Consider the following 72,089-nt stretch of genomic DNA (forward strand, 5'->3'; position numbering starts at 1 on the left):
GGCAGACTCTCTTGCCTTTCCTTGAATATTTCAGACAGTTTCGGAGTCTGCCCTTACCGACAGAAGTTCCCAAAGCTTGTCGTCTCTCCACTTAAACATTCTTGCTGTTTCTTTACGTCACTTTATGTTACTTTATATCATCACTGCAACACTTTATTTTATTGTACTGTAACTTAGTTCAGTAAGAAACGCTGCTACACTTTAACACTGTTATCACTTATCGCTCCTTATCACTTATTTAGTTTGTACTTATTTTATTTCATATGCTGCTAAACTGCACGCTGCGTATTGTTGTATATACGTATAAACCTACGTTCAACCACAATGTCCGTTGCACTCTGTCACATTTAGTTAATTGTTTGATATATTTTACGTAAGCTTTATTTTGATTTGATCTACGTTTATATGCTTATTGTCACTCTGATCCTTTTCCATCTTTGTATTGAAACTGTTGCACAATAATTTCCCTCGGGATGAATAAAGCTTCTTGAATCTTGAATCTTGTTATCTTCATGTAAATGATGCTGCTTTTCACCCTCGGCTTCAGCCCTTCTCAGTTTTGCAGCAGCCACACGATAGAAACATCATCAACATACCCACACGCTAACTGTGCCAGTATTCCAGTGCGTTTGTTAGTAGCTTGTGGTATATTTGGATTTCTGAGAACCCATATAAGGACTGTGTACATTACAAACACATTAACGCGACTCTCTGAGACCCAACATAACCTAGATGCTCGTATCCGTGCACGATTGTGTGACTCAAAGATTCCAGCGCTGAGTGGCAGAGCTGACAGCGCCTTCCACTAACAGGGCAAACGTCTCCTCCCTCGAGGACGTTTGGTCTCTCCCCCTCAGACGATCTGGCCCTCTTGTTTAGAGTTCTGTCGCGCTGCTTCTCATCCAGGAGAAGGAAAATTTGAGCTTAACATGAACACATCTTTAATCATGTGTCAGGATCAATTATCACCCTTTGAAAAAAGCTACAGCTCTTTTGAAGAGGGCTCTCCTTAAGGGGAGATGCGTGAAAACTTCCAAGAAGTCAAAACAGACATGTCTGGAAAGAGTCCTGCTCCCAGACAATCTTAATTGCTCATTTGGTGTGTCGTCTGCTGTACTCCGGGCACAGAAGTGACAGTTCAAAGAGCACTCCCTGGCTTTATTACTGGCATTCAAACCATTGGTGAAATGCCTTCTCATCGAGAACAAACAATTGGTCATTTTCACGAGAACGTCTTTCAACTCAAAACCAACGATTTTGCTGAGGCATTGCTAAACATTTCTTTTTGCGTGTACATTTCATCGCAGGCCACAATCTTTGGGCTCTGTCACAATGAAGAAAATCTGCGGTGTGGTTCAAACATGAAATATTGAAACTGCCACGGACAAAGAGAAAGTCTTTCTTTCTATATTTGAACCAGAATGGAGAATCAAGTGGTATTTGTTGCGGCGCACTACGCTCTATGTTTAAACGCACATATATGAAACACAGGTTTCTTCGCTCCATCTGGCCACAGTGCGCCAGATAACACTCAAAATTCTGCTTTGAAGTCTAAGATCTCCCTCTAAGATACCCATGAGTCCATGATGGATAAAGCAAACTTGAAATTCAAAGTGCGACTGGGTCACCCACTCGGCTGTTTTGATTAAGGCTGTGTGTGGAGCGTGCCTGCTGGGGATATTTGCTCAGACTTGGCCGGGGATTAAAGGCTTCTCTTCTGGGATCCAGAGGTCTGATCCCCTCCATGTCCCTCCGCGGGCCACAAGTGGGTGGCGACGGTGTTCATATGTGTGGGAACGATTTCATATATGTCTATGACAGCGTGAAGCCACATCTGCATGTATGTATAAGTGTCAGCGCTTAAGTGAAGATGCACAAACGATTCTGGGTGCGTTGCTTTCTTCTTCAAAGCTTTTGCTCTGTCATTTTACATCTAAATGACACACACACACACACACACGCGCACACACACACATGCTCCGATTCTTGTTTTTAGAAAGTGCTTGCGGGTTGTTATTGTACAGCCCACCCATCTTTTGCCACGCTCCTGTAACGTCTGTGTGTGCAAACACAGGCTCAGGGTTGCGTGTGTGGAGAAAGGGGTTCTGGATGAGTGGAGGTTTTGGGGGCTTAGTTAGAGTTTAAAGGGGGGGGGGGGGGGGGGGTGCAAGCTAATTGTGCGCAGGTGACTCCACACAGGTGCTCCTGCGCTGTGTGTTTGTGAGAGAGAGCGATGCCATATTGAGGGAATGAGTAAAATGAGCATAAAAGGGGAACTATAAGAAGAAAGCAAAAGTGGATCAAAGAGATTTTGCGAGGCTACCAGAAATGCCTGTCTTTCTGCAGCAGCTCGCCCCACCCTCAAACCCCCCCCCCCCCCCACCACCACCACCACATGCGGTCAGCTGTTTTTCAATAGACAGACTTCAAGTTCTCTCCAGGTCCGCGCCATTGATATTGAGTCGAATGCTCTCTGACAGAGGTGGTCTGTACGCGGTGCCGCAGCAGATGTTGCCCCTCCGTTTCTCTCTTTCATACTTAGCTGCCCTGCCGAGGATGAAAACTGTCTCTGTTTATTACCGTGAGGAGCCGTCGCTGAAGAGGCCCCGCTGACCCACTCAGGAAGGAATAACAAGCAAATTGAACAAGTCAACAAATGTACATCAGCCTCCCCTTCCCTCGGCTCCCACGACTCTGTTAAAAGTCACATCATCTCGGCGCGCCGACGATCGGCATGAATAGGCTTCAGAAATTTGTCGACTTTCAACAGGTCCCCCTCCTCTCATCGCGGTTCATCTGCTAAGTGCCTGTCAGTGCAATTTCTCGTATCAGTCAGCGGACTGCGGGAGGGAAAAGGCAGAGGGATTCTTTGAGCAAAGAAAAACATACAGGTGCAGTGGAGGAGGAAAGAAAAGAAGATGGATTTGAGGGAGGAAAGGATAAAAATAGACATAAAGAGAGACTGAGAGCTTGTCCCTTCAGGCAGAAAGTGTGATTGATAGTCAGTCAGACCATCTATCTATCACACACTGGGCACTTTTAGCTTCTAGCGGAAGTGACGTAGGCAGTAATGAAATCTGACACGTAGTTAGCTAGAGACGTATGATAAAAAGGTGTCCACTCGACAATCTGACGTCTGACACATCAGAGATCATGGTTGCCGGTCTTGTTGGTGCAGATCTGCGGTCCGACTTCCCAAAAGGTGCTCGTTTTAATATAATTCAAATAGTTTTTTTGCATTGTTACATTTTACATTGTCGATAACTGTCAACTGCACTGCTGTATGATATGACAGGCTGCTGTAAACAGACCACACGGTCCATGATATTTGGCTTCTTATGCTTATAATCACAATGAACGTTCTCTTCTTTGTGAACATTTTGGGCGAACCTCCATATTGCTTGAATACAACTTTATTGGAATTGTAAACGTACAAAAGTTCTGTGTTTCTGTGCAAACGTCGCGCCCAGACGATCAAACCATTAGCGCTGATTAAAACGCGGCGTGAGTTAACCAAACACACAAGATTCATGACAGGGTCTTTACTATTGTGCATAACTGGTCCTCTTCTGTGTTAAACCCAACATAGTACTGAGGGGTAACTACCTACTCTATACCTACTCTGTAAAGTGTCCTGAGATAACGTTTGTTATGATTTGGCACTATAAATAAAATTGAATTAACTACATTTGGAAGCAAAGTGCCACTCCAATTTTCCCCCTAAAAAAAGTTCATACCTGAGTCTTTGAACTGCCAGGAGACCTAAAATAAGACCGCAAGCATCTTTTAAAAGCCTCAATGCCTCCTTTGACACTGTGCCCCGGGGGCTGGACGGAGATAAGCAGAGACAATACGTGAAGGTGTAACGCTGGAGATAGGAGAGGAGCGAGGGAGCGCTCTTATGATTCTGCAGGAAGCTGAGCTTGTTAGATGCGTGAGCAGCACCGTAATGACTTTAATGTTCTCTCCTTAACACTGCGGATCCTATTACACCGCGCGCATGCATTTTTGAGGTGGAATAGTGTAAAAGAAATAATACACAAAGGCCAGCGTGACTAAAACATTTACATATAACATCTTTTATTCAAGGAGCGCCTTCAAAATCCCAACAACTTAATGAAAACAACAGTCAGAAGAGCACAATAAGACGGGTAATACAATCCCCAAAACTCTATATTAGGCTCCTCTCTGATGCTCACACCAAAGATCAACATGAGTTTGTGTCTTTTTGAGGCACATCTGCTTTCAGAAAGGGGCTCACAATACAAGTCGACAGAAATTGGAAACACAACTCGGCCATTGTTCTCATGCTCCCTGGGTTTAAAAAGACACACGCACACACACACGCACGCACACGCACACACACACACAGGCACGCACACAGAGAGCGCCTCGAGGCAAAGAAGGCCAGTGACATCAAGTGTATTCGATTCACGAGGAGGCATGTTGAGGAAATTTGAGTCACAGTTTTGGAGGAAGGAGGTCTTTTTTTTCGCTCCAGCCACCAGAGTCGCTGTCGCTGCTCCAATAACAGTGAGTGCTATCTTTGCCTGTAACTTCATTAAGTGAAGGTGAAATAACAAACCTCGCAGCTCAGGCGTTCCCACACCGTATGGTAAATATATATTAGAACGGACGACCCGAAATTAAAAAGAGCGTAACATGATTTTAGTATAAAACAAACTCTAAAAAGCATGGGGCGCGTGATAACAGGAGTTATTCAAAAGACACACGTACCGCTTTTTGTACTTCTTGAATAAATACATTTCAAAAATACATATATTTTTATCTGTTCATATTCTTTTGTGTTGCTAGAAAATGTTATTTGAAAGCAGCTATGTATGTGTGTGTGTTTAAAATATGGCATTAAATCGTGCTTTTTATCAAAAGCCCCCTGGACGACAGCGTGATTTCAGACCATCTTCTTAAAGAAGCACCGCATACAATGTTTCTGTCAAAGCCGAGGACTGAAAAAACAACAAAAACAAACTTCAGATAGTGCCGGGAGATACGATGCAAATCCTCGGACAACTCTGTGTGTTTATAGCAGGAAGTATGTGTATGATGGGGGATTAGAGGCAGCTCAGATGATGGGAAATGGAACAGTGAAATATTGCATATCTGGGGTGCCAGCGAGGGGAGATTGGGCCTCTCTCTCCTTAACAAACACGTATTGCTTGGAGTTAGTGCCGAGGACAGAGCACTAGGAACACTGTTTGGAGAAGCACGCAAGAGAATTCAGTCAAAATATTTTAAAGGAAAAGAGTTGTGATATCTCCGGCATAAGATCACAATATTATGAGTGGATGATATTTTTGGCAAAACAACTTTGGATATTTTGTGGATAACTCAAGACTCGTCCCGTAACATTTTGGTTGTTATGTTCTTAAATATATTACATTTATTCAGTATATATATTTATATATTAGATCTGCGTTATACATTAAAGGAAATTAACATTTTTAATCAACCCCAGATTACCAGAAGATAATCTCAATGTTACATGTATGTATGTAGTGTGTATCAAATGGGTACATTTATGCGAAAACATCATAGAATCATGAGAGTAAAGGTTGAACTTTAATGTCATAATTATGATACATAAGATGAGACATGCGTTTTCTAGCACCCCTTGGCTCTGCATAAATAATAATAGTATTTTAAGGGGGAAAAAGTTTTGATATTTCAACAATAAAATCACAATATTATGAATAAATGTGAGATGTTTTGGCAAAAGCAGTTTTTGATATTTTAAATTTTATCCCAATACTTCCCCGTCCTTTAACATTGCGGTTGTTATATTCTCAAATGTATAACATGTATTTATTTTAAATATTTATATATAATGAGAACTATATTGCAAATTTCAAACAAAATTGAATAAAAAGTCATGAAATGTCAATTCGAAAAAAGTATGATCTATGTAGTATGGCGGATTTTAGAAGGTTATGTTTTGAGAATATGACAACAACAATGTCATGATTATATTGGTCTCACATTGCCACACTACACTACACTGCCCATGACTCTGGGACGGTGGGATACTCAACACTTATTTGTGTTTCTATAAACCAATCATAACCATCTTTGGCGGCGCTAAGCCCAGGGTGCAGCGATGGTGCCCTTGCATAATACAGTTCATTGCGATATATCGGTAGTTGGTTAATTTTCCCACTGTATATCCAGTAAACCAGACTATACTTAGATTAATTAGTCTAGATTAGATAAATCGTCTCCATAAATACTATAAATACTTTTGCTTGAAAAAGCCAGATATGTACAATTGAGTTATTCACAAAATATCCAACTTATTGTTCATGAATTTTACGACTTCATTCTTGGAATACTATAGTTTTTCGTGATGTTAATCTTCTTTTCTTAAAATGTTACGACTGTATTCTCTAGTTTTCCTTCTCTCACAGTGCTCTGAATACTCTGCTGACATTCCTCAGAGAAAAACAGACTCAGTCATCCCAGCCAAAGAACCGCCCTGTCATCTGGTAGAACTTCATGTTGAAGGGCCTGTAGAAGTCCCGTAGCCTCTGCACCACCTCAGGGTCAATGTTCGGGTGGGTCCTCCCTTTGGTTTTGCCCAGGCAGTGGGGCTTGCTGCTGCCCTCCGCCTTCTTGAGGCACGGGAAACCCTTGGTCTGGTTGAAGTAAAAGTGTTTGTCTGTGATGATCCTCTTGAGCCCCAGGAAGTCCTGCACGCGGCCCAGCTCTCCGGCCGGGTCGGTGATCAGACGCTCGCCGCTCACAAACAGGATCTGCTCCATGGGGAAGTACTGCAGCCAGTTGTCCAGGTGCTTGGCGTAGATGCCGATCTGGACGGCGCTCCACGAGGTGTCGATGAGCCCCGTAGTCCTGTTTTTGAAGGTGAGGCTCTCGAACGAGGGAATGTCAGGCTTCTTGGACAGTGTCTGTGTGTAGTCCGAGATAGCCCTGGTGACGGGGTCCCTCACTACCACGATCAGCTTGGTGTCCCGGGACATGGCGGATATCCTGGCTGGAGCCTCTCTGGTCACAAAGTAGCTGGGGGTTTTCTCCATGGTGATCTGGCCCTCCAGGGTCTTGGGCATCAGCTCCCTGCAGAAGAGGAAAAACAGAAAGAAGGAAGTGAGATATTTGTTTGACCTGCACTCCTGACTGAACCACACTGAGCAACTGTCAGAGTAGTACAACGCTCTTATTAAAACAAACATTACAACTGGACGGACCAAGACTACGTCATCGAAAACTTTGAATCCAATTAATCAGGGATAACACTGGGACCAGTTTGTCTGCAGTACTTTATTTATTTGATCTCGATCAGGTGTCTTTTTTCCTCCAAGCCCAATTAGCTGCCAGGAGGTGTGACCATATGCACCGCGCTCTGGATGTTAACGACATCCTCGTGGTGATAGTATGCAGATGCTCCCTCAAGTGTTCCTTAATGTAGCCTGAGGGCTTATGAAATCAAGACCTCCCATGGGTCCATTTGAGAAGGGGGGTATTCTTCACTCTCATATGGCGTAAAAAGAAAAATGTCAATCTCTATACCCATACTATTGTAGTGCTTCTTATAAAATATTGATATTTGAGCCCGAAGGCCCTCCCAGCATAATGGATCACCTTCCTGTTGTTCACTTCTTGCAACAAATGGCGGAACAACATCGTAAAAAAGAATTTCGACATTGCAATTTCCCCCTGAGGTGGACAGTGAAAATGTTCTTGTGGTTTAACATCTAACTATAAAGCAAGGAATGTCTTTCTTTCTTTCCGTTTGACCTTCACATATCTTGAGAACCATTCATGGGATTTACTTCACACTTGGCAAGTGTACTGCTGAGCATCCAAGGGAGTGCATTGTCAAAGGTGGATCAACTTGGCCAGATAGTGGCGCTATAACAATGAACTTTACATTTGGGCCTGCAACTTTTGAACCCCAAGTTTCAGAAGCAAAATTATTTTTTTCCTGGATGCTGTGGGTTCAGATCATGGATGAATTGAAAGAACTGGACAAAGCATTTGAGGCAGAGACCCATTCATTGATATGAAAACTTCTCAATGGCGCACAAAGCCAAAAAAGTTAAACTGCCACATCTAAAATTACCCGGATGATCGGATGACTAACTAACTTAAATTGGGATTAAATTATTTAATTGTGTGGCTCCTCTAGACTTTCGAAATGTTATCGGATCAAATCCTGATTGTGGATCAAATCCTATAGTGAATAGTGACACTGATAGTGATAGAGTCATTGTAATCACAGATTTACAGATGCCTGTACGCCATTGACACTACAAATTTTGTGCGATCAATCCTTTAAAACATTGGTACTGAACATCTCTCGACCAAGCCAGTTAAAGTTGCCATTTTGGATTTTTGATGTTCCACACAGTTTTGCTACAACTGGCCCTCATAGTTTGTTTCAAATGTTGTGTTACAAAACATGTCATATCTCTTGGACACTTTGTACTATTGCAACCACGTTTGGTAAACGTGAAAATATGATGTCTGAGAGGCCATAACAAATTTGGTGCCATATGGCCAATAGTTGGCGCTGTAGCAGCATCATCTGACTATAAAGGAAGTAATCTACGTCCGTGTTCATATGTTTGAGTGTCCTTAGATATGTTAAGAGCCAGTCCTCCAATCTTCTTCACATTTGGTCGGGTGTATTGCTGAGGACCCAAGGGAGCGCAGTGTTGAGTGTGAATTCGATCGAATGAGCAGTTCTTGAGAACGCTGAAAGCAACCGTACCAGGAGCCAAGCAAACCGGTTATAAACTGGTTTATTTGACACATGATTTGGGGAATTGCTCTGTGTCTAGGTGTTATGAACACTTCCACACACAGTAACTGTACCTAGATTGGTTTAATAAATATCTGTGAAATCAAGTCCCACCTCCAATATTTACACCAACAAAGTTCAACTGGACATAAACTCAGCGTCCAACATTTATTTGCCAATATTTCCTCATGTGTGCTCGAGTCCTTTCTGCCACAAACTCACAAAAAAGATAGGAAACCAGCTAATCCATTTGTCCACGCCACCCCTCTTCTTCATCTCCTCTTTCTACGCTTTCCTTCTGCCCAGCTGCCTTCAGGACAGTGACCTTAAGCAAAGCGGGTAAAAGCAGCCCATGAATGATTAACGTGCCCTCCCTCTGCCATTTAGAGCCTCTGCAGAATACGGCTTTAAAATTCACCAAAGTACAGAATGCAGGCGTTAATTATTCATCTGCTTGGCTGGTGCTGCTTAAAGCGAGGACTGGCGCTGACAAAGTGGCCCAGGCTGCTCCCAGGGTAGACACGGTTTGCCACCCGTGACAGAACTACTGAGACCCTAAAGGAGGGGGGGGTCCTCTGAAATGTCTGAAGACTTAAGAGTGCTCAATACTTCAGTCCGTTGTTTACAGGGCCGTGCAGTGGCAAGCACCGGGATGTGTGATCAAAGTACAGCTTCTTCCTACTGTGCAGTGTCTTTCTCTGATGTTATGAGCGCCGTTTCCTCTGCCTCGCAGATAGAGGCTGGTGAACAATCATGCTCCGTTTAACATACACAGAATGAAATGAGACAGAGGGCACTGAGATCTTTCCCGAGGACAAGCTTTACACAAACAGGGAGGGTTTCTAAAAGTCGCCAGCTGTCATGATGATGGTTTCACCAAGAGCTTCCCCCCAGCAAGTCATCCAAATTAAACGACAGCAGTTTTTAATTGCCCTGCAGTATGACAAGCATTTTCTAATCTGATGACCCCAACAGCAGGACTGTCACTACAACAAAAGCAGTTTCTAACACAGCTAGGTTGGGTTAGGTTTAGACACAAAAATGCCTTGTTTTTAACGTTAGGGAGTGGTTTTTGTCATGGCTGAAAGAAACAATGTTGACTGTCTGTAGGAAATCGAAAGTTGGGTTGACTCGGCCCTCCATCCATATGGGTGGAGGATATATAAAAAAGGATGTCATAGTGGACGAATGCAGGTTTAAGACACTTCCACATTTGTTTGACTTTTAAGGGCTCAAAGGTTGACGCGTTCCTCTACCTTTGTGTTTCCTCACAGCCCTCTCCTCCGATACTCCAAGACAATTCTTACGGCTGCTAAGGTCTTTGTCACCTGAGTGTGTAAATGTGTAATTTGCTGAAATAGGTCGAGGACATTGTCTTTTCCTCAGTCAGAAATGCTACTTTCTCCCTCTTACAAAGAATAGATGCATGATGAGAAATCAAACATTTGGATTTTTTTTAAGGACAAACACTGAACAAAATCAGTCCATGATCACTCTAAAATATTTACACCAATACTAAAACCGTGTAAGAGAAAGAATCCCAAACTGCTGAAGCGTCCCGATTTCTGAGGCGGCATTAAACGTGTGCCAGTTTTGCACGTGGTCTTTTAAAGGCGGCTGCAGGTTGAGCTCAGCGTATGAAGTGAAACGGATCTAAAAGCCATAAGTCAATACCTTCAGGCCAATGTCAGAACGCATCCATGCTGCATGTGGCTGAGTGGATCTCCTCTGTTAGAAAATGGATTACGAGGTCGGCACAAGGGGAGGGGGGCACATAGGAAGCGGTCGATAAGAGCAAGAGCGGCAACACCGGTGCACTGATGTCTCGACATCCTCCTGCAACATTGACCATCACCTGACCTCCAGAGTCCTCTCAGTGTCGGCGACCTCCCCTACAGCTGTGTAAAGAGCAACGTGGACAAGGATCCTTTCCTGTCACATTAGGTCTGCCCCATCGCCCCAAGAGTCCAGAGTGAGGCTGTATGGTGGTGCTTTAGAACAAACCCAATACCACCTGGGACTTCAATGGCTGCTTAGCTGACAAGTCGATAATATAGAACAATGAGACTAATTATCGATGGGGGTGGCATTCAGCGTCCTGAGCGTCTTCTGGGTGATATTGGCAACAAGCCGATTTGGGAACTGCCAGACTTAAAAAACATTCCTTCCACAACTTTATGATGCAAAGGAGAACATTATTGTTTTATGACAAAGAAATGAGCCCGTACTAAAGGCAGCATCCATATTTGATGGCCTGAGTCGAGCTTGTTCTGTGGTCGGTGCATTCACAGCGGTGGTGTGTCGGCGCGACGGCACTCTGGGGGGGTTTTCAGGGTCAGTGAGGTATGTATGCAACATGAAGACAGCCATGTTTCAAAGTCCTAAGTATGGTCAGGAGTCACAGCGGTAAGTTTTGTAGTTATTGGGAGCAGGGTTTCAGGTTCATCTGTGGAGTGCAGTCTGATGAAACAGATACATTAAGTTCTCTTTCTTAGGCAAATTCAATTTAAACATTCATACTCTGCCTGCAGCTAATCATTCATTCATGATGGTGACATGCCGTACCTACTAATTTAGCACTGCACTTCTATAACAGGGCGACACAGTGGTGTGGTGGTTAGCACCCGTGTCTGCGTGGCTTTTCTCCGGGTTCTCCGGTTTCCTCCCACAGTCCAAAGACGTGCAGGTGTTAGGTTAATTGATGACTCTAAAATTTCACATAGGTGTGAATGGTTGTCTGTCTCTGTTCGTCTCTATGTGTCCTGTGATAGACTGGTGTTATGTCCAGGGTGTACCCCGCCTCACGCCCGATGTCAGCTGGGATCGGCTCCAGCCCCCCCACGACCCGGACAGGGACGAGCGGTTGAAGATGAATGAATGAATGAATGAATGAATTTCTTATGAAACACCTTATGAAAGAAAAAAGATGCAGCAGAACAAGAGACATTGCCTTCTTTCCACGTTTTCTAGTACCCGGATAGGGGAATCTCAACTTTTGGAGGCCTTAGTTCCTCAACTAGATATTTTATAGAAGTAAAACACTTGAATTCTCAACTTTTAAGTGTTAGTTATCAAGTAGCAAGGGATACTTTTTACAGTTTTACAGTAAGTAAACTTCATTGGGCTATTTCTTTCCATTCTGCAGCAGAAGCATGTAGCGCTCTCTAATGGAACTTTATTGGCAGAATAGGTGATGTAACAGATGACAAACCGTCCAAGTGCTTGATATTTACTGCGGCCCCCAGATCCTGCTTTGATGTCTTCATCGTGCTGCTAAAATACGACTCCCTTAGCACACTGATGCATGAAAGACAGTCTGCGGGATCCACTCATGAAACAAGACACAGACCAAGACCGAAATAAGAAACACATCACATGAACCCTGGCCTCCCTTTAAATCAAATTCACTGCTTTGCCATGTGTTTAAATACGGGTAGAGACAAGAAAATAAATTCAGGATGATCATGAAGTTTAGAACATAAACAGCGTGTGTACATGACAGAAAATCACACATGTTGTAATTGTACGTCATTCCTCTCATATGGAACTAACTAGCTGGAGAAGGATGCCAGGACTCATTCAGACAGTTTATTCCCTATTAAGAACCCAATCCAACGTACACAGTAATGTGCAGTACATCACTCAATGCGTCCTTTGTAGGCTCGTCTATAAAGTAACCACTTTGGAATAAAGGGCCTGACGCATCGTTGCTTTCGTTTCCCTACTGAACGAATTTTACTCGCAAACTAACTCAACTCTGCCCTCGTATACTGGCTGTGACTCATGTCTGCCTGTTATATAAATGCAACAAAAAAAAAAACCCGAATGCGCCATAAGGTCTTATTTACTGTAAATCGGGCGCACGCATAATATGACAACATGACATATGAATTAGGGAGAAGTTAAAAAAAAACCTAACAGAGTGATCAGCTGCCTGGTGTTATCCAGGGTATTTTAAAAAGGAGCTTGGATCCGAGCCAATGTCTGTCAATTGACGGGAGTTGTAAAGACATAGAGGCAAGTGGGCATGAGTGCTGTCCACTTCTCCCCCACAAGCCTTTGATTCATTTTTTCCTCTTCCAGCAGGGAGCCCTGGCAGCCATAACTACACTCCCACAGTGCTCCCCTGCCACTACCACCAGATAATAATCTTGTAATTGGCTCAATATTTCTGCTGTTTGCAGGCGAAGCAAAGGCCAGCGCCGCTCTCTGTGGCTTGGACTCACCAGATATTTTCCAGGTCAGTGGATGTTAGTGGAGGTCAGAGGAGGAGGAGGAAGGGGGGTGATTTAGAGTGATGGGAGAAAGCCCACTCCTCTGAGCTCAGAGCTTTACCGCTCTGCTAGCCTTGTGCAACCACGCAGCCCTTAACCTGCCCCGCGGGCTGCAATCACCGCCGGCGCTGCCGCACGTAACAGCATACAGAGGAACATATGATGTGGGAAAGAACAACCTCTGCAAATTACTCCCGTGGAGACACTAATGAATGATATAATGACGTGTGCTAATTTTCCTCCCTTTGTGTTAATCACATTTTTTAGAGGTGGCCAGTGCAATGTTGCCTTCATCATCGTCAGCCGAGGCTGGATGACGAGAGACCCGGCTATTTATAAGTCAGGGATTACAGGTGTGAGCTTCCCAGCAGCACACAGTCCCAGCCAGGATAATCGTCCGTTTTATGACCCTTACAGTCTCAGCCCTGCAGGATCAGCCAACCTGACCTTTTTTTTTTTCTTTATCCCCCCACTCATGCACTTTCCCTTCACACCTGCACTTTACAGCTCTAAATCCCCTCCGCACCCACCTGGACAGTTAAGTGCTCCTGCAGCGTGACTACACAGCATTACAGCCGTCTGAATCACACAGCTTCCATATCAGAATGGAGTATTTTGAGTTTTAGACATTTAAAATATCCTATCAGGGACAAAAACAGGGTTTCATTCTCTCCAAAGGATACATCTCATGATTTCCTCCCTGGTTGAAGGTCAATCACTGAAATCACCGTTTGATTGTAGTAAAAGCGTCCATGCTCTCAGCTCAGCGGGATAGTTGAATTTTCGGTATGACAAGATAATACCCACAGCCAATCAGTCCTGTGACTACGGTGAAACGCTGAACTATGTTTAAAAATACATTTTTCTCCACGTTTGAAAGACATGAACACGCCTCTTGAATGCAGAAAAATGTAATTTTTTGTTGTTGTTTTCTGCGTTACAGTCATTCCTCGGCTGCAGTCACGGTGCAGAGGGCAGATGCAGAAGACCCAGAAACACTGTCCAATCAGAGGGGGTCTTAAAGAGACAGGAGCTAAAACAGCGTTTCAGAAGGATGGTGAATACAGGTATATTCAGACAGACAGTATGAGAAACATTATTGCATGTAAACATGTTCTTGTAGAAACCCAAAATACAAGAACTAACCTGAAATGAGCACAATGTGGGACCTCTAAAGTTTATTTTGTAGTCAGACCTATTTTCTGAACATCCTCTTGTGTTCTCAAACTGTTTTGATGCTGTTGTTTCAGGGTTTCTTCCCATAATGTGCTTCCGAGTCATAAGTAGCTCTATATAGTTAAACAACAGACATGACTTGGTGAGATGAAGGTGTGGACACTGGCTAAAAGAAATAGCTGGGTTTATGCTTTGTAAAGAGTCCAGAACCTCATTTTTTTAATTCATAAATGAAGCATAATCAAATTTTCAAGCAATTCGCACTTTGAGTTCACTAGACAATTATCCAAGGTGGGCTCTTGGAATAAAGAGTGTAATCAGAGTGGTACATGGGAAATGTAGGGGGTAGGAAGCAATTTTGAGCGACATACAATTACTAGATAAGAGATTAGTCTATTCTTGGAAAACAACATTGGGAGGACGGGGTCTACTGTTTGCTTCTGGGAAATGACATGGTTTTGATAAAGAGTCAGTAGGAAAAGGAAAGAAACCTTGCACGACACTGGGGACACGTAAGATAACAGTGTCACCGCGGATGAAAAACTCTGGAAACGTCAACTTTAAAATAACAGGAAGTTCATTGTCAGATTGATGATCGGGTGTGTTTCAAATTAGACGAAAAAGGCTGTGAATGGGTTTCGCAGGCTTGTGGTGGTTCAGTCTGGCAGGAGAGCAGGAAATTAAACTTGTTCAAAGTTAAACCTCAGTGTCATTAATAAAACAACTTTGTTAATAACTTCCCAGGGATATTTAAAAGGAAAGTGGGAAAGGTTGTGGATAAGGATAAAGCAGCTGTCCTGCCTGGATCAAAGAAGAAACCATAAAGTTAAGTTAATCTACAACACAAGAGTCGACTGGAGAAAAGCCACGTTGGAAATGCTACAAAGCCCCAACATTGTGTTATCTGTTTTATGTGGTTATATGAGGGGTTAAGGTTAGGGGCAGCAGCTTAAAGTATTTTAGCCACCAAATAAAATCTGTTTAAATGTTGGCTACATTTAGAGCATTTTCACAGCTTTACCGTGCTGTCAGACAGCCCTGTTTACGGTTATGAAGGTGCAACTGGAGTCGTTCTTTGGTCTCATCAAAGCCACCAGACCCCATTGACAAAAACGGTAAGTTTTACCTTGCAGAACACAGATGTTTCTGCTCTACCTCTGCCTCAGTAGGCTAGTTAGGATCCTATTGTGGCAATTTCGGTGTGAGGAACTTTTTTTTAAGAGATTATCATTATTCTACTGCACGCGCTCACATTTTTGGGGTGCACGGATGCTCGAAAGTTCACAACAATTGGATCAGAAGTGTTGGAAATCACAAAGTTTGCTTTGGTTGGTTTGGGTGTGGGCTTAGGGATCCATATCGCTCCCAAACACACATCGTGGTTCCTTTGACGTTCACGATATTTGGTCCCGATCATTGCTCACATGTTAAATTACATATTAAAATTTTGACGTGAAGTCTTCACGCGTTAATCTTCATTTTACAAACATTTTTGAGGATTTTCGGATGCACAAAAACTCACAAAACTGTGGACCCGTGTTTAAACTAATAACTACTTTGATTTGATGTTGCAATTTGGCTCGGGCCCCTGATTAATTTTAGCCTTTACTACAGCATAGATGACGGCTTCAGTTCCCCCGGTGTAAACTTAAATAGGACTGTCTGATGGGGAAGGTTTAGTGGATGAATGCCTCAAACAACCACACTTTAAAACATCCTAACTATCCCTTTAAGCTACAACACAAGAGTGGATTGTTGAAAAGGAACATTGGAAACGCTACAAAGCCTCACATCGAGGTGTCGCTTATTCTCATTTGTTGTCAGATTCCGTCACGTGGGCCGTTATCTGACGAAGGCATTCAAACACACTTGAAATACAGTGCTGGCCCGGTGCCAATGCAATTTATCTGCGACTGCACTTGGACCACTTTTTCTTTTTTCGTATACACTCAAATATTAGAGAGCTCATAAATAATGTCTGGAAAGAGAAAAATAATCAGACCTGTGCGATTTGTTACTGAGTGAACGTGATTATAAATGGAGAACAAGAATAACATTCGATCATACACGGTTGTAAAAACATTTTTTTCACAAAGTCTTGTATAAATAAATCTCCCTGCTGGACATTCGCTTTACCACTGAGTTTTTCTCTCCCTTTTTTTCTTTCCATACAGCAACCGCTATGCGATTTAGTAAAACATTTATAGTTAGCTTTGCAGTATGTTCTTATAAATTTATCAGCAGTGTTTTTAACAGAATGCTTCTTCTTTCCTTGGTGCTGAGTGTAAGTCCCCGGTTTATTGCATAAGGGGGGGGAAATAAGCTTTATCTTTATGGCAACGTGCTTGTGAATTATTCACCCTCTTTAACTGTGATGGAGGAGTAACTGAGGGAGGGTAAGAGGCTGCAGGAAGCAGTTGAGCCATCTGAGGCCTTTTAGACATCAACAAGCAGAGGCCACTCACTTCCAGATCAAGACGGCGTATCAGCAGAGAGAACAAGGGGGTGAGGAGTGAAGTGGAGTGAGTGAGATGGGCGAGAGTGGCAGAGAGAGAGAGAGGGAGAGAGACCAAAAATAAACATTAGAAAGAAAACAGATGTAGACAGAAATATTCCATTTACAAGTGTCATTTTACATTTATTTCTGCCTAAAGTAGCTTTATTGTGACAAGATGTTCGCCATCTTTGTTTGCTACTTAGCACTAAACACGGGGAACTTTACAGATATTTGTCCATAAACAAATATAAGATTTCACCTGATGATGGTGCTAGATAGAGAATCATCATTTTTACAGTTCATCCTGACAGGACCATGAATGTCTGTACAAAAATTCAAAGCAATCCATCCGATAGATTCATTCATCTTCAACCGCTTGTCCCTGTTGGGGGTCGCTGGGGGGCTGGAGCCGAACCCGGCTGACATCGGGCGTGAGGCGGGGTACACCCTGGACAGGATGCCAGTCTATCGCAGGGCACATAGAGACGAACAGAGACAGACCACCATTCATACCTAAGGGCAATTTTAGAGACATCAGTTAACCTAACACGTGAATGTGTTTGGACTGTGGGAGGAAACTAGAGAACCCGGAGAAAACCCACGCAAACACGGGATGCGAACCTGAAACCTTCTCGCTGTGAGGCGACAGTGCTAACCACTACCACTACTGTGGAAAAGTCAAACAATTACAAAATAGCAAGCTCCGCCCTCTGGGGACCTTGTCTGCACACAAAAAAATCATGTCAAGCCATGCAACGATTGTTGAGATACTTGAATTGGAGGACAGAGCGGCCAATGGACCAACATTGCCGTCCCTATAACCAGGTGGTTACTGTGGCTTAAAAAACAACCTGACTGCTTTAGTGTTTTATTTTGCGGTATTAATAATTATTAAGGCAAAAGAAAACCATTTATGTTAATCAACATTAGAAAAAACATGACAAACTTTGTTTTTAGATTGAACTTCATTGGGGTTTATTCTTAGGAAACTGGAACGCCAGGATTAAACAAATCCAAATTATATATTGGGCTTACTTGACTTAAACCAAATAGGCTGATGCGTACAAAATATGGAATCCATCGCAGCCTAAAATAATTACTTTGAAAATGCAAAAATGACTTGCTTTAACAAGGAAAAATAGTCATATATCGCTTCCATGAGGTTGTTTTCAGCAGATCATTTGCTAACCATTTATTTAGCCTGAGGGTGTTTATTTTCTCAATGTTCTGCTCAGATGAAGTCACAACTGAGCACTAATTATCTGTAACATTGTCGGTGATACAGGGATTTGAGTGAATTATAAAAGTACATATATGGCACCTCCCTTTTTAATCTGTCTTCAATGCCTCTTTGGTGTCTTTACACCTGCATTTTCACAGGGATAGGTGCAATTACATCGATGTACTAACATAACTTTAGATGTATTTCAATGGTAAAATGGTTGTAAAGGTTATTATTTCCTGGAGAGTCAGAAAAAAACCCAAACAAACTAAAAGCGAGTGGAGTTGAAGCCATATTTTGCATTTAGTGATTCATGTTCCATTAAAACCAAATTACTGTAACCAATAAATACTATAACCCAAATAGTGGCTCTTCATTGTTTCTAATGTCATCGGGTGTACTGTCTGTTTTTTTCGAGTGGATTCTCAGACACAGCGCCGCATTACTTTTTTATATTTCTCTGACCCACTTGTTCAGAGTAACATGGCGCGTGATGCACAGCGCGTGGAGATGACACTTCAGTGGGATCGGCTTTGGCAACAGCTCAGTGCTATTTCTCCTTTCTGCCAACTCAGGTTTTTAGGGTCTCAACAGCTTGTGGGAGATAAGACACCTTAACTTAGGGTTTAATACCAAAGCTCATTTTCAAGGTATTGTGCTCACTTACGTGCTGAAGGTGGATTCATTAGGACATTTCAAGTGGCCTTTCTAAAGCGCCTCCTTATCTGTTCTCTGTAGTTTCAAGCACTGAAGTAATCTGAGGGGCAAAAGAACCACTTGCCTCGAACGGAAACCATTTCAACGGGCATTTAAATTCTACATTTAAGCCTGATTTGAATACAAAAATACATTAAAAAAAAGCCCTATGTCAACTGCATGAGAGCAAAATGAAATGTGAGTTTGCTCGGAGCCAAATGGAAGGCTTTGAGGGGACCGCTCGGCGATAATTACCCAGGACAAAAGGCTAGGGCTTTTGTCTTTGGGACCATTACCATGGGGATTTTCAAGCTGCTGAAACATTCAATATAAACATTTCAGTCTGCTGAGTATGCCCCGCACTAAAAAGATATCTGTTATGAGCCACATTTGTGCTGGCACAGATGCCGCCTGCGTGCCTCCATCCACTGCCGCTGCTGTTGAGAGAGGCAGTAAATCGAATATTAGAGCTCAGAAAAAAGACATAAAAGCTTGTGATTTAAAAAAATAAATAAAAGGCTAAAGCTCGACAACTAAAGCCCAGTTTCAGAGCCTTCCACGAACACAAAATGATGGGCTGGCAAAAAAAAAAAAAAACCCAATCCCTTCCCCCCCGTTTCTCTTTGTAGACTGAGAGACACTGGCACCAGCTCAGTGTGGCGATATTGACTTCACCAGCAAACACTTTTCTCTTTTTATTAGGGTGGAAACTCCCAAATGTTCAGCCTGTTGTGTACAGTATGTTGGTTAACTGTTCTTCAATCCTTTTCCCTAAAGATTTTTCGGGCTCTTCAATCCAGGAACAGCCCCACGGGAACATATGTGGTGCTCTTTCTATTCCCCTGCGGTGCTTCTACCCTGCCGTATCCCTCAGCTCTTCCCTCTATGATCTAATATGTATTCCAATAGGCGGCTTATTAAATCAGAGATGAAGGTTTCATTATCAGTACAAGGAAACGTGAGCAGATTCGAGAAGACGGCTCATGTGCACAAAAAGCATTTGTTCATTTAACTCTTGGGAATGCTCTTACATGCGGTGGTGTGCTCAGAAGAATGGCCGCCGCTTGAAAATGCATCTCCTGCACAGTATTAATCATGCAGCAACATGCACGCCTGCTTTCATCTCCAGTTAAAAACGGTATAATTTTTTTTTTGCCGGTGTAGCGCGTGTCCTTATCGAGCGTCGTTCCATTAACCTATCCTGCTATAAACACCCTGAGACAGTGGGAGGCGGTGATGCATTGCGGCTTATTTCAGATTCAGAGACACTTTTAATCCTCGATGTTTTTCTGTACATCTGTTTTCCATTAAACTGTGAGAGGCACGGCGGCAGGACTTGCCACGGCTTGTGTTTCACCAGAACGGTTGACTAGCAACCAGTGGGGAGCTCCTGTAAAAATGTCACTGTCACGGTTACATAAAGGGACGAGAATTTGAAACATCGCCCCTGTTGTGTATCATTTACAGTAAATATAAGGCTTTAAATATTTCCTTTTGTCAGCGAGGCTCATACAAAAAGTTGTATTGACACACCAGGCCGACGGTCGGCTGTGGGGGAGTGTCTGACGCCCGAGTTCTTGCGGTGTGTCCTGCACCGTTGACCCTAGTTGATCCAGCGAGTTGAATCAGCGCGACGGTGAGAAAAATCAGCCTGATTAGCTGTTCAGCTTAACCAAATCAGTACACGAGAAGAGAGACGGAAGTGAGGAAAGTAAACTAAATCAGGTAAGATTCGTTTTTTAGGTACTGAGCTTTTAGACAGAAACGGTTCGTAATTGTTTGTGTTTCATGTTATATGTTGTAAATGTGTCAACTGGCTAACTAGCGCCTCCAGCCAGCCTGTCAGCCTTCTGTTTTAACTTTTTGAGGGACATGTGTAAACTACCGCCACCTGCTGGTATGGAGTTAATTTCTCTCATTTAGAACGAACATGCTAGTTGGCCGCTGACTGTAGTCTCTGCGGTGTGTTAAACAACAGCATTTTGGCCGAGACACAGGCGACATGAGACTATGCGACAGTCGGCCTTTGTCGCCTCTAGTTCTTAGATGCCGGGTCTCTCAATACTCCTTAACTTCCCCGTCCTGTCTGTGTCTCCTGTCTCAGCCCAAAGCCTATTGGTTTCCATCAATGATGTAACAGGACAGAAAAAGAGCATTTCCTGGGGTCTATTTTCAGCCATGCATTAATAACAATTGGATGCGTGTTTATGGCAGCAAGACTGTGTATGTGGGATTGATTCCAGATAAACAACCGTCCCTGTGTTCAATGAAGTAACACCGGATGGGGCTTAGAGATGTGTGTTTGAAAAGCTTTGAACAACAATGGAGGTCTGTAGCACGGAGGAATAAACTACACCAGGCTTGGGCATTCTGTTTCTGACTCTTCATGTTGACATAAGAATATTGCCAGCCAGAGGCGAAGACGGAGGTTAATCTATAGAAGAAACAAAAAGAAAGATATTTGGGGATTTGATGCAGCTGAGTGAGAAGACTGATGTGGTGGCATGACTGTACCATATGTATGTGGGAGTGTGTGTGTGTGTGTGTGGTTGCTACTATATTAGAAATTAGATTAGAAAAGCTTGCAGATGATGTCAACCTCAAAATCCTTCAATCTTAATCATAATATCTGCTTTAGTCTCCAACACTATTTCCATCTCAGACGCACAGCACAGATAAGAATATCAACGTACTGATTTAATACAGCAGATGCAATTATACTGTCCTGTATCGCACGCACAATTAAAGCAAGAAGTTGACAGGTTGAAAGCTTGAGTCTGAATAATGCTGGCGTACTTCTGAGAGCTCTGACTGTAAACCGCCTGGGATTTTTCTAAAATAGAACAACTTCTGAAAGGGAATCATTGTCCTGTTCAAATATAAGCAAACAGAGAAGCCAAAATTAGTCAGGTAGTGTCTCAGCCAGCAGAAGGGGCTTGGCAGATCGCCTCGCCGTGAACTCAGAACATCATTGTATTTTACTCTGTGGACTATACCTCACAGCGGAGAGCCGGTGTCAGTTTCAGCTGCCATCGCGATGAATCGCATTACTTTCGTACAGTACTTTGTCTCAGGACCTATAAGCAGCAGAGGGCAAGACGCAGTAAAACATCATTTCCATATGAAACTGGATAACTGTAACATAATGAAAGCCAAATATTTGGCAGAAAATCTGTTTTTAGGAGCGCACAGAGTCAGGAGTCTAAGCTTACCTAAAGTTAACAAGATAGCAAAACAGTGCTGCACATATTCAATACATACAAAAACCCGAGAGCTCGAGTTTCTGCTTAGGCTGGGTAAAAAGGGAAAGCAGGGAGACAGTGTGAGATACTGGGAGAGGGATGCCGCAGAGAGGACGAGCGTCAGGCGGACAGCAGTATCTGGGAGTGTAAAAGTGATTACACTGTCTCCATGCGTTCTTCCTCTCTGTCTACAGCCTTTACCCATTTCATTTCTCCCTCCTCCTTCCTCCCTCCATCCTTTTTACTCCCAGGCTCAGAATACAAAGCGCCTGGCACCATCGCATCGCTTTCCTCATCTTTGTGCCAACAGCCGCAGCAGAGCACACCAGCGAGTTCGCACCCTCCGCTGCCACCGCAGAAGAAGCAGAGAGGGGGCAGAGATTAGCATGTATGAATGCTCCCTCTTATCGCTTCTTTTGACATAAACTCATTACAAACAGGCTCACTCAATCTCTCTGGGTTTTTCCCCCCTCTAGATTGTAGAGCCAGAGAGACACAGAAAAAGGCAGATGATGATTATCTTCCTCTACTCACGTCTAGAAGCTTTCAATGTTTGATTTTTTTGTTTGTTTGTGTCTCGTTAAACATCCTAGAGAATTAATAATGAGCTCGGTAATACCAAAAATGATTTATGCTCACCGGAGATGAGAATGAAATGCAGTTTGGGAGGAGCAGGCGGGGAGGAGCAGGGGTTAAAGACATGGTCCAATGCGTGATTTCCATTTTGCGTCCCTTGCATTATCCATTAAATAAATAGCCCGGGGAAAATGGAACTTTTGTGCCGCTCGTTTCTGTCGAGGCAGCAGTGCCGTGCATAACGAACAGGTGATGTCGAGGTTTAAGTCGCCATGCTATCAGCACCAGTTGCACAAGCTCATAGCGATTGCAAGCGGTGTCAGTGAGGTGGAGGAGGTGGGGTGCGACGGAGAAACAGGTTGCAGCTGAAAGAAAAGGTAAAAAAGTACCCACAATGTCACAGGGGCTGTAACGACACAGAATGGCTTAAGCGGAGGCAGTGGTTGCCTGGGGCTGGGCTGTGACCCAGAATCCAACAGACCCCCAGTGAGAAACCAGGAGGTCCCATGACGGCTGAGCTAAACTGGCCTGTGCAACAGGAAAACACCTCCTCTTCCTCCCCAGACTGCAGAGAGGTAACCCCATCTGGGAAGCTGGATTGAGGGAGCAAGATAATATGAAGTGTAACGGAGAACTGTGGCGTCTGAGGAGCCGCTGACAACGTGCTAATGTTTTAGCCTGTCAGCTCTCTGTGAGCAAAAGACGGATGGTTTTAGAAATAGAATGTAATTACAGGGCAGAGCCTTATTGTCGGGGGGTTAGGACAATGCGAATAGTGTAGTGGAGCTTTCTTTTTTTTCTCCCTGCTGTAAAAGACACTCTGCTGAAGCTGGAAAGTGAGTTAAAGAACAGAGACAAAATTGACATAAACCACCAACGCAAGTGATGTGTCATATCAAACTAATATGAAACATCAGATTTGATTAGGAGAGGGTTTACGCTCCGTGGAGGCACCAGACTACCCACTAACAACTGCTGCTGGTGCAACAACACGGTTGTGAGTCCTCACAGGCTTCCCACCCGTAAACTACTACACCAACCGTCTTTATTTTGATATTGTGGGACGTTTAACTGTGCAATCATTTAATATTCAATATTATTGTTCGTCAAATTTCTAGGGCTGCAACGAACGATTATTATCATTATCCAATTATTTTCTCAACTAACCGGTACATCATTTGATCTATACTGCCCTTAGTGCAGTAAATACAAGTCTCTTATAACATGATTTCTGCAGTTTTGGGTCTGAAATTATGGAGTTTAGGATTGATTTGGATAAAAATGATACCATGACAAACCAGTAAACATTAATATATCATAGATGTGCCAACCATTCATTTATTTTTATTTAAATGATTTCATAGTTAGTGCACTTTAGCTTTGTAGGAGCAGCATAGCATGTCAAATGTCACATTCTCCTAAAGCTCAGGTTGATGTATTCACATAGGTTGTTTGTCAACCTTGGAACCCATCGGGTGTCGGTCTAACCATAATTTAGCCTCGTGGTGCAACAGATAATATTACAGGCTTTCCTGCGTAGCCAGTGTATATCCGGGCCAAGACTTCCTCTTCCGAGCAGTGTTCATTGTTTACGGTCAGATTAGCAACTTGAGACGTGAGAATAGAATTGAAGTTGAGAGATGGCGTCTCCATAAACAGATATCAGCATATGAATGGTAATAATTACAAAAAGGGAATGAAATCGTCATCAGATAATAGACGATGGGTTCCGTGATTGCATTTCGGCCGATGCGTTCCACCTTGTTTGCTCTCCACAAGGATTGTTTCCAGCATGCAAGTAAAGTATGCGCAAGCGTGATCGGTAAATACTACTCTGACTACAAACAGAAACCAGATTCTACATCCCAGTGCAGAATCTGTTAAAATAGATTAGTTGTTACTTTATTCACACACACAAAAAAAAATATTTTTCTATCACTGCTGTCCTTCTTCCAGCTTCTCACAAATGAGAACGCCAGATATTTGACCTACTACCATAACATCCAGATGAATTTGTTATTTTGCAGAGCTGATGCCTGCCAGTTTTACGACTTTACCTCTGGTGTTCGAAATGGTTACGCCTCGGAGCTGAGCTAGAGGACTGACTGAAAGGTTCTTACGCTTGAGAAGCTATAGATTAACAGTTATCTCCATGAGGGATGTTGCACTTCATTCTTTTACGAGCAGGTCTGCAGCGTATTTATGTACGGCATTACCGAGGCACGGCCTATGCAGCTGTTTGCTCGTATCAGTCCAATAACGAATGTTCTAATTCTCGCCAAAGCCCGTCTGATTTCTAAGCCGCCACCATAACCCGATCTCATGTGAGCATTTGATGGCATGTGGGCAGTTCCCCCGGTATGTTGCCACGGAGATGGTAAATGAGGTGTTCAAGGGGGAGGGGACACAGGCTTGGTGATTCATGTTATCAATCAGAGGGTTATTTTTCAATTTTTCACATCGATGTAATCGTCCTAAAAACACATTAACATTGAGGGAGCACTCTGCGGAGAGATAATGGCTGGATATTTGCGCTGTTATTGAGTCAAACTCTGCCAGGCTTGAATGACGGATGTGCCTTACATACAGATAGAGGCTGTGGCATGAATAAATACGGTCAGTCCAAATCACAATTAAAAAATAAATAAATAGATTGTAAAGACAATGACGAGGAGGGGCTGGGTGTGTACGATCATTCAAGAGAACACACTTACGGAGGGAAGAAGCAAACCAAAACGAAATGCATATTAGTGCCATTCATATTCATGACAGTTGAACGGAGGTCATTATGAACCACTTTCAATCACATTTGCATTTACATTACGGCCTCTAATGCCACCGTGAACCTATGGAATAAATGGTGGTGAAGCAAAAGGAAAATGTGTTGCAAACAACAAGCATGGGTATTAGTTCTTGCTCCAGTGAGTACCTGTGTGTATATATAAATATCATATATATATATATACTGTATACCATTTGTTATATGGCTGAACCATGTTAGATCAATGTGCTTACTTCTGTCCACTGGACAGTCAGCAGTGGTGTCAAAAATTGTAAATTTCTGCATATTAAATGTTCATCTGTATTGATCTGTAGTGGTCCCAGTAATATTTGTTTATCTGTTCGTACAGACGTAGCATATTACATGAAAGCTGGGATAAAACTCAAAATTGAAACGTGTTTTTCAAGAGGAATAAGTCATGAGTGATCCGGTGCTTCTTGTTTTATGTGATATGAAATGTGAACCCAAACGCAGGAGACTGTAGACAGCTCTTCATTAAATTCTGGCAAGGCAAACGGGTCTCAACACAACAAAACAACAAGGATCCAACAAAGGCTGAAGTGAAAACCATGACGTGAATACTAACTTAACTGACGAGGGGATGAAGTGCAGCTGGAGAAGCTCAGGTGAGGGGAATGAGACAGACAAATCGACAAGGGCGCTGATTGGCCGGAGAAAACTCAGGGAGCAGGGAAGGACTAACGAGGTTAAACACAAAACATGTGTACAAGGGAATCCCCAAAGTCAAGAGCAACTGGACTTGGTTATTTGTCTAGGAAGACGTTTCACCTCTCATCCAAGGCCGATGATGTCACTGGAACCCGTTGTGCTCCAAGTGCATCATCGGCCTTGTGAGAGGTTAAATACCTGGATCTCCACACCAGATAGTTGGACCAGTCCCAGCCTGGTCAGATGCGTCCATGAACTGATGAAGCCTCTTGGATGAGAGGTGAAACGTCTTCCTGGACGAATAACCAAGTCCAGTTGCTTTTGACTGAAATTGCTTTGGGGATAACGATGACCTGGAGAATATTCACAGGCTTGTACAAGGGAAGACTTGCAGGGAAATGCTACAGGAAAACAGACAGGAAGTAAAAAACACAAACAACTGACCCAAAATGCAATACTATGACATTATACATTACAAAACTTTATTGTATTAGTTTGTATCTTGTGTTGTTTTGTCTGTTTTTAATGTATGTACATGTAAAGGCCCTTCTGGGGACAGGTCTTACAATAAGCTTATGCTATAAATGCTGTTGCATTGTGACATTGGTAAATGCTACATATTTGGCACAAATAACTATTATCCATAAAAGAAAGTACAGACTATAATCATGCTTTTTTCAAAAACTTCATTGTTCTGGATTATTCGTTTTATTCATCTAATCAATGCTACTTTGTGAAATAGACCAGACTTAGGTTATTATCATGAACATGCCCAAGGCCTCAAATTTTGTGTTTCGTTGAAGAGCTGCAGCATACAGTATCTTCATGTACAAACCAACTCGACTACACACTAACATCACACACTGAACTTTGCTACTCTTCTACCCTTTTCCCACTTTAATTAGCATGTATATATGCACGCAGGAACGCAGAACAAAACACAAGAAAATAGCCAATTGCATTGCAGATGCGACATGTTTCCTAGCATGGCACCAGGAAAATGGGCAAACATTTTCATGTCCACCCGCCTGGGTGTTTCCACTGCTGATCAGAGCTGGAGCTGATAAATACCTGGGACTACTGCAGGGTCATTTGTCTCGGGAATAAATGCAGATTGTAACCTTTCCCATTCAACACAAAGGCCAGATGTTAGTGGTGCTATTGGGTTTTTTGTCCAGTGGCAAAGGGGCTTCATAGAGCTCGATCTAAAATTCTCAAATGAGGCTTTCTGGCTCGAGCTTTGCGGATGGAGTAACAAACGCGTTGCGCAGCAACAACAACAACCGCATATGTATTGAGGTTCTGGATCAACTAATTGATCGCGGAGCCGATGCAAAGACCTAATCAGTGGAAACACTATCTCACCTATTTCTTTTGAAAAAAACAGCCATTGGGGAAGCACAAACTTGAACGACCAATGGTGTAATGTCATCAGTCACTCACTCAGTGGGTTGGCCGTCGCTTTGCTGCGGTCCAACCAAAAGATGTATCCAACACATTTACAGTGTGATCATGTTGTCTGCCAAACCGTGTCATATGTTGAGTGCAAACATGTTTGTGATGGTATGTCTTCTTGAGTGGGTCTGTCTGCATGTGTCTGTTTGTACTTTCACCTAGAGACTCAAAATAGCTCTTCTAAAGGGCCATTTTTGCTGTAATGTGCATCCAAGAGTTCATCGGGGAGAGCTAGAAAGGCACGCTGGCACTCGATTGCCAGAAGTAAAAGCTTTGTGGGTGAGGGGGGAAATCCCTCCTGCTGGATTTACGCCTCGCCACAGTCGACCCTGTTTAAAAGCCAGTTGGATACAAGGAAGAAAGAAGAAACATAAGAGCAAAAACTGGGCAGTGAAAGAGAATATTCTCTGCTGCTGGCCTGAGCGGAAAATTATATGATGTAATAAATGGTATACCAGAAAGCGACCTGCCCACGACAGCCACTGAGTCTGTGCATGCATGTGTGTGCAAATGTGCATTCCAGTGTAAGTGAGTGTGTGTTGAGGTCTCCATTAGTGCTCCCATAACATTGGGTAGAGCAAACAAAGCACAGAATCATCAATGAGGACCACTACAGCTGAGGCGACTGTGGGGTGAACCCTTGACAATATGAGCCTAATTACACACGGTTGTCTCAGAAGAGCCATGAATCAATGGTCGTGGTGAATCCCAAACAACAAAATCAATACAGTTGCGTCTCAATGGCAATAATGAGAATCTGGTTGAAGGCTTTTAAATCAGCCACATATTGGCTCATTCCGGTGGGATGAAGCTCTGCAATGTGTGAAACACATGTTAAATTACAGCATGATGATTGAAACCCAATCAAAGTCAAAGACACAACAACATTTCACTGTGATTAATAGAGTTATAATTCAAATCTTTTCCTTGCTACTGTCTGTTGTGATATGGAGCGGTTATTAATGACGATGATTAATGATTAAGTACGAGGGCTGAGCCAGACGGAGAGTCAATGTGAAGAAAAGCGGGACTCTCAATGTGTAGGAACAACATGTGAGCCGGTGGGGGCCCTGAACTCTCATTTGTGTTAACCAAACTTCTCTAAATCGTTTGTATAATTAAATTATGGTCTTCTGGGAGGCCGCAGGGACATCAATTAGGTAGATAAGCAAATGAAAACAAATCACTTTTTATCAAATGTGCGGTTGCCCGCCTGTGTGTCCGGTAAACACAGGAACAACAGGAAGTGATTTTGTTCTGAGATTTGAGGCTCCATAAATCGCAGTGACAGGAAGTCTCTGGGAACCAGTGGGAGGGCAGAAAAAACACGACTTCCTCTTCAGAGCTATTGACGGAGGGTACAATGTTATTTGATTTCCAATGATACTTTAATTGTTTGATTTAGATTTAGTCTTTTGACCAAAATAAGTATTACTTTTTATTCAAATTTGAGTATTTTCACTGTTAGTTTTTAGTTTTAGTCAGTCAAAACTGCTTTTTAGCGAGTGAATTTTTAATTTACATGTCTTACTTCAGCTGTCACCATCTTTGATGTTTGCTTATAGCTTGGTTACAGGTGATATTCTTGACTATTGTTAGCATGAAAAGGGACTGTACCTGTTTATACAAGACCGTAACATAAACTCACAGTGTCCATGTCAGTTCCCGTATTAAAAGACTGACTCTCAAATTTGTTCCTGTTAGAGCTGCAATGATTAGTTGATAGACAGATAATCACGAGCTATTTTGGTAATCAATGAATTGTTAAAGTAATTTTTTTTCATTCAAAATGGCAGAAAATGCTGTTTTCAAGTAGATTTCCTGCTTTTCTCTGTTTGGGACTGACAAAACAAGACATTTAAACACATCACCTTGGACATTTTCATTATTTCCTGGAATTTTATAGATCAAATGATTGATCGATTAATTTGGAAAATGGTAATATAGTCATCAATTGCAGCCCTAGTTCCTTTTTCCCTACACAAGACAGTAATGTTAGCTATCAATACTGACAAAGACACTGCGCTACTGAAGAGACAGACACTGCTTATCAGTGCAACAAGTCAAGCAGCAGGGTATTTTTGGGCGGCGGGAGATACTACAGATACATGCAGGTGTTTCAGTTAAACTGCATTAACGTGGTCACGAATTATGACCATTCTTCTGTTTCTCCTATAATTGTTTAGCTCGATTTGTTGATGTACATTTAAAAACTAAATCATTGCATCCCAGTTTTAAAGTAATTGGGCATGTTGTGAATTTATCAGGGAATGAGGGACGCAACAAAAACCCCTGAACCAGAGACGTTGCAGTTGACTTCAGTTGAAATCAATGGTTTTTTTTCGGCTTTAGTCCATTTTGTTATGGAAAAAGATCACTACATAGAGCACTGCATGAATGTGCTGGAAACACAATTTTGTGGTCAAATATGTACACTGTGTATAGGGGACTGGGGGCTGTGCGAGTGCCGCATGGGAGAGCCACAATGAGGCAAGGCAGTGCTGTAAATGGATGTGATCACAGGACCTTCCTGGTGAATAATGCAGCCCTGCTAATTGGCTACATTAATAATTGATGGGGGCGTGTTTGAGATGGGACCTGTGGTGGATAAGGAACATGCTTACTGTCTTGTTAGAGAATACTTTGAACGCTATATGTCTTACAACTGTCTGTGCTGTATGGCTGGCTCTAAATAACCAGCTCCTATTGAAGACGGCTGTAGGGGAAGATGTGACCGTGTGAGCCGAAGATGTCAGAATAAACAATCGCCCTGACAACATAATGATATAATGAGACGCGGTTTGACGTTTAAAATGGCTTGGGCTCATGTCAAGTCCCACAGGCTCCACAATGTTGTTACACCCTTAGTCCAAACTGACCGTGGCTGACCCAGAACTATCCAGCTGCGTAAATAAAAATGACTGCAATAATGCATCAAAATTAAACATAAGGCATTGATATGACAGGGTCAGTTGTTTTTTTTTACAAAAGCTTGGCATTGGATCTGGAGCTTGGCGATCCAGCTCAAACTCCGTGACAGGAATTGATGTTCAGAGGGGACAATGGCACGGGCTGATGAGAAGACATAGGTGTGGCAAAAAGAATGGGACATAGGAGGGTAAGAAAAATGGATTTTACTGTAAACTTGATTTATCCGCTGCTCTCGAGGTGTCCAGTTTCCAGAGGATGCATAAAACCTGACTCTGTCTCTTCGAGTCAACACCTTCATACTGCTGTTGTGCTCTTAAAGGAAACAATGGGATCAATATCTCAGGGTGTGTTGAAAGGATTTCTGACAATATCGAATATGTTTAGGAGTTCAAAAGGTGCTAGACACAAAAGAACTGGAAAACAAAGACCTGACCAGAGACCAAAGTCAATAAAGACTACACCCGGTTTTGTTTGAGGGTTAACAGTGCAGACAGACACAACGTGAGGCTGAGAATTTCAAAAAATTGTGGCTTTACACTCATTTTTGAGCATCCGAGCACAAAACCTTCACAGAAGCAAGTATTAGCTTTAAAGAAGTTCTTCAGCTTTGGGGCGAGTTAGATGAGAAGAGCGATACCGCTGTACATTAAATATGAGAGACGGTTATCTTAAGCTCGGCTTACACTGTACAATTCCACAGGAAGTTAAAAAGAAGTTGCTAAAAGGTAGCCTGGCTCTGTCCAAAGGCAACAAAATCTGCCTACCTGCACCTCCGAAGCTCGCTGAAATCTTGTCAGTTACAGTCTAGAAATGAGACGGTGCAACCTGTAACTGTGTAACATGGATTCTGACACTGCCCTGCCCTTTTAGGAGACTAGCAACGGGTATTCCAATGGGGAGAGCGAATGTAAACACAGATTATGACAGATTATTTTTCCACATTGTCATTAAAGTAAATATTCCACCCGTTTTTCCCAAGCCACATATCCTTTCAAACATTCTGACAGTGAAATTGCATTGCTTTGTTCGAGACCCGTCTCTGTCCCAGCGACACACTCTTGTGATGCTAAATATGGATAGCTGAGTAAATATCTCAAATATAAATACATTATGCAAATTTAACCTTTTATCTATCCACACGTTCACAACACTTCCAAACAAGGCTGCGTCCAGCGAGGAAACAGGAAGTGGAAACCGTTTCATACCAATGGTGCACTATCTTCAGTTATAGAGCATCTTTGATCTTGCTTTTTTTAATCCATACAAAAACTACTGGAGAAGAAAAAACAGTCACAAAACCCACAGATTATCTTTTTCTAAACATTAAAATTTGCACATATTCTTTGTATACTTCATACTGTGAACTTTTTCACATCCCTGGTCAATATTTGGCAAATTCCTGCACAAACTGTACAGCTCTTTTCACTTTAAGTATTATTATTATTATATTTTTATTTAATATATCTGATGACATAGGTGACACGGTGGAGTGTTGGTTAGCACTGTCGCCTCACAGGGAGAGGGTTCCTAGTTCGAATCCCGGCTGGGGCCCTTCTGTGTGGAGTTTGCATGTTCTCCCCGTGTCTGCGTGGGTTTTCTCCGGGTTCTCCGGTTTCCTCCCACAGTCCAAAGACGTGCAGGTGTTAGGTTCATTGATGACTCTAAAATTGCCCGTAGGTGTGAATGGTTGTCTGTCTCTGTGCATCTCTATGTGCTCTGCGATAGACTGCCGTCCTGTCCAGGGTGTACCCCGCCTAATGCTCAATGTCAGCTGGGATTGGGTCCAGCCCCCCATGACCCCGACAGGGACAAGCGGTTGAAGTTGAATGATGAATATCTCATGATTTTTGCACTGTATTTATCCTTATGCACCAAAACACCAAGACTATGTGCAAACCTAACTAGCAATAAAGCTGTTTCTGATAACTGGCTCTGGGTTTGCAGTCTTTATGCTAAGTGGAGCTAACCAGCTGCTGCTTGTAGCTTCAAATTTGACAAACAGATATGAGAGCGGCTATGAATCTTCTGCATGTTATTCTTGGCAAGAAAGGGAATAAGCGCGTTCCTATGAATTGACATTTTCTTGGCAGATGATTATGTAACTTTACTTGGAGAATGTGTCTTCTTAACGGCGGTGAAAAGCTTCTCCAAGATTTTGCATCCATAATTTCCCTGCCTTGATACATCTCTCACTTCTTCTCTCTTACTGGTCCATAACTGAGGAAATCTGTTCCCCAGCTCCACTCATTAACATGCAAATCCTCATCTTTAGGATAATAGTGGGGGGAAAAAGAAGCCCTTTTGTGCAACTCCGGAGCACTGAGGATGTTCCTTCCTGCTTCTATTAGCTCGACATGTTCGTCTGACAGCAATCTCCCTCCTGTCTAATGTACAGTCAGACCTAGTTACAGTAGCAATTACTAGTGTTCAGGTTAAGATTAATTGAATTACTGGGTGGCTACCCTGCACTCCTCTGTGGGCAAATCAATCACGGCCTGTGCGCTACACGGACCCTTTATCACCCTCTTCCATCTTTATGCAAAAAGACGCAGGCTGTGCTGTTGCACTCCATCTATCAATAAACGGGTCCGGGGTGGCAAACTCATTTTCTAACACATTCCTCTCTTTAATCAAGCAGCCTGGAATTTGGAGGTAGTTAGCCATCCGCCACCTTTTCCTCCAAATGAATAAAATGTTAGAAAAATTGTAAAAAAAATACAGCAGCTGGGGTTGTTTGACGTATCAGAAATAGATCGTATGAGTTCATAGACTATCTGTGATCACTTAGAATAAATCTTGCTAAAGTTCTGTGAATGGCTCTTTTGTGCTATGCAAACGTTCACATTTAAAGTACAATAGACTGTATATAAAGCATTTGTTTGAACAGCTGCATTTCAACTTGGAGGAACCAGGTAGCTTTTCAAAACCGCACATGCAATGGATCTGTGGTGCTCCTGTTTGAATAAAGTAACTCTCAAGGCAGATTAAATGCCACTCTGTCATTCTCTCTCCATTCACCACCTCCATTATTAGCTATTTTAAAAAATTGTGCAGGATTTCTGGTCATGGTCTATAGTACTGCCAAACCCTAATCTTCAGCATGTTTTATTTCCCTCATCACTACCATGCAGCTCTTTGTCCGTCATGAAGCAGGAATAAAGAGAATACATTGGATGTAAAAGTGTTGAAAGCTTGAAAATAACATCTGAGGGAAATAATGTGTTGGCCTCTTTGTTGGACGTGCCAAAAAAATGCCAATCCCTCATTTCAGTGTGACTCCAAGAGCCACACACACACAAACATACACACACACACACACGCCTTAAGCTTAGCTACAGTATAATTCTGTCTTTTGCATGGAGACAGAGGTTGGGCAGTCCAATAGAGGTTGTGCCTGAGGTGCCGTCTGGCATAGCCTCTGCCCATGTCTGCAAGGCGGACTCTGCCAAGGCGACTGGCACTGGCCATGTCCCGATGGAACAAGGGAAAAAGGATGTTTGGTGCCATCCTATCACCACACAGGCAGCTGCAGATAGCACACATGGCAAGTGTGTCAGAGTCCATGCCTTTAAGCACAGAGGCAGAGATGCAGAGAGGGAAACAATCCAGTGTGTGGAGAGTAAGCCTAAAAAAGACCCTTGAAAAGAGTAAAACACTTTCCTGCTGAGTGTACCGAAGTAAAGGACTGGGAAGACGAACCTCTGACTTCCTTGAGTAGGAAACACTTGAATGTTTTTTAATTTTACAGGGAACTGAAATACAGGTCGGAGATGTGTGCCAGAGAAAAAAGATGAATATGTGGCAAAAGTATTTAAAAGAAAACATTACAGTTGGAACAGGAAAATGGAGGACCCAAGAGGAGAGGGCTTCCTTATTTTTATTGGTTCCCAGGCTTTCCATCGCTCTGGTTCTCTCTCGCTCTCTGTCTGTCTCTGTCTTTTTCTCTCTGGTGGAAAATATGGAGAGCTCCCTGTCCTGTGATAAAGCTGTTGCCTGTGAGATGGGAAAGAGAGATCCATCACATTGAGGTGTTGGTTTACCCTGCCAATCTGCACCACTGAGGGCTGTAACACGTACATGCTCCATCCATGCATCATTTACCCAGCCCTTCTGTGCCCAAATAACATGGGTTTGGCTGCACGTTTCTCAAATCCTAAAGCACTCTGGCAATTCCTCCGAAAGTCTTGATATGCATGAATTCTGGAGGTTGTTTTGTGGTTTGTTTGGTTCGCTTCTACGAAGAGAAGAGCTCAAACAGTCTAGTCTAAAGCCCCTTGACTCTCCAGTGCCAAATGATAGGGTTACAGTCTCTCTTTGTTTGTGGAAGGATAACACTTAACTTCCATCAACCTTGGGCTGCCAAGAAGAAAAAAAAAAAACTAGAGGAACAGAAATACAGTACAAGACGAAAATTGCAAACATGATTCTTTCTTTTTTCATTACAGTCGTACCGCTTGTAAAGTGCCTGGAGGCAGGACCGCTGTGATGTTAGAAAACATTACCTGGCAGGTTTCCATTGAGTGCAGGGAAAATAAACATCACTGACATTCATGGGCTTCAAAACCACTAAACTAGTTAAGGGCTTCAAGTATATCACCAGAAAATAGAACACGGAGCTGCAGACCTGAAGCTAATGTCTCGAAAAGGTCAAACATCTCAACGTCAGACACGATAAGAAGATAGAAACGATTACAGTGCATTGTAGCTTTACGGAGCGATGTATTTTCATACATCCAAGGACAATAAAAAAGTGACCTCAACAAGTACTTCTTTTGAAATATGAATCCCAGAATAAATGCTTCATAATGTATGGGCTAATACCTCATAAAAAGGACCAACAGCTGCTAAGCTACGACGGGGTCAAACAGGTTGCTGACTAGTGTACACAGAAACCCAAAAGTGAACAAACAACAGAATCCTAGAAACAATGTAACCCGATCTTAAAGTTACAGTACCATCTGCTGGCATTGTGAACTCTGAGGGTGGCACATTCTGTGGCAGCCCTCTAAGTGACCCTCCTGACTGTGATCAATCACACTCCCTTTCTGCACATGTTCATCAAAGCTCCTGGACTTCCTGATCTCTGAGGCCCGAAATATGTGCATGAAAGTTTACTTAGTTAGCTTCCTTCATCCTACGCGAAGTCAACAAACAGCTCTTATTTTAGGTGTGTCAGGTGAATACATCAGGTGTGAGCGTCTGGTGGAGATCCAGGTGGTGTCTGCAGAGCACCCAGCACCTGCTGCCTGTCCTCACTCACCCATCGGGGGGCAGATTCCCGGGATGCCAGAGGGCAGCTGCTGACAGGCACTACTTCGGATAGTCCCCTTGCTTCTATCTGCCTCCCCTGCATGGGGCCTCCAAGGGTCAGCTGCTAAGGGCATGCAGAGATGTCGGTGGGGGTGGCGGAGGTCAAGGAGTTGGCAAGGAGGGGGGTACTACAGTCAGGGTGGGTCGCATGCCTTCCGCAAGAGGTGAGCGCCCTGGTTTTACAATTATACACCCTGATAATCACTTTCACAATCCAAAGGCAGCTCAGAGCTCATGCTCAGGAGGTCTCTGGTGATCACGTTACGTCCGCTGTGTGTGCCCTCTACAACCCCAACCATGACCCCTCCACCCACCTCTGCCGGTCCTCTCTACTCCACCTGCCATCCGCAAAACCAGTCCCTATGTCAGCAGATATAATGAAAAGCCCAGCCACACAATCTTTTTGGAAAATTGCTCTGTTAAAATTACTTTTGGTAACTTTTAAAATTAAGGTACTGTCTGCAATGCATTAAAAGCACACTCAAAAGACATTAGAGCGCATTTATAAGGCTTTATAAAACTATTTATCAATGTTTTTATCATCTATCATGCATAAAAACTTAAATAAATGGCAGACATAATGTATTATAAGTTCAGCATTCATACTGCTTTACATCTCCATGACAAAATAAGTCCTGGCTCACACACCACATTATAAACACCATAACTTTAGCCAGTTATAGACACACATAGAGAACCGTTTTAACATAGCATAATATATTATACATAGAGTTCCTGAAATGGATGTCTTTTAAACATTAATAATATTTTATAGCATGGATTCCATAAGGTTATGTATGATACCATTATGTACATAATTACGAGGACATATGAGCAGTATTTGCTGACTTATAAATACATTAGAGCCACCACTTACAACTTTTCTATAAACCTTGTTTAGTTGTCATGTATGAGTACAAACATTTATGAAGAGTTTTAAAAAGTCTTATAGATTCTTACGAATGTACCTATAATGCATTATAGATATGACCTTCAAAGATTTTATAGTAAGTATAATAATAAGTATAATAAGTAAAATGTTTTCTTATCATTAGATGCTAATTCCACCCTTCTCCTGTGAAGCATTGACAATTTTAGAAAAAGTACACATATTTCGAGTCTTTAACCTCAGATGGTTTATTTTGGAAAGGACTCTATTTAAAACTTGAAGGTAGACCTGCAGGTTTTATATACTGGTGTAGTATATAAAACCTCTCCCCTCTCGAAATAAGTCCCATTCCCACATCCTGTTTCATGGCGAAGCTTGTCTAACTGCATTAGAAAATTACCATCTAGAGCCATTTCTCAGGACCATTAAGAATATGTCATTTCTGCTCAGTATTTTCCAACGTAGTGTCAGAACAAGCTAAATCAATCAGGGGATCAATTACGGGGAAATCTGTTTTTCAAAATCTCAGCTGGGTCTTGGAGAGAAACTCAAACTAATGGCTCCTCGCAGAGCCTCACCGAAAAGACTCCACGGAGACACATTTAGGGTTAGCACACACAGACACTTAACACCGGCGAAATAACAACGATGTTCCCCATACTTTTGGCTGATATGGGTTTATAAATCCAAACAGGCAAGTGAGGAATTTTAGAGTTTGTAAAGGGGGCGAGCGGTGAAAGCTATTTTGAACTATATCGCCTTATTTTAAACTTCGAGGAAAACGTTATTCCTTTATATTCCAGGCCGGTTTACATCCAAGAGCAGCAGCGATCGCCAAACCCACTGGAGGTGCTTACAGTTTGCATGCTCGCTTAAATACGGACACACAGTAAAATCCGGCCTCTTGTTCCAGCTGGTGTGTGGTTTTGTCATGACAACCAGCCACACAATAAACAACGTACACATGCATGTTAGAGCTCGTTTTATATGTTGTACAGTGTTCGGCGTCCTGATTGTGAATTGGTTAAATTCTAGGAACTTTAGTGGTTTAATAGCCAGCTTGAGAGCGACTGCTAAAATAACTGTCCTATAAAACAGAGGTCCTTAGCAATGTCTTCACTATTAACATGAACATCTAGCCTCTCCCATTTGGAGTTGTGTCATGCTTTCCACCGGTCCTCCAAAACCTCTCCACACTCTGGATGACAAGTGAAATGTCAGGCAGCAGCGAACAAGGCCAGAGTTTAAACTCAAACCACCCACTTAATTGACACACACTCTAAACACAGCCAGCATATGAGAAACTTAGTTGGAAGTCGGCCTCCTTTCAAACGCTGGGAATGCAACAGCTTTTCACCGTCAGCGCTCGACAAATGTGTTTTTATTTTCTTTGAGTTTGTATCAACAAACCCAACTGGTTAGCTTAATGTAGGGAAAAAAATGCAAATTACTAATGAAGAAAAAAATGGCATTAATGGAATTTAAACACAGACGGGGCACTTATTATTATTCCACACATTTAAAGCTGCATCTCGATTTTTATTTGAGTGACACAGAAAAATGGATTTGTTCTGTGGAGCTGTCCTGCCACACACACACCGCCGCTCAGCACAGAATTACAGATCAGATCAACACCGCTTTCGAACACAAATCCCCACCGGGTCACTGCTTTTATGATCAAGAGCCCTTTTTTTTACTACCGTTACAGAACGTCCTTTCAAATAAGGCCAATTTTATAGAGGGAGCCCCCTAATTTAATGTGACTTCTCTGCTTTTTCCAGCTCAGTATACTCTTATTTTCTGCGAGGTTTAAAGTATAGCATGCAACAGTTATGGAGAAGCTGGATACACTAACTTCTGGCTGCTTGCATCTCTGGAAGTGTGTCAGTCTCTCTGTCTTTTGTCTATCTTTGTGTTTCTCTCTTTCTCTCTCCTTTTCTTCCTCCCCAACCGGTCAAGACAGATGTCCGTCCTCCACAGAGCTGGGTCTGTCCGACGTTCCTGCCTGTTATAGGGAATTGTTGGGTCTCTACCTACTCTGTAAAGTGTCCTGAGATAACTTTTGTTATGATTTGGCACTATAAATAAAATTGAATTGAATTAACTGTGATCAACTTCAAAAGATTTGCTCATGCACGAGCTGACATACACCTCTTTTTCCCCCTGGATTTGTATTTTTTTTTGAGTAGTAGAGATCTGTTTATGGCCCGTCTAAGCTAAGGTTGTCATGAGACCAGAATTTTAAACTTCCACACAAACCTCTACACTTCTTTCAATCCCACGACAAACACAAAAATGTCCTTGGCAAAAAATTGGGATTTTCTCTCTCTCTCTTTTTTAATTAAAAACCTGAAAAAGTCATTATAACATACCAGTACAGTTGATTTTCTTCCCTCCTACTCTTCACAAAATCTGACTGTAAATCTACTTTTTTTTATAGCTTCTTGAACTTTCTATACTATATAGTGTTGATGTATCGTTTTAAACATGTGGTATTGAAAGAGTATCGACACTTTTGACAACCTTAATCCACACAAAAAGCCTTGTCGTCCGTGTCCACGTGTACTATACGTGGAAAAGAAGAAATACGGTTGTGTTTGTTTGCATCTAGAGAAATATGCGTGTGGCGGAGTCGGTGGCCTGTTGCCCTTCGTGTTAAACAGGTCACGCATGTTTTTATGAAGGATAATTAACCCATTAAGGGATCTGGTGAAGGCTAATCCGACCGGTCTGCAGACATCAAACGCAAACTGCGGCCGGGTCTAGACAGGTGAAAGCTGGGCGTTCAGTAACCCAAGTAGGCCAAAAACATAATACAGACTACTCTGTTGCATGGACCTCTGCTTTGGTTCGCAGTGTTTGCGCTTGACCCCCTTGTTCACTCCGAGTGTCCATTTCCACAACAAAAGCCTAACAGGTTGTATGTGATTATACGGATACACCGCTGAGAAATGTGCAGTGAAATGTAACACTGACTGACGGGGCGATTGGATCGGGTGTTGTTTTCATCTTTAACAAAAGGCCCAAATTTACTCCGTACAAAAAACAAAAATGCATGAAAAGCAAGAAAAAATTGCTTTTTTTTCCTTTCCGGGAGCTGAAATTAAAAACACCCCGCCCGAAAAAAAGAGTAAAAAAATAAATATATAATGTCGTTACCACGATTTTAATAAATGCAGATGCTGAGACGGAGTTTTACCCAACTTATTGGAGTCTTAGGACACATAAAAGTAAAAGTTTAAAGCTACCAATGTCTCATGCGTTGACAGCCGCGCTGTCAAAGCTGAGAGTTTTTATCCTTCCCAATAAATCACACATTTTTGCATCGTCGCTTTTGGGTGTGCGGCTGACTTTTTTAGGTCAGTTGATGGAAATTCCCGTAACAAGCCAGACATGTAGAATTCTGAGAAAGCTAAAAAAAAAAAAAAAAAGGAGGGCCGGAGATGTTGCCACGTCACATTAAGAGCTCAGAGGTGTTACGGTGCACATTCCCATAGGGGCACGGAGACGAGTGGTTCATGCAGAAGAGAGGACACGTATCGGCTTTGACAATAAACAAAGGAGGCTCCAGAGACGGAAGCTGCGACGTTTAAAGTATTCACCGCCGCTAATGAAAGGAGTCGCATAATTCAAGCAAATTGGACACGGTGATTAGTCACAGAAAATCTGGCCTTGTTTTCGCACAAACACCAACGGGTTTTCTTTTTTTTATAATACTATTTTAAAGGACAGTGCTACTGGGTATTCAACGTGTTCTCGAAGCACCAAGCTGCTTCTTCCTCCGTATTTGGGAGTTCCTCCTTCAACCGTGACACTTTCAAACTGTCACTTCAGATAAGTTTCAAAACATTTCTGCGGCCTTGAAATCTTTAAAAGCATCCGTACAGTAGCTGTGAAGGTTACTGTAGCAAAGCTTTGGCGGCAATCGGCCGGATTTCCTGGTTTCGCCAAGCGCCAAAACCCCTCTAAGTGACCTCGAGTCTGACAACTTCACATGAGTGCCCCTCAATCAAAAGCTTCCTATCAAGAGGAAGTCTCTCAGATGCTGTGGAGGAGAGCTGACGAGATGAACTCCCGCGGAGTGGACCGCGCCGCTGTAACAGTTATTTATTCCTCTTTTCAATTCGAGGGTCCTTCTGTTTTAAATGGACGGCATTAAGGGGAACCGACACTAAGGTCTGTCCTTGGAGGCACGGTCCAAATTCCAGAGAATCTTGGCAACTCCTCGGGATAGATGGGACCCTCATGGATATAAAACCCCACAATGGATGAATAGGTAAACAGAAGGGTGTGAAAGAGTGATGGGGAAAAGAGAATGTTCACTCTCAGAGAGGCACAAAGAAGGGAGGTGTGTGAGCGGGAGATGGGAGAGAGCCAGAGCGTTTGGGGGGGGGGAGGCGAGAAGGGTCTGGAGGGAGTTGTCAGTGAGGGAGAGTAAAAGTTTTCTCTCCAGGCTTTTAGAGGGTGCTGTGTGTGTGTGTGTATGTAGTGTTAACTCAATCAAAAGGTGAATTATACCTCCTGAGACACTCAGGTAACCTTTCATTATGGCTCTAATCCTTCTTAATAACAGAGCTGCGATGTCGGCAATGCCCCATTAGACAGAGAACCACTGAGAGGGAGAGCCATTATTCCCCACAGGCCGCTGGAAATGTGAACACACAACACTCACTCACACACACACTCGCAGTGACAGATGAGATCAATCACAAGTTCGACGTGCGGGAGGAAAACGCAGCTTCCGCGCCAAGAGAAGGAGAGTAAATGTGTGTTAATGTTGCATCAGTGTGTCTCCAAAGTTTCAGGGGAGACTGGAAACGACGTGATAAATGCAAATTCAGAGTTGAACGAAGGATTGAAAAGACTTTTACTCGATATAAAAAGTTTCATTACTACATTATAACGTCGGCAATTTACATTTGATATCATAAAACATTGTTTATAATTTACCCTGTTGAAATTTAACTGCAGTAAATTATCATTAATTCAACTTTTGTTAATTATTTTTGCACTTTCTTAATCGTCAGCACATCCTGTTTTACTATTTAGAAAAGAGAGAGAGAAACTTTCTGTAACTTGCAAAAAGTGTAACAGATTTGCAGCAGACATTGTTATTTATACATAAATAATAATAAATAATTAACTTAGATCTAACTTTAATAGAACAAAAAACTTCTTAAAAAGTGACGTAGAAAGTAAAATTGCATGTTTGCTGGACAAATATTGCCACAGAGTTTAAGTTAAATGCAAAAAAAAGTGTTTTGCATAAACAAGTTTGACAAACATATAAAGTTATACAGCCTAAGGTATGAATGTTTCCACAGAGGAAATGTAAATTGTGACTTGTTTCAGTGTTTAAGTATTTGTGACCTCGTCTTATTTCCCAGCCTAATCAAGCCTTTAACCGTGATCCCACTTTGGCCCCGACCAGAGCAACTTAAGAGGCAGTCAACCCTAAAATGTGCAACAAAATTAGGCGGTCTGGTGTGATAACATCTAAGTGATAAATCAACAGGCTGTCACGGGGCTTCATCCAGCAGCAACTACAGGCCACTAATACAAAAGTTGAGATCAACATTACTGGGTTGTATCGATTGATCTTTATCAGTGATGGAGTAAGCTAAATAAAAAGTTGGATAAACACAATCTGTCATCATGGCAATTTAATGACTACTATACATGAGGTCAACCCAGAATATATATAATAAGGGGGGCATTAATTAATTTGCACAGTATGATATATAGATATTTGTCTAATTAGTGTCAATATTTATGTTGGTTTAAAAAAAAAAATCGTTTTTCTCCTCCAGTCATAATCCTTTGATCTAATATTCACCTGTACCACTCCAGTCCGTTCTCATAGTTGCGGTCGAAGAAGTGCGGCTCCGCTCCCACGGCTCTGATGTCCGGATGAACCCGGAGAAACTCCAGCAGCGCCCGGGTCCCTCCCTTCTTCACCCCGATGATGAGAGCCTGGGGCAGCTTCTTGCTCCCCTCCCCGAGCGGACTGAGTTTACCCGCGAACCTCGGGGACACTCTCCTGGAGGCGGCTAAATCCGGAGGCGGCAAGATGAGAGACTCCTCGCGCGGCACCGAGACCCGCTGCCCCGCGCGCTCATCCACAAGGACCCGCGAGGAGCGCCCGGCGGACCCGTAGCCCGTCAGCTCCGACCCGGCGGTCCATTGGTACACAAGTCTTTTCGACCTCAGCGACCTCAAGTCCTCCAGGAGCCGGCCGGAGGACGCCTTGACCGGTGAGGGAGAGGTGGTGCCACAGCGGTCGGCGAGGCAGTGCAGGAGGAAGAGAGAGGTGAGGAGGGAGCACAGCATGACCGCCGCTTTCCTGAAGATGCCTCGGGACGGGGGGTCCAGTTTACTGATGCGGCTAAAAGCCATACCGGTCCCTGGGAGGTCGGTGCAGGAGCCACAGCCATGCTAGGCACACATTATTGAGTCTTCTCGCCATGAAGAAACACGGGAGTGAGTCTTCATCCACAGTGGGCTGCTGTGGATAACACTTGTGTCTCCTCCAGAAAAAAAGAAGAAGAAGAAAGAAAGTCAAGTGCTACCTGGTGCCAAGGTGAGAAAAATGGCGCCCAAAACAGGCTAAATAGCAGCCCACAGGTGCTTCTGCGGCCGGGTCATGCGCTCAGGTGGTACCCTCTCTTCTTCTCTCGCTCTGTGCAGGATGCCACCGCGAGCCCTGATGTACCACCCGCACGTGTATAGAGTTGTAAACTTGTCTCGCACGTCAGGTTGCTTGACAGGCACCTCCCTGACCAATGAGACGAAGAGGGGAAGCAGACAGGAGCCAATGATATCCCAGGTAGGCGGAGACACTGGTGGACGCACACAACATCACAGGGAAATTCGTCCTCACAGTCACTGCTTCATTAGAGGGGAGCTTTGGGTCTTGAAATGGGTTTTCTCTTTTATTTCTCCTAATTTATTTTTAACACCAAGTTATTAAGCATCACCACAACCATCCCCAGCACAGGGGGGTTGTATGGGGTTAGTTGCCACAATGGGGTTTCAGCAAAAGTTTGGTTATTTTAAGCTTAGGACACCAGATAAGTTTTAAACTTATGGCCTATTTTTTCTATTTTTATTTTGTTCTAACTGTTTAAACCATGAACGTGAATTATGATTAATTTTTTATCCTCTGTAAAAAGAAGTTAAATGAGGAAGTTACAGCGTTGAATTAATTCTAACCTTTATTAAAGCCATGGTTTCATAATATTAGACACATGACCTCTTGACACGTGACCTCTTGACAAATGTCTTACGCTAGCTACTACATGTATTTAACTAGCAACTTAAAGGTAGACTAAAATTAAAGCTGTTACCTTTGTCTTTTTAGTAGAGCGTTATTTTTCAAAACACCAAAATTTCTCCCCAATTCAGTGATTTTTGTTGCTGTTTGTCTTCCGCAACATGGCCTGGAAGAAATGACCGTGACATCACGCTAAATGTTTTGATATCAAGATGATGCAACACAGTCTCACACCCAGCACGTCAAAAACTGACGCTTGGTCAGGGGCCTTTGGCGTTAGTTACTGACTAAAAAGGTCTCCTTAAACGTACTGTGTTGGATGATGAGACACCCTCTAGTTTGGCATCGGACAACCAACCTGTGAGACGACCAACCCCTGTCTCCCCTACAATGAGGCACACATTTGCAAACTTGCGAAACACAGACACATGTACACATCTCAGTACATTAATTGTATTTATTTAATCTACAACTTCTCTTTTTTAGTCAAGACCTGCACAAGAGTGAACATGGAGTAAACGCATAGACATATAAAGTACACTGAAATTAAATTACACAATACTATTGAAAAGAAATATACTCCTGAATACTTCATGCTTATTTTGAGACATGCTAAAAACCAAGCACACACACACACACACACACACACACCTCTGTGTTCAAACAAACAGACACCCTGGGGTAAATTTATAGATGTTTGTCCAAAGCATCGTCCCCGGATTTTTTCCAACGCAGCTTATTTTGAGATGCCAAAACGATTCCTCAGATCTTCGTAAAACACTCGCCTGGACCATTTCTCCGCATGCAGCTGAAGTCGGGCCACCAAAGAAGATGCCCTCCACCGTGAACTCCTTTTTTTTTATGACACGCAGAGGAACAAAAAAAGTGAAATAATGATAACGGGGCGCATTATCTCTTTACAAGTGAACAAGAACAGAACCAAATGTTTCACATCTGCTCCTGCCTTTTGGGGCATTAGCATGAGAATGTGCAGGCAGTGCTTCAATGCTGCACAGCTCACTGCTCGAGAAAGAGGATGGAGACCTCGACACTGGGCTGTATTGCCAGTGCCAGATGTCCCCCCGTGTTGTCGAAACAATACAAGGGGGTGTCCTGCATTTAACAAATCACACCCCGTGTCTTTTCTGCGTCTGCTGACACCGGAGGGATCCCCTATAACCCCTCAAACCAACTGTGATGGCATTCCCTCGCAGAGGTCAAATTGCTTCACACTCCTTCTTATCGTAGACAAATACTGGCAAATTACGATGGTTTCTTTTTCTTTTTTGTGACAAATTGAATACTAAGAGTTCCTAGAATTTCTGCTATAGAATAGTTCATGTATTTATGTATTTATTCAAACTGTTATGACAAGGACAATCTGCAGCATGGCAGCTAATTAGCGGTTCCCAACCTCTTGGTCTGGACCTCCTACAGAGGTCGCAAGATAAATCTAAGGGGTCAGATGTGATTAATGTGAAAGGGCAGAATCCATAACAAATTTCCTCCACTTGCATTAGGGAAATAGTAGATAGTTTAGCCCAGTGCTGGAAGAAGTACTTGAATTCTCTACTTAAGTAAAAGTGGTAGTACCTCAGTAGTATAGTTACAAAGCAAAAGTCCTGCATTTAAATGTCCTCATTATGCAGAATGGCCTCTTTTTCCAAGTGCTATATTTTATACACAGTGTTGGGCAGTAACTAGTTACTGGCAACAATTTAAAGTGGTAATATAACTTTCACCAGTAAGCAGAGGTGTAATCAAATAAAATGTAGAATTAAATCACAGTTTCTCCTCAAGAAAAAGAAAAATACTCCTTACATTACTTCTGTTTTCACACCCTACTGATTTGAAATTCAACAATATCATCGCATCAGTCAGGTGTGATTTCTTTTATCTTAGCCTGTAACTTTTATGGATCCGTAGAAGAAGCTGTTAGTTTGAAGCCTAAGCTGCTCTCGCCGGTGATTACCCGACATTCAGAGGTGCACACGCAAAGTCTGAATTTTGAGGAGAAGAAGGACTATTGCGGGAAAGGGAAGTTTGGGGTCCCCTGCTAAAGCTGCTGCCCCCGCGACCCGACCCCGGGTAAGCGGCTGAAGATGAGATGAGATGAAGACTATTGCTAATTTTGTGTGTGACGGAAAAGTAATATAACCAGTAGTGTGACAAATTACAGTTGGCAGGGAGCTGGCAAGTAAACTTTAAATCTTAATTTAATTTAAAAAGACTAATGTAATATTTTAAGAGTAATATTGGATCATATTTTTTTATCGGTGCAATATAAAACACAGAGGACAATTGGTAGGATACAACATTACAAGCAGACATAAGACAGTGTTAAAACATAGACATTAGGACATAAAGGCGAGGGCAGTACAACATTTTGCTACCGTAACATGACATGTTTGAAATGAGGATGAGAAGAATCAGAAAAGTGGGAGAAAGACAGAGTAGAGAGAATAAATGCTATTTAATATTAAGGATGAAAACAGATATTTTTGGTGATTTTAGGGATAAATTTCTTGATGGTGGAGGACAAATTCAGGTCCTGTCCTTCGGTAAAAGTGTAAATAATAAAATAAAAAAGTACACATAAGTGAAATGTACTTTATGAAGTAAAGTCAAAGTAAAGCCCGCGGCCACACCAACCGCTCACTGTTTCCGCCGTCAACGGCCTACATTAGCACGGCTTAAAGGCCCCGACCAGCAGGCTCTAGGGCAACTTCTTTGACTGGGTGACTAGGATTATGAACTAGGACATGGTCAACCTGTTGCCTGTCCGTCCGTGACCCACACACACACACACACACACACACACACACACACACATGCAAATAATGGCATACACATAGGAGCATTTGCACATTTATACACACACAGACACAGTACCTTACACGCTCATTTGCACGCACTATATGCGCAATATTTATATTATGATGGTATTTTACTGTGTTGTATAGCACTCTGTTTTCTGTTTGCTTTACGGCACCTTTTAAATACCTTTTTACTGTTAGTTTTTAATTTCTAACACGGCTGCAATGTCGAGGAATTTTAATCCTTTCTTATAAGTAACAATAAAGGAATATTAGAAAGATAAAAGTGCTTGTAATGCAGAAAAATTGGCCCCCGTGTGATTGAATTATTATAAAAGCTGTATAGTTTGTCGAGGCAGAGCTACTTTTAAACTATTTCTTATGCTGTCGGGTACTTTAATTTGTAAGCAATGCATTATGTTTCATAAAATGATCATCTGTTTTGAATAAATATCTAAGTAACTATAGATGTGAAATAAATAAAGTGGGGGAACAAATGTATATTTCCCTCTGATATATAATGAAGTGGAAGTAAATGCAAAGGCTTGAGTTAAGTACAAATATCTCAGAAGTGTACTTAAGTGCAGTGCTTACTTATGTACAGTAATGCTCTCTGAAAACAAAATTGAACAACTTATCCACACCCTCATTTCCTCCTCGACTGCCGTAATTCATTATTTACTCGCTCAGACGATGCAGAAGTTTCCTGTCCGGAGTTTGAGTGCAGCAGCAGTTTCTCACACATCACCCCGATCCTGGCCGAAGTACACCGGCTCCCCGTCCGCTGCAGGAACTCAATTTATGATTCTATTGATTACTTTTAAATCCCTACATGGTCTGGCTCTGCTTTACATTTCATAACTCTGAACCCTTGTATTCTGCTCTGAGTCCCCTCACATCACATCAGAGAATCAAATTTTGTTAAAAAACATCCCACGGTCCGGGCTTGAAACCAAGTGGGATCTTGCTTCTTACTGTTATAGCTCCGATGTCAGGGTCAGTGCCTCAGTCTGAAAGCTTTGAAAAACCCACCTGTACAGACCGGCATGTGTATAATATTCTTTTTAAAATGTTTATGGTCTTTTATATTAAGTTCCCCCTGTTTTAATTTTGCACTTCCTGCGTCTGAAGTTCTTTTAATTTTTTGTTTTATTCATCTCTATGCTGCCTTTCCACGTTTATTATATTTTGTGAAGCACCTTGTAACTGTGGTTTTGAACGGAACGATAGAAATAAAGGTTATTATTGTTATTATTGTAGCACTTGAGTAAATTGCGCCCCTCGAGTCCTCTCAGAGTGATTCATACGAAACAATCTGTGTAGAGAGAATCACGGACGTATTACATTTGTGATGAGGGAGCCCTGCTAAAGACCATTGATCGGCCTAATAGCACTTATCATCAGTGGCGTCTGAGCAGGGCACGTGCTTTGTGTAACGTGCCCATTTTCGGCCAGGGGTTTAATGTTTGTGCAGCGACACGTACTTCCTTAGAACAAAAAAAAAAACAGCATTTAGTGTGTAATTACACACCCAGACATTTGTGCTTTTAGAAAAATGTGCAAGCAGTCTAGAAGGCATGTAAAAACGTAATTCGGCTTTCATGTTCGCCGTTTATCCAAATTGCAGCACTATGGTTACTCTGACGCAGCCTTTTTGGAATCTTGGATGCAGAGTTGGGGTTTTAAGTTTAAAGGGAGTACAAACACAAACTGTTTATTATCCTTTTGAATATAATCTCGCGTTGACTTTGCATATTGAATAAATTCTCAGGGCATGCCATGGGAAAGCAAATGTGCGCCAAAGGCGAAACCAAATAAGGAACAGCTGAATTGTGAGACGGTTGCTTCATAGAAATGTATTAAACCATACCTAGAGTTGTGCATTCGCTCTCTCAAATGCATCATCAACAGTGAGAATATAGTCATGCAGCAACTGTTTCCATTCCTGAGCTGGCCAAGTAGTTAGACTTTGTGTCTCAGCAATGCACATAATCTCCAGACAGGTTTATGAACTGAGGTTTGGGAGCTGTCAGTTTGGAGGAGACATCTTTACTGCCAATATAATGGCTTTACGTTTCTCGACCTGAAATCTGTGGCGATAAAATATTTTTATTTTCAGGGCAATATTCATCCTCAGCTTTGGACGACCAACCTGTTTTAAGGGCATATAAATTTAAAATGTATGCTGGATATTGAAAAAGTACAATGCTCCACGGGGCAAACATGGTTAGAAACAGATGCAGCCAGTAAAAATGTGATTTACACATGGAAATTGTATGGCTGTAATTTACGGCATGTTTCGTGCCTGAACTCAGATCAGCGTCACAAATCTCCGCACAAGCCGTGCAGTTCCCCGGCTCCAGAAGTTCATCTCCTTAAACAATCACATTTTGAGTAAAATTGAATCTGCGCTGCCAAGTTAAGAGCTCAATTAGGTATATTAGCACAATAATTAAAGATGTACAGTACAATACCTACCACCCAGATGGCTGTATGAGATTATTTTAATTACATTTAGATGCAACAGTTAGATAGGGAAGATAAAACCCCCTTCCTGTTAATGGTATTCGCAAATTTCAAAATACTGTACTTGCACTTATGTACATTTTGGAAGCCCATTTACGCCAATTGGATGTAAAAAAGATCAGATTTGTTATAATGAGAAATATACGACATTTAAAATAAATGACTTAGCATCGCAAAATAAAGATTTAGTAACTTAAAACAATGGGTTTTTGTTTCCAAAATGATGAGAAACATCCTCAAAATAATGAAAAACTTTATAGAAATCATGAGAAATATCCTCAAAATAATGAAAAACTTTATAGAAATCATGAGAAATATTCTCAAAATAATGAAAAACTTTATAGAAATCATGAGAAATATTCTCAAAATAATGAAAAACTTTATAGAAATCATGAGAAATATCCTCAAAAAAATGAAAAACTTTATAGAAATCATGAGAAACATCCTCAAAATAATGAAAAACTTTATAGAATTCATGAAAAATATCGTGAAAATAATGAAAAACTTTATAGAAAACATGAAAAATATTCTCAAAATAATGACAAATGATCTCAGTTATGATGAATAATGAGAAAATGTCGCATTATGTTGAGATACTAACATAATTTTAGAGAAAGTTTCTCATCCTAATAATGTACGGGGTATTTTTCTCATCACGGGCAGAAATGGGCTTCCATAGGACAGAGAGTGAGCAATGACTCCATGTTTTACTGAAACATTGTGTTGGTTTTTTCACTGCAAGAGGAAATGTACTTGTTCTATATACACAGCTGTTGGCCATTCATCGAGGTTGGGTCCTTCTGCCTCGTTGGCAGGCCGTGCGCTGAACAGGAAGGGTTTCTATTGAGCACGGAAACACAAATAAATTGGGCTCTTAATCAGATTAATGCACATCTGAAGTGGGCTGTTTCTCTAAATAGTCTCAAAATGTCAACATACAACCAATTTGAATTGAGCACACAAGCAATTACACTTCATTCATCGAGGCTTTTCTCAAGATCGGCTGATGTTTGCCACAAGCAGAGGAGGGGGAGATGGTACACTGATGGATTTTCTGTCTCCTTTTCTTTTTAATGGGAGGGTGTTGTGTGTTGTGATTAAGTTCATATATAGTTCAATTCAATTTTATTTATAGTGCCAAATCATAACAAAAGTTATCTCAGGACACTTTACAGACTAGGTAAAGACCACACTCTGACTTATATATGATTTACATAGACCCAACAATTGCCCCGTACAGCGGCAACAAAAACCTTCCCTATTACAGGCAGGAACGTCGGACAGACCCAGCTCTGTGGAGGGCGGACACATGTATTTGCAAGGGAAAGATGATATTCCCTTGAAACATTATTTTTAAATTACCCTGCAAATTTGGGTGCCACTGGTTGTGCTTCAAAACAATAGAAAACTGAATGTATGCATATGTAGAGGTGATAAATTGAAGGTTTAAACAACGTTCTTGTATCTGAAATGAATCTCCCAGAAGCTTGTGTGTGGTGTGTTGTACATTGTGTGTCACATTCCTTCCTCCGAGAGGCAGCAGGATGCCGCTGATTATGAGAGAGGCAGGCAGGGTGGGGATGGAGGGAGGGAGGCGCTGTTCCAGTTGGAAGGTCCTGTGGATGTATGTCCATCTCTACAGGTTTAAAGACAAGCTAGTGTGGGTACAAAGAGGTTAATGGCACATATGGCCGGCTATGTTCTATCGCAACCAGGAGAACAAAGTCATGGTGACTTTGACTTAAACTAAAGTATGAAACAGAGATCTCACGAATCTGGATTGTTTTAACATGAGTTGGATATTTAATACCTAAACCCCTAAAAGTTGGTTTCAATTGTTACAGCATTTCTCAGTAACATTAAATATTCATGACTGAATAAAACAAACCGTCAAAGTTAAAATTCAGAAAAAAACATCCTGAGGTATTTATGAGCTTATCTGCGTCATCTGGACTTGGACTGTGTGGGAGTCGCAAACAACCACAACAACTGTCATCAGACTTTGATTCAAATAATTGCTAAATCCTGACGGGTACACAGAGTATGCGGCATCGCCTTTTGTCCAAAGACAAAAACACAAATACAGAAATCTTTCATGTAAAAAAATGCAAAAAACGGTTGCAGACAATTGTGTTCCCATCACACAGAGTATAGAGTTTAGACTAAGACAATATGTCTCTCTCTCTCTCTCTTAAATAAGGCTCCGACCGCGGCGCTGTGAGATGACTTAGTCCACGTACACAGGAGGTCGCGGTGGATGGAGGGGTCGAACAAACACAGGACTTCCATCCGGGAGACCGCTGTTTGTGTCCTGTGTGAAACCATAAGTCAACGTTGACTTATTTTAAATACAAACGTCAGTAAACTAATGTAACACACTTAACTGACATCAGATATTTAAGTGACATAAACCACAAACCACGATCTGTTCCTTAACCCAACCCTACCCACCAAGTTGAAAGACGAAGCCAAAGGGGCATCCAGGGAGTTAAAAGGTGCAGCCAAGCGCTCCTGATCAAGCTGCCATGTTAACGAGTCTGGAGCGAAAATAGCCTTCAACACTGTTTATTCAAAATTATCACACGGTCCTTTTTTAGAGACTCATCCTGCACCGTAGCCCTCCATAACCAGGCTGCAGGATACATGATAGCATCATTGCACAAAGAGCCACAAAGTCCAGGAACAAATAGACGCCATGTTGACCTTTTGACCTTGCTTTGTGCCTGGGACGAGGCCAAACCGAGGAGATGGTGTTGGCCGATACGAGATTGATATTGGCGTCCAAATGACCAGCGCAGATGATGCGTCACATGCGAGCCCATTAGAGCCCCATTGGAAGACGGCGTGCTGTGTTCATTAAAAAGCAATATGTGGAAGTCTGATCTGCCATTTCCTGCAGATAAGTATCTGCTCATACATCCAGGGAAGACAGCTAGGCTGTGGGTTGTTCTAACCAGCACAGGGCCGGGTAATCACAATGCATGGATCCTCCAACTGTGAGTTCAAATTAACCATGCCGCTAACTGAGCCTGAAATAGGGTGTGATTGAGGGTTAGGGCCTGCAATCTGGCCAGGATATCTTCACGCTGTTCGCTGCTGTAATGCGATGATGGAGCCCAAGCAGAATCGATTAAAGCAATCATATGTTGAATCAGGTGTTTTTCTGCCTGGGTGCAATAAGGGTATGATGTTTCTGCGGTGCTTGTGTTCTGCTGAGCTGCCTCGGCCTGATGTAGAGCAGTACTGAGCTGCAACAGTCTTTATTTTGGCAAATGTTTCATGTTAAATAACTGACAAAATACAGTATCACAGACCATATGGAAATGATATCAGCTATAGCACCGAATACATGGTGTTGTGGTGTTAAGACATGTTGCACAACCACAACTTTAACTTATCTTTGATGATATGATAGATTCATTTGAAGCCGCTTGTTGTTGCACCAGCAATATCGCATTGGCCCGCTCACCTGTTTTCTTTGAAAGGGATATCAATCTCAGGCGTGACACCTCAAAACCCTCTGAGCTCTGTGTGGTCTTCAGCCCACACTTGAGGCGCAAGTTAGCCCCGGCTTCTACACGTTGATGGACATGTGAGAGTCGCGACGTCGTCCAAGACAAACAAGACCCTCAGTTTGTGTGATTATTGTGCATAGTTAGAATAATTCTCAGTGAAAGCAAAGCAGAGGATGACGGGGGCAGCCGCTGTCAGAGTCAGGAAACTTGACGGTGTGCAGCGTGATGTATGGAGAGGGGCTGTTTTTGGAGATCCTAGCCCAACCTTCCTCCCCATTAATGAACTCCCTAAAGGGTATATGAGCAGAGATGCAGTGATAGACAAGACTGTGGTGCTGGATATGGCGGATATTGCCTTACCTCTGGAGAGGACTCCATAGCGAATAACAAATGGTTGGTTGAAGCGATGTTCCATCTTTGCCTGGACCATCTACGGAGGTGTGCCGTGATATTAACTCTAACCTTTTATGGCTGTCATATTTAAGACACGTTTTTGCTCTCAGGTGCGCCCAGGCTGGAAACCACACACTCTGCAAACACCTGAGATGGATCCTCCAACGTCAAAAAGGTCATGAGAACCAGGACGGCCTGCAACGAGAGCGTGCCTGTGAGTATGTTTGGGGTGATGCTTAAAGGGATCGTGTTACATCTGATGCCGTCACGAGACATCATGAGAGGCACGAAGACGACTTATACACTGAGCAATTTGTCAGCAGTGCTGATAACTGCAGCATGCAACAGGCAGCACAGTAATACCCTTACATCTATTAAAAAGTTTTATTCTAATGATTAAAACGTAACTCGAAGACAACTAATTGGTCATTATGCCAAACTAGATCTGATTATATGAGTTTAAGTGTGTCTAAATATTTCATATAAACTGAAAAGGGCGGATGCGTAGGAAATGATGTTCTGAGGTAATTTTTCTTTGTCAGTTGGACAATAAACTCGTCATCTCTCACTGCCGATAAGGCTGCTTTTTTTCCATCCCTCATGCGTAGGTGAGGCCCTAACCTCTCACCCCACCGCGGCAAGATTTACAGAGACGGAGAGAAGATCTCGCCAGGTCACGTGGAAAATATGTAATGAAGACTATTTGTTAATGTCAGCGTCTGGGGCCCAGCAATGAAATAATCTGAGCCCTCAGCCATTTACGGACTTCTTTTTCAGACACGTCAGAAGTCTAATTAAATTTCAGCCTCGGATGACTCGTTAGGAGAGATAAAGCGTGGGTGATACCTTGTTAGCTGCGGCACATAATCAGAAAGCAGTGACAAGGTTGTGTTTACATGCGGCTGCCAACGTGTGTCTTTTTCTAACCCCTTCCTCTAAATGATTGTTTTTTAGCTTGAAAAATATAGCAATTGTCTGTCAGGGAACTATTAAAGTATTACAGCCTAAAGTAGCTCCTGACATATCAGACCTTACGTTATGTTGGGAATGAAAACGATATAATTGCCCCCTTTTTTACCATGCGTCAGGACTACTGATGCACCAAAAACAGGTTTGAGGTTAAGGTTAGATGCAGTATTTTTAAGTGAGCTGCCAATTAAGTAGCTCAGACTTCAGTTACATGTTAGAACAAGAGACTCACTCGACGCTGCATCGTCATTTACATTCCTGCACACGTTTGCGGCTTTCAAAATTCACAATAAATTATACATTTGCATACTTACACATACAACAACAGGCTCCCACAAATAGAGAAAAAAATATTGTGTCAAGCAAACATTGCCACACATCATTCAACCTTGATAAGTCTTCTACATTAAAAAGCCAGTGCTACTATGAATGATCTTTATATTTAAACCCTAATTCAAGATTTTTTCTGTCAGGCAGAATGACAGCCATTTAGATCATTGTTAAAGAGGTATACTCCAGGGATTTAGTAGCTCAGAGGCTCTTTACTTTACTTTTAGTCTCAGTGGGTCAAACTCCAAAACACTTCACGTCAGATAGACGAACCCAGGCTGTAACAAGTTTTCTTTTATGATTTTTTTGTCTCCAAACCAAAGCTAGATAACCCTGATGACGCCATTACATTTTCAGACTTGACAAAGCACCACAAGAGCCACGGAAGACACAATGTTGTCATGTTTTCATCAACAAAGTGTGAAGTAGTAACCGTTGACGTTATGTCAAAGATGTCTATGCATTGTGTCAATGGAGCACACAGAGACCAAAAGCTCAGCAGAGACGTGGCGAAGGCTGCGATGCGGAGTCAGAGTCAGGTGTGGGGTTGATGCAGCCTGCTAGCTTGACCGCTAAGTCGGGGATGTTTTCATGAAGCCAGGTCTCTGTTATCACCATATACTTCCGTGCAGTGGTCGGTAACCTTCAGTTTCATCTGTCCATAGAGACTTGGCTTGGGGACCAGAGGATGGTTGGTTCAAGTCCTGCACATACCATAGTTCAGTGTGGACTGGTAGCTGGAGAGGTGGGAGTACACTTTTTGGGCACTGCCCTTGAGCAAGGCACCGAACCCCCCAACTGGTTGGACCGCTGACTATGTGGCAGCCCCTTCGCTCTGACAACTCTCCATTAATGCATGTGTAGAGTTCCTGTGTGTGCATTTGTTTGTATTTGGGCCTATGAGTGTAATGTAACAACATATGTAATGTAAGAATTACATTTCCACATTGAGACAATTGAGGGATTCCCCATCGGGGGTTTCGTGCTGGGCTGTTAGTCTACGTGCACTCCACTGAGCAAGTAATCTCTGCAGGATGGAGCTCGACTCTCCGGGGATCCCTCCATTGCTACTCTTGCAATTCTCCCTCGTCTTTTAAGCACACAATCTAACTTACATTTTTGAGGACACTACAAGGTTTATTGCGTGTCTAACTGTACACAGTCTTGCAGTGTCATCGCAGCAATTAGTAAATCATGCATTTCTTGCACAAGGTGTATGTGGCCAGGAACTACACATTGCACCTTGAACGGAAGAGTCCGTGGGTGGATGTTTTCATACTTCATGCAACAAAAAGTTCCTTCTAGCAACAGGTTTTAAGCAGGTACAGTTTCAGATGACATATCCTGTGTAATATTCCTTATTGCTCTGTTTGAAAAGGCCTGTGGACACTGTGCAACCTTCTAATGCACTAATCAATCAGAGCTGTAAATTCAGTCTGCATTTGAACCTCTCAAGTTGTTCTTGAACAGCCTTCAACGGTGGAACTGAGTCTTAAACGTCTATCTTTACAACAAAGTCACTTAAAGTTAATCACTGCAGAGTGAGTAAAGCCATCAAAGCCATAAACATTGCTCAATTGTTAGAGTTGTAACTACCCCAGGCTTTGCTGAAGTCAGGTAGACCCTTTGCTGGCTGAAACTGCTAAAGCTATTAAGGGATGAGAGTCCCTGTGCTGCAGAACATTAACTGAGATCCTTCAGCACCGGCGATGATGCAGACAAATAGTGTACACACAGACAGATACATATACGCGGCCACATATGCTGGGAAGCTGACACACACAAATATATTTATACACAGTTATACACATGGAGACACCCACACACTGATCGCAGAGTCCAGACAGATGTGACCGCTCTGACAATCGAAGCAGAATCACATCTGGGCTAACGGTTAGGTATGTGGATGTTTCCCATGAGCATTCCCCTCTATACCCCGAACGTACTGCTCTCTCCACCCACACAAGCTAAATGTGTTGTGTATGTGTGTAGTTCCAATTCTTACCCTGGTCAGAGTATTACATTCCAGACACACCTTACCACTAAGCTCTAAGTCTAACTGAAAAAGACCAGATCTCGTCTCAGTCTGATGAGCTGCCAAAAGAGGGGGAAATGTGAATAAAACATGGTGTCATAATGCAACCTTTCATATCACTTTTTAGCACTCCTAGAATGACAGAGTGATGAAATAAAAGTCTGGCCAAGGTTGTGTCAAACTCCTCTCCGTAACGTAACGGAGGATGGCGAACACAGATGCGCGAGAGGAATCATTCCCAATGCTCTGAAAATGTTTATTACGGGGGTGATTTAGGATACATCAAGACTAATACGTTTTTTGATTTAAAACGCATAGGTTTTGCTACATTTCCGCCTCGTGTCAACACAAATCAGCCTTTCCTTGCCCCTAAAGTGAAGAGTTTTAGAAAGGCTGCAGATCTTTTTTAAGTTTGAAAACTCTGGGGTTGTGTTTTAGGGGGCACTCACACTGTCCATTCGTACCGTGCCCTGTGTCCCGTGTCCCGTGCTTTGTCCCGCCCCCCCTCCCTCTACCCCCCCGGCCCTGGCCTGTTTGTACTTACATTACCTGAATTGATCCGCAGCGCAAATTCGTATTGCTCATACGTCATCACCCTTCAGAGATTTAGTTTTGCATCAGACCACGCGAACCGTTCGGCGGCATGTCTTTAAATATCTGTCGTGGGGAACAGACGCTTAAAAACAGACATCAGGACCACCGTCAATGCTTCCACTCGTGCTCGTACACGTGCGCACACCTGTGCCCGTAGATGTTGATCCGTGCTTTACTAAAGTCCACCTCTCTCAACCGGGCCTCAGCCTGGTCAAACGAACTAGACCTTAGCCGTGAAGCGTCCTTGGGCACGGTACGAATGGACAGTGTTAGTGCGCCCTTAGTCTGAATGAGCAGAGTCTGAGACCTTTGGAGGCAATGATGCAGAAAACCCATGTTTACTTCTTAATTGATCTTATCCAGACGTGTCCTTCCCTGATTCATCATGTCTCTATCACAGGACCCTTTTCTGGAAACAAACAAATGACATCAGCCATGACTACTGGAGGTTTATTCAACAGGGATAATGAATTACAGCTGTTTTTGACCTTGTTGTCGATAGCAGCAGCTGTTAAATAGAAGCTAAACTCTAAATTTAAGAGGCAAGCCGTTATTTGAGCGATTTGTGACAGTTTAAGCTTTTTGGTTTGGACCAAGCAGCAACCTCTGGTGCTGAAAAAGGAAGCCAACACAGAAGTACCAAAGTTTCGAGTGACGAGTGAATGTTGTCAGGGGGCTAGCATAGGCTATAGGCTTCATTCGGCCTGTCTAAGCTCCACCTCTTCTTAGATTAGCCGGGAGTTACGCGACGGCCAGAACCAAATTCATTTTGGCTCTATAGAGTTTGTGGTATGGACAGAGATTAGTGCTGAAGTGATGCTAAAACAGTGAGGACGGAGATCATTCCTAAAATGTTGTTTCACAATGCAGTTTTAAAATGAATACGTAGTAGTGTGGATATAGCCTTGGAGACTTAGCACTCAGTGAAATGGATATCAAGGATGTTTTAGGTATTAGCCTCGCCACATCAGCTGGCACCAGTGCAGTCGTTTTTCATGCTTTTTTTTTTTTTTAAATGATACCCCAGAACTGCATGGAAGTCTATTTTACATAGAAAATAAAAAAAGCTATCATTTAATGGGAAAGAAATCTAGGGTTGCGGAGCTTCCTGCTGCCGCACTCAACATCGGCTCTGCCCCGCCAACCACAATGTCAGCGCAACCTCATTTCGGTGTACAGATAGGAGAGATAGGGCCAACACTTCTGCCGCCACAATTTGACACAACTAATTTAGAGCTGGTCTTTTATGGAAGCCTAGAATATATTACCTCGCCAGAACATAATAATAATGGAGAAGCATCAATCAAACGGGCCCTGTGCATACATTGTGTAATAAAGCTTATCTCTGGGTGACACAGTCCGTCTGACTCAGCCTGCCAGCCAGAACGAAACTGTATGTGAGCTCTGCCATCAGGCACCGGTTAACACTGCATAAATATGCAGTTTAAGAGTCAATGACATTTTAATAAGGTAAGGCTGACAGCTTACGGCTCGCACACAAACACCCAGTTGTTTTCCAGAGTCCCAGAATCAAAAAATAGACAAGCTAGGAGTCCACGTCTACATAGTGCCACGCAGTGAGAAAACAATGTTGTTTCTTTGAATATGTATACCCCCCTCAGCTGTCACCACACACACACATACGCACACACACACACACACACACACCCCTCCAAATTGTCAGACATTGGTGTGTGTTCCCTCCAACCCCCCCCTCAAATGTTTCTATAATTTTTTCCAGGCGTTAACTGGATTCAGCTGCTTGTGAACTGCTTTGGCTCTCATCTCCACTTTCCATATTATTTAGAAGGGGCCTTTTTGTTGATCTATGGTGCTGAGCTTGTTTTGCTGACTGTTCTCACCGGCACCTCTCAAAGTCCTCATTGTGTCCTCGTGTGATGTCATGCCTCCCGAACACCTGGGAAATCCTGGAGTTTGTGTCAGCTTTTCATAGGCGTCTTGCATGGCCGGTGCATTTGGGACAGCTTAGTGTTTGTAAGCCATGATTAATGGCGGCAATGGGTGGGCATACAGATTTAACAGGGAGACAAGGCTGAACCATTTGTGAGCTATGTTCATAAATAACACCAAACGTTAAGCTAATATAATTTCTATATTTACATAAACTGATTATTACTGATTATTTAACAAAATTGAGATTACTCTCAAACTATGCCTGAAATAGGCCTATGTCATATTCAGAACATCTCTTCTATTAATTATCCAACAAACTACTAAACTATTTAGACTTTATAAAGATCCACATTGGACCCCAAGGACATTTTGGCTTCAACACGATTTGATTTGAACCGCCTGTCATTGAACACCACTTTCTACCGCTAAAGAAAAAAGGCTTCTAAACCAAAAATTGTGGTTAAATTAACATCTGCAATCAAAATTACAACAACAGATGTTACAGCAGTGTTTATATTACATACACTGCTACATGTAGCAACATGCTAACATGGTGCAAACCTGTATCTTGGCTGCTGATGTTGATCACCTTCCTGCTGTAACATGTTTCATTGTGTAGTTTTTGGTTTGCGAAGCATTCATTGAGGGTTTTTCATGGTGGAAACTGTTGCTTTATACTCGGTTAGCCGAAGGTCATCCACTGCTACATCATGTAGCAACATGCTAACTTCAGGGAAACCTGTAATCTCGCAGATGTTGTTAATCTCTCCCAAATTTCTGGTCACATTCCTGCAGAAACATGTTTTATTGTGTAGTTTTTGGTTTAGAAGCCTGTACTGGCCTTTTTATTCACGGTAGCAAGTGCCACCACAACGTCTACCACAGTCATTCCATCGCTTCACGTAGCTACATGCTAAATTCAGGAAAACCTGTTGTAAATTTCTCCCCATTCCTGCTGGAACCTGTCCATTTTGTAGGTGTGACAACCTTCTGTTGAATCGCGTCGAAGCCAAAGTACGCCAGTGTTGACATAAACACGTCGATGGGGTCCGATCTAGCATTTACCCACATAGTGTGATCCAAAGTCTAGGACTTTGTTATTTCATGCCACGGCTTCCACTCCACCTTGTCAATCCAAAATAATGTCTGCTGTCATTGCATCACAGTTGCAGACAGCCACCCGTTTCATGAGAGAGGTCAACAGACGGGACTATGGAGGCTCCAGATGGGCTGGAAAAACATCAGCTTCACAAACACGCACGCACACGCACACGCACACACACACACACACACACACATACATATTTCCCCGTTCTTTAAGCAACAGCGATTAAGGCTCTTCCCTCTTTAGGGCGTTTTGTGTGATCAAGTGGGATCTCACTGCAGTTGGCTGTGTCCCTCTTATAGTCCCCTCGTCTTTGGAAAGAATGCCCATCAACGTCAGTAATCCAAAAACTGCAACACACATGCCGCAGCCTTTATCCTTTATTTGGATCCCCATTAGATCCTGTTGTAGGGCGCGCTAATAACATATTTGGTAGCCTCTGTTTACCCGCTGGCACCTAATGCATCACATTTAGCATAGCCTATCACCCCTTGACACCCGGCCTACAGAGGAATGTGGAGATGGATACAGACAGAATGAGGGCTAATGGGGATGATCCTTTGAATGAGGACTGTCGCTCATTGTCACTGTGGTTCGGGCATTCTTAGCATTAGAAAGATCAGTATGAGGACATGGATCATTGGACTCCAAACGCTTGTAGTCCTGCTTCCTCCCTTTGGCCCGAGTAAGCTCTGAGTAATGCCAACAGGATAGATCTCAGCTGTTTCTTGTGAAAGTATTGACGATAAAAAAAAAGCTAAATCTGAAACAATTAAGGCAGTAAATCACAGAATAACCACGCCGATATGCCTGTCTAGGTGTTTCTACTCAGTACAAATCAACATGGAAACAGTGAGACAGTCAACACTTAAACATTGTAATGGAGAGACTTTGAACTCATCCAGACAAATAATAGGTTATTCATTATTGTGTTTATGCACATTTCTTTCGGTCCACCGCATTTTAAAAGCAGGGTTGCTGATATCTCATTAGGGGACAGCCAGTCCGGTGATAAGCTGCAGTCAGACAGGATGAATCCCTGTCTCGTCTGCAGGCCTTCGACGCCACACCCACTCTGAGCCTGGGACGCACAATCCCACATGATCAAATATAAACCTTTGCACATGATGATATGTGTACAGGACATACATGTACACACATACAGGGACACACACAACATCCTCAGCTGTCACAGGCTTCACAGCTGATTTACCATCTTGCCTTTGAGACTGTGTGCTCCCATATACTTACTGAGCGGGGCAAAGGAAGGATAAGCCTGTTTTTTTTTTTCTAGGATGGTCGTGTATCACATCATGTGGTTGTAAAAATAACGTTCAGCCGTGCCGGTGATGCACTATAACATCTAATTGCTTCGTGCTATATTCTCCCGTGATGGTGTACCATTTGTACTGTTTATCACGCTGCCGTTGAAGACGATGTTATTTTGACACACGAAGACGTGCTGACTTAATTTTGCAATTTGAAATTGTGCCACTTAGAAGATGCTTTTAGCTTTGATTATAACTTGTTGTGACAACTCATTCGCTCAAGTAGCAACAGAGACAGCAACACACACAATATTCTGCCTCGCACGCAGCAGTTGTTTAGTCTGGGAACCAGCGAATCTGTGAGCTCATGTTTTATTCGCTCTGGCAAATATGTCTCGTCCCCCTCCGGGTTGTCCGTAACAATTTAAAGGGTGCTATTTTCTATTAGTTATGAAAACACCGTCACAAGTAACAAGTCTCATCGGTCAAGAAACACAGTTTAGTGCTAGTGCTAATGTTTCTCGCAACATCAGGCTTCTTTTTTAGAAATGTTGCCGTGTTTGCAACTTAACTGAATAAAAATGTGATTTCAACAAATAGAAATAATAGCCAAAACTATTAAAAAATTAAAAAATAAGACCCTGTTATAATACTATTATTGTTTAATGGTCATATACAATAGAATTGGAGGCACTTTCTTACACCACATGATAAAACAAGCATGCTGGGGGAGGATGGGCGTCCCCGAGGGCAAAGGATGTGTTTTAGTGCACATTTGTGTGTTATGATTGAGATATACTATGTACACTACGGTTATATTTTCTTTTTAGCTCATGTTTACATTGTGCCCTCCCGATATAACAGTTTATATAACACTTAAATCAATCTTTATTACTCGCATGAGTGTGCAGTGGTGCAGACAGATGGAACATCTCCAAATGCTGCAATGTGGCAACTTCTAGAGATGTCAGCTCTCCCTAAACAAACCTGAAGACTTTCCACTGGGGCTGCCTTGTGTCATGCACAGCTCTAACTCATCAATGTCAACCCGGGACTCCTCTCCTCTCCTCTCCTCTCGTCTCCTCTCCTCTACAGAGAACCTAATTACAAGTCACATATTAGGACACATATTCTGTGCCAAACCAACGTATTGAGCCAACTAATCCCTGTCAAGCTAAATGAGTACCTGCTTTGCTAACCTTTGATCTACTGGGGTTAGGACACGCACTGGTCCAATTACATCCAAGCTTTCATGAGAGGGCAACAACGTGCTCTTTCGAAACCACCAGGATTTAAGCTTTTTTTTATTACAAAGTGAGGCTTGTTTCTCAGACAGAACCCTAAAGTATTATTAAGGATTAGACACAAGGGGGAGAAAATTGAGCTGGCCATTTTTTATTAATGTATAGCCACATTCTGGCTTGTTACATGGTTTAATTTAACCTCTGGCCCTCGAGGACCCTAAAAACTCGCCACAGCCACTGCTAGGGTTTCAGCCACACTCTTTGAGGTTAATGACTTCTTGGCAGATGAGAACAGTTCTGACTGTGAAATCCAGTTGTTGGACACTGCCTGCATAATGGAATTATGCATTTTGTTGTAGAATAACAACACAAGATTATGCTTTGGTCGGCTCAAAAAATTGAGGTCTGAGGTTTAGCATTTTTGACGATATGAGCAGTCTTGCATTTAAAATATGTAGCACATATAACAATAACATCAAATGGTGTATCCATCAAATATATTATAGGGATTATATGGCATTTTAAGTATTAAAGTGTACTAAAAAATATCTAATGTAAGAATAGAATTAGTTTTTGATGAGTCTTCAACAACCCCCATTGCTAATAAAAAATATATCTGAAGTAATAATGTTCATGGACAGGTTTTAAAGCTCACCTTACGTTTATTCACATTATTCGCATTATTCATTCATCCATTCATCCATTCATCCATTCATTCATTCATTCGTCTTCAACGGCTTGTCCCTGTCGGTTTCGCGGGACTGGAGCCGATCCCAGCTGACATCGGGCGTGAGGCGGAGTACACCACTCACACCTACGGGCAATTTAGAGTCATCAACTAACCTAACACGTGCATGTCTTTGGATTGTGGGAGGAAACCGGAAAACCCGGAGAAAACCCACGCAGACACGGGGAGGACATGCAAAAACTCGACACAGAAAGGCCCCAGCCGGGATGCCAAACTGGAACCTTCTCACTGTGAGGTGACAGTGCTAACAACTACACCATTCGCATTAGCCTATGTCATTTAATTCTAATGAATTAGCCACAAGTAATGTTAGCTAACATAATGTTAACATGCCAACTTACCATTAGAGGAGTTGATACAGCTATTGTAGCTAATGACATGTGGCATATTCAGTCATAGGTTAGCCTGGTGCTGTTATATGTGGTCACACATTAGCTTAGTGGCTAGTACATAAAGTTTTATTCCCATGTTTATTCACATTTTCATTCTAATGAAACAGCTGCGAGCAACATTAGCATACTAGCTATCTTACCATTAGATTAGTTGACAACCCATAGCCTACAGCTAACATGTTGCTAATTCAGTCGTGGGGTAGCCCCGCGCTGTTATCTGTAATCTTAACAATCTAAATATACAAAAAAAAATATTAAAACTACCTTATTGATGTTGATGCACATTATTTTAGCGTTTTAATGTTACTGTGCTAGCTTGCTGGCTGCATGAGCCACTTGTCATACAGCCTAACGTATCGTAAGACAGTTACCAAGCAAAAAAAGATGCAAGTACTAACGTTGAACCAGCACTGAAGTCCAAATCAAGTACTGATCCCTAATATATACTCTAGTATTTATGCGCTTGGATTGTTCCAGCAGATGTGTCATGCACACCTCCACGTCTTTGTGTTTTTCTGCAGAAGCGAGCAGCAACAGTTTTAGACCTCTGGTTAGGAGCCCCGTGGGAACACTGAGCTGTAATGGACAGAAAACTGATGAAACCTCCATTCCATGACAGCCAGTGTTTAGGTGTATGTTGTGTAAAGGAGGGGGTGTGTGTGTGTGTGTGTGTGCACCGCAAGTGTACGGATAACTGCTCCCTAGGGTCTTATATTCAGACTGGGAAGCCTAGATTTTAATAAGAAACCTCTCCATCCTCCCTGTTCCCCATTTCAAGCCAACCCTGCTTAACTGGTCGCATTGGAAGAGATTAAAAAAAAAAAGAAGTTGAGAAGATCCAAAGGACCAATTTCATTTCAAAACTCAATCCGCCAGTGCGTGGGATTTGCATAGCTAATTAGAGGCTGTCTTACCCTTTTTTCTTCCCCTCCTGTCCCCCCTCCTCCTCCTCTGGAGTTTGGCTTTGTACTGACAGCGAAGGGAGGCTGAGCCCCACGCAAAGACCTCTGAACCGGGCTTATCTGGCTAAATGAAACACCATGTTTCTAGTGTAAACTATTTTGCAGCTCATCACCGGGCCTGAGTGTCAGCTCAGGCTGCCTCTGGTGACTTTTTTTCCGCTGACTTTAAGTGTGGAGACATAAGGACTTATGACTGGCCCACTTTTGCTTTTAAAGCTAAGGGAGGTTGTTGTCCTTCATGGCTTTATTTAGCTTGTGTACTGATATCCTCCCAGCATGCTTAACAGTGTAAGGATTAGTGGTGTACAGTAGATTAGGGTATTTTACCCTCCATCTAGCTACAAAGGGTGATTAGGAGACATCAGAGATTGGTGCTCCAAAGACTTTCAGTTGTACTTAATACAGCAGAGAGTCTTTCTCACCCTTCAGAGAAATGTGATGAAACTTGTAGTGACCATTCTTCTTTGCGCTCTCTTGCTATTTTCCTCTCTTTCTTTGTCTCTGTCTTTGTCTCAATCAGTCATTCTGTCTCCTCCTCCTCCTCCTCCTCCTCCTCTCCTCATATCTCAGACCCTGTATACATTGGAGAGGGGGTATTAAAACCCAAGGAGTCACCGGGGGCAGGTTAAACCAGCATACACGGTGAAATTCATTGTTCTTTCTCGATGAGTAATAACGAGGGAAGATGCGAGAGAGAAATGGAGACGGACGCGGGAAAGCGATGGGGAGAAAACCCCACTTATAAGCGACCATATGTAATACCGGGATTTCAAATGGGTATCACTCCAAATAAGGCACTTATTTCTGCAAAGCTTTACACCTAATTACCCCGTAAGTGCTCTTTGGAACGCATGCGAGGCAGGGGTCTCATAATCATGATAGAAATAATAACAGTCTGATGCATATGTAAATGATCAGAGAAAGAATGATATTTTGGACGGGGACCGGGAACGGATAATGAGGGTTCAGGAGTTCAGCGGGAGCGTTAGAAAATAAAGATGTCTGTGCGCTTATTCTGCAGCTTCCCTTCCAGAAGAACAATGGCTTCCCGATTGATTCTCAATAGTGTATCCTTGTCTAATGACATTTTAATGATTTGAGGATTAGATGAAGATAAATATTTGCGTTAATCTGTTTCTTCATGTTAACAGGAATCAGACCCAAATTCCTAAGAGTTGCGGGGCCTCTATGAGAGTCACCATAACATTATTAATGACCCATAATGAATGTAAGCAAAAGCTGCTTTAAGGTACTTCCCTTCAAGTCTTCTGGTGCAAATGTGTTGTCCCCCTGTCCGCCCCCCCCCCCCCCCTCTTTCTCCTATTTATTTCCAGCGTCAACCTCTCCAATGTCTCACACTGTGCGTTTCCTTAATCACGTGCAAATTAGCCCTTCGTCGCCGATAAAATCCTTAAATCCCTCTCGGCTCCCATCGCCGCCGTCAAGCCGCGGGGCAGGGCTCGAGTGAGTGCTGCTGGAAAACTCTGCCTCACCGTCGTCGTTTATTATCACTACGCGAGAGGAAAATATGCACTGTTTGTGTTTGTGGATGTGTTAAAGGCCCACAACGTTTAGGTTGTAAACCCTCTTCTCTTAAGGCTGTTAATTCCAAGTTCAACATCGGCCCTGGTAGCCGTCTGTTTTTGCTACACGTGTGTGTATCCTGCAGCTGGGTTTGTACACACAGTGGCTGCACGCGGCTGAACTGGTTTCCGCGTGGGCCTCCCCTTTCCTCCGCCTCGCACATCGGAGCTGTTGCTTGTTTCATGGTGAGACGTACCGGTTGAAATAAATCACACGCGGTTTTAATCAGAGTGAAGCAGCGCAGGCCGGGCCTTTAAACGACGGGCCAAACTTTGAATGTTCAACTTCCTCCCCTCCTCTCCCGTCTCCCCCATCTGTCTCCATTCTTTTGCCTGCTCACTCTCTTTTAACAAGCCCTTTATCTTCCCCGCTTTCCCACTATCGCCGTGCCTCCTCCTTCCCTGCTATCTTACTTTCTCTCGCTCACTATCGCCCCGTGTCCTTGACTGCTGGGCTCCTCCTGTAAACAAGCGGGGGAATTACATTTTGGCATTCCTGAAACAACTCTGAATTTGATTTTACAACCCAATTAAAGTCGAGTAGTAAATCAGCGGGGCCAAAGAACCCTTTTTTATTCTTTTTCTCCCTTTTCTTTTTTCCCTCAGTGGACACCTCGGACTAAATTTAGGATTCCCTTAAACCACAAACAAATATGTGAACAGGTTCCCTTTAAAGGGATAGTTTAGATATTTTTGAAGTGGGGTAGTATATGGTGGGCAGCACCCCCCCCCCCCCCCACACACACACACACACACACACACATACTAGCATGGAAAGTACCTCATACTACCTCGCTTCATAAAATCCGGACTATTACGCAGATAGAAATAAGGCAGAGAACAGGAGGCATCTGATGAGCCTGTTTACAGAGCAGAGCCGCTGCTGTTGATGTCCTATTTTAGTGAGGAATGCCAACACACACACACACACACACACACACACACACACACACACACACACACACACACACACACACACACACACACACACACACACACACACACACAAACTCAGTCATACAATTATTCATTGCACTGTAGCTTCTGTCTCCCTTCCTTTATATACATCTCTCTCTCTCTAACACACACACGCACACACACACACACACACACACACACACACACACACACACACACACACACACACACACACGCAAACACACACACACACACGCAAACACACCAGGCCTGACTAGATAAACGGTAAACCTGTCACTAAAATGGAGGCATTTGATTCATCAGAAAAAAATCAATAGTGGAATATTCTCCTCTCTACCAGTGTCCCATTAATCTGCCAGTAGATTAAAATGTCACACAGAGTAGCGGACGTCAGCCGCGGTGGAGCTGTTTTTCATACGTCTCTATGGCCCGGACAGTAATTGCACGCGCTAATCAATCAAAGGGATGTGCAAGATTGTCATTTTTCATTACAAAGACAACAGGTTACGACAGCCCGTCGACTTTACTGGAGAAACGTGTGTTAATGACGTATCAATAACGGGCTACGGTCACTGTGATGCGCTGTGATTTCAATAAGAGAGAAAAATGAATCCAGGAATCGCAATTCTAGGCTTTTTTTTACCTTCGGGTAGAAGAGATTCAGAAGGAAACCGCAATGGAGTAGCTCGAAATCAGACTCTTACTCCTGATTAACTCCTCTTCTGACTCACTCTTAAACAATTTGTAAACTGTTTGCACATGAGGTCTGATTAGGAAAGCTCAGGGAAAGCGTCAGGGGAATTCTCCGTGTGGTTTCAGATGAGCTGACTAAACGAATGTAATTCTGCTCATTACATCAGTAGCTCCCTTTCTGAGGAAAGAGAAACACAATCAAAGCCATGTTAATATGCCCGTACTGAAGCACCCGTATGCAAACAGTATTTCTTCTTTACGCCCAATGCTGCTTAGTGATAAATGTTACAAGCTCCTCACAAAGACTGGATGACAAAGTTAATTTGGCCCCAGCAGACATGTCAGACAGATGAAGTTCCATAATAGTGCGGCTGCCTCACAAAGGCACTATTATACTGCGGTGAGACGTTGTTCATCCACGCAGCCGCTTCACGTGAAGACTCCCAGCTCCTTTATTAACTCTGCGGAACTCCTGCCGTAAGGTTGGAGGCGTTACAGAGAGAGGTATGAGACTAATCAGACTCCAGCTCAACTCCCTTTGCCAAACAGCTGCCACGGCAATTCTGACAAATAAAGGACGCGGCCTTGAGAAGTGCACGGGTGGAATCTGCGCTGTATCTATGGTATCGCAGTGGGAGAAATTAGAAATGACAATTAGCAAACTAGAATGAGCACATAATGTTCTGCCATGCATCAGGGTTTTGGTACTCCCGCTGAAAATGTACCTCTAATACTAAATGATGTGTCTGACTGCATAGCGTGCGTGTTGAGAAAGGAATCCCCTGCCAAGGTCAGTTTTGCACGGTCATTATGTCATGCTTCTCAGCTCTAGCTACAGTGCCTTTACCATTGACAGTCTTCCTCAGGCCACACTTTGGACAAGACCGAGAGTGGAGTGGATAATAAAGCAGGGTCAAAAGGCAAGAGGCACCAGAGACTCTCGTGATTACACAGGTATCTCAACAATGCGCTGCTTTGTCTCCGCTGAAGGAGAGCGATATGAATGTGAAGTCAAGATGAGGTCACTTTTTTCGTTGTTGCATGAATTCAATGATGGATTTCCATCAAAAAGGACTGATTCCAAAGAAACTACCCCGTTGAATCCTTCCAATAAGCCTGTCAAAGGGTATTCTGTATGCTTTGCAAATCCAGTGCTGTCAAACACCCGTAAGACACTCGATTTCTCACGTTTGACGTGTTTTCTCAGCTGTAGATATTTCCACAAAGTAAACTTGAGGTGGAGAGGAATCCCACCTGTGAGAGTGAGAGTGTGGCCGTTTAACAATGAAGGCTTGACTTTGAGAGGTTTTACCCTCTGTGATTAACTCCGCTGCAGCTGTTTGAGCGCCGATGATCTTTTATTTTGCAGGAGATGACCAGGAACTTTGTGTTTGCGCTCGAGATTTCTAAAGGTTGCATCACGGTTGCGGATTGTGATAACAAGCGTTGCTGTTGTAAATATTGTACTGAGCTGCTTTTTATCTGCTCTTTTCCCTTTCCTGCTGCCTTTGATGAATAACTCAACAATCTACAGGAAGGCACTTGTCAGATACGAGCTTGACGATTCTGAAACGGAAAGAGAAGATGACTGAGACTTACATTAGCTAAATACGGCCTTACGGAGTGGCTAGCGAGGCTATTGACCCTTATTGTTTTCTTTAATTGAAACAAGTAACGAGGAGCCAAGAGATGTTTTCAATATGGCAACATAGAAAGTTTCAAACAAAACAACAGACAACAGATTAAACCGTACTAAAAAGGGAAAGAGCTAATAAACGACACAGTGTACAGATGGAGCCATTCGCCATAAAATTCATAATAGTTTCCAATTTGGACAGATTTACTTTCATTTACTCTCCGTCTGCAAACAATTCCAAGTGGCTGGAGCAGAAAATATGAAGGCTTTTCATTTCCCATCTCTGTCTGAGCATTAGGGAGACGGACAGCCGATGTACGCCTTGTGATTTAAAGCAATGACTGCAAAATTAACTCAAATAAGTTTGCAAAAATAGAACCGGAGTTCACCCAGAATTGCGGCGGTGGACCAGCCATCTCTGGAAACCGAAGCGCGATGATGAATTAGTGGTTTTTAATTGAGTCGCTCGACCTGAAAGATAAGTGCGAATGAACAGCAATAAATAACTCAAATCGCTGGAGTATTGTCTCATAATGAGAACATATGGTGACTATACGACATCCCCCTTGATGCTCTCTCCAGCTGTACCTGCCCGGTGGTGGTGGGACCTCCATGCAGTGTATGGAGGTGGTGACTCATCGACGGGTGGCCCTTCTCACCGCCGTCATTATTCTGGGTACTAACTCAGTGGTTTCTGCCTTTTGTGGCACTAAAGTATTCCGATTGCTACGCGAAATGAAATCTCTTGGGTGAGCAGGCGTGGTAGTGGGTCCACAGAGGCTGTTTAAAAAAAAAAAGAACTTACTGTATGAGGTTTGTGAGGGGCTTGATGTGGTGGAGGAGGTTGGCTTCCCAGGCCTCATCACACACAAACTGCTCTGACTACATATTCTTTCACTCCCAGATGCACACTTTCTCCAACACATTCTCACTCCCGACGCCTCACATACGGCTGCTTGGTCTGGACCGGTTGGAGTCACGTTATAAACACTATGGGTACTCTTTGGCTCCATTTTTCAATGTGCAGGGTGTGGTTATTTTTAGGCAACTACTTGGATAAGTTAGGACAAGATGGGTTCAAACTGTATGTTTATTATGTAATGTGCTTAACTTATGTAGGTTACACACCATGAAACATGATCCAATCTTATTTTTATCAATTAAGAAACATATCCAAGATAAGACACATGCTCAATTAACTTACTAATGCTACATGCTTTCATATCATCACATCTGGACTAACTCTCTAACCCTCTTCTCACCTGTATACAACCTGCTTTTGAAAGTCTGGCATGTCTCAAACCGACACTTAAGCAGTGTTCTCCAACCCTTCTCCTTGGGAGATACTGCCGTGGACAGATTATGAGACAATGGGCCCCTTAGCACGGACATGAAAGAGGCCCCCCACTCTGTCTGCGTAGGGACAAGACACCCAAAGAGTCGCCTTTTAGTCATTTTGTAGCCTTTTTCTTTGTCTCTGCGGTCATTTTATGCCCATTTTAGTTGTTTTGTATGCCTTTGTAATTGTTTTACATTTATTTTTAGACATTTTACATTTCTGTGTTGTTGTTTCTTTCTCTCTGTGGTCACTTTACATATATTTTGTATGATTTTGCGTGTCTGACAAATTATTTTATCTCTACGTGGTTGTTTTTTGTCTATTTTCAGCATCTCTTTGTGGTTGTTTTGCATCCTTATCGTCTTTTTTATCTCTTTGTAGTCATTTTTGGTAGTTTTGTGTATACTGCTGCTCATTTAGCATCTCTTTGTGATCATTTTGTGTCTTGTGTGCCTGGTAGGTCCATTCATTCATCCGTGGCTACTGCCCCACACAAAATAGCTAAGATGCAAGTTCTAAAATGTGTGTTTTAAGAAGAGATTTTAAAGTAGTTACCAATCTGGCAAACATACTACACAGGGCCATATGTTCATGCTCAATGATTCTCTGGAAAGGGAATTTTGCATTGACGAGTGTGTGAAGAGGACCCACGGGAGATGTTTCGGGTGTGAGTGAGAAAAGGGCCAACTGAGCGACGGTTGCCGTCTGGGATGAAGGGCAATTCAATCGCTTTGAAATTGATTTTGCCATTAGATAGTTACTGTGTATTACCTAGCACCTAAATGGATTGTTGAGCATCAAGTACACAACTTAAAAAAAAATGTCTAAGCCCTGTATTAACAGTGTTTAAATCCGCCTCTTTCTCTGCTCTAATCCTTGCTCGGTTTGTGCCTGTGGAGGTTTTGGAGAACAGGTTCTTTGTTAGTATAACATGGGATTAACGTGAGTGTGAAACTGCTAAACCCATGGGATTACAAAGTTTACTCTGCCTTAATTCGTAGTGATAACAACACTGGACACTGTTTTTGTCGTGTCTAAAAGATCCACAGATCCACTGTTTGATAAGTTAAAATGAACAGATAGCAGAGGGAATAAAACAGGATCCTTTTTTATTGTACTTTTTCTATTTTTGCCCAGTTATTTTCTTGTCAAAATGCTGACATGGCCGAGGTTCTGTTTCTAAGAAGGAGCTGTTTTTGATCTTCAACCATTTCTTCTCAGAAGATGTATTCCTGTGATATCGGTTGTTTTTGGGGCTGTCATAGTGGACAGCAAACAGGACTTTTTGAAAAGACAGAAAACAGAAACTACTCTAATTATCCT

General features: G+C 42.7%; 1 protein-coding gene across 1 annotated transcript; it reads right to left on the reverse strand.

Annotated features, from left to right (window-relative positions):
* Positions 1–6,464: 6,464 nt before the first annotated feature.
* On the reverse strand, positions 6,465–42,921 carry LOC310961087 (heparan sulfate glucosamine 3-O-sulfotransferase 3A1-like; the record flags this gene model as incomplete). The annotated part of the gene is made up of 2 exons (XM_083933046.1): positions 42,329–42,921; positions 6,465–7,086 (listed from the first exon to the last, which is right to left on the reverse strand). The coding sequence occupies exons 1-2, from the start codon at positions 42,886–42,888 to the stop codon at positions 6,465–6,467; spliced, it is 1,182 nt and encodes a 393-aa protein (XP_083789172.1). The 5' UTR covers positions 42,889–42,921.
* Positions 42,922–72,089: the final 29,168 nt, after the last annotated feature.

This window comes from Echiichthys vipera, assembly GCF_963691815.1.
Source record: "Echiichthys vipera genome assembly, chromosome: 18".
NCBI classification, from domain to species: Eukaryota; Metazoa; Chordata; class Actinopteri; order Perciformes; family Trachinidae; genus Echiichthys; species Echiichthys vipera.